At 48.8% G+C, this 72089-nt stretch overlaps 1 protein-coding gene across 1 annotated transcript; it reads right to left on the reverse strand.

The window, feature by feature from the left end:
* Positions 1-31141: 31141 nt before the first annotated feature.
* On the reverse strand, positions 31142-55724 carry LOC138094949 (liprin-alpha-1-like). Its single transcript, XM_068990957.1, has 17 exons — positions 55608-55724; positions 54412-54513; positions 53777-53941; positions 53197-53212; positions 52820-52874; positions 52011-52113; positions 51586-51789; positions 49537-49683; positions 48027-48143; positions 46712-46819; positions 43700-43831; positions 40353-40576; positions 38325-38556; positions 36257-36286; positions 33483-33625; positions 32458-32630; positions 31142-31203 (listed from the first exon to the last, which is right to left on the reverse strand). Exons 1-17 carry the CDS (start codon positions 55722-55724, stop codon positions 31142-31144), a joined length of 2130 nt encoding a protein of 709 aa, XP_068847058.1.
* Positions 55725-72089: the final 16365 nt, after the last annotated feature.

Here is a 72089-nt window from a genome sequence, read left to right on the forward strand (position 1 = left end):
CAGTCGTGTCCGACTCTGTGCGACCCCAGAGACGGCAGCCCACCAGGCTCCCCCGTCCCTGGGATTCTCCAGGCAAGAACACTGGAGTGGGTTGCCATCTCCTTCTCTAATGCATGAAAGTGAAAAGTGAAAGTGAAGTCGCTCAGTCGTGTCCAACTCTTAGCAACCCCATGGACTGCAGCCCACCAGGCTCCTCTGTCCATGGGATTTTCCAAGCAAGAGTACTGGAGTGGGGTGCCATTGCCTTCTCCGAGAAAAGGGGACTGATTAGCTTTAAAAGCACTTGAATACAAAAGGAAATAAAAAAATGAAACATGAACACAGGGAATTCATCTCCAAAATATACAAACAGCCCCTGCCACTCAGTATCAAAAAATTCATACACCGCTAGGAAAAAATGGGACAAAGTTTGAATGAAAACGGTGTTCAAATGACAGGATAAAAACAGAATAAACAACAAAAGATGCTGACTCTATTCCATTCCGGCCATAGTGATCTGGGCTGTTATCACAGCCCTGAAGCCTGGGCAGGCTTGTTTCCCAAGGATGGACTGTGATGGGGTTGACGGAACTGGGAAGGATTTGCCAGCCAATGAGCCCCGCTTCGTGGACCTGGCAAGCCTACTCCCCTCTGCCCGGGCCCACAACCTCCAGATCCAGGAGGGTTCTCCTGCAGTGAAACTACGCATGCTGCACCCAAAGGATGTGGAGCCTCTGGGCTGAAAGAGCTTTGAAAAGCCCCGTGGGTCCAGGTCTCCTGGTGGTGGGGTTCCAGCTTCCTTCCTTTGGGTCGTTCCCCCTATGGATGAAAGCACCGTCCCCAGAGCGGTGTTGCAGGAACTGGGATTTGGCCGGGGAACAGGAGTAAGGAAGGAAGAAGGAATGGGACACAGGCCTTAAGTGCTAATTGTCAATCCAGGAACAGGACTTTCCCCAAGGCACTGGTTCCTCCAGTAAACGGAGTTGGGGATAAAGACATGCTGCCACCTTGTGGCCATTTCCCATAACAACAACTTTGAAACTGTTGCTCATGGGCACTTAATATTCCCAAGGCCTGCAGGGCTGTGAGTGAAAAACACCAGCCCTCAAGAAATGTCCTTGCGGAGGTCATCAGAAAAATATTTAAAACGGGGAAGATGTTTTGAATATTTATTCAAGAAGCCAACTTGAATAAGTAAGTTTAACTCATACTGTTTTTTTAAAAAAAAACACATGAAAAGATGTCAACATCACTAAATATGAGAGAAAGGCAAATCAAAACTTCAATGAGGTATCACCTCACATTGATCAGAATGGGCACAGGCAGAAATTCTATAAGCAGTAAATGCTGGCGCGCGTGTAGAGCACAGGGACCCTCCTACACTGATGCTGGGAATGGAAATTGGGAGCAGGCCCTGTGGAGGACACGGGGCAGGCTCCTTAGCGTGAAAATGAGAACAAAATTAGACTACTCCCTGACACCATGCACAAAATCAACAGCAAATAGATTAAAGATCTAAATGAAAGGACAGACATTATGAAACTAAAGAAAAAATCAGAACACACTTTGACATAAAATGCAGCATTTGTGATCCATCTCTCAGAATCATGAAAAATAAAACAATAATAAACAAATGGGACCTAATAAATGTTAAAAATTGCACAGCAAAGGAAATCACAAGTGAAGGAAAAAGACAACCCTCAGAATGGAAAAAAATTCTTGCAAACAAAGATACCCACAAGGAGTTTATATCCAACACATACAAACAACATGTACAGTGCAGTATCAAAAACCAAACAAGCCAATAAAAAAATCAACCAAAGGTCTAAGCACACATTTCTCCAAAGAAGGCGTAGAGATGGCTACAAAGCACATAAAAAGATGCTCAGCCTCACGAGTTCTTAGAGAAAAGCAAATCAAATGTACGATGAGATATCACCTCACATTGATCAAAATGCCCATATCAAAAATCCTACAACAGTAAATTCTGCAGAGGCTGTGGAGAGAAGGGAGCCCTCCTGCACTGTTGGTGGGAATGTAAATCAGTACACCCACTAGGGAGAGCATGATGGTTCTTAGGAAACTAAGCATAGAAGTACCAAGTGATCCAGCAACACCACACCTAGGCGTAGATCCAGAGGAAACCAAAACTTAAAGACACCTGCATCCCAAAGATGATGGCAGCACTAGGTACAGTAGCAAAGAAACAGGAGCAACTGAAGTGCACGAAGACAGAGGAGTGGACACAGAAGGCGGGGCACATACACACAGTGCAGTATAACTCAGAAATAAAGGAGGAAACAACGGCGTTTCCAGTTACAGGGAAAACCAGAGGTGAGCATACTAAGTGAAGTGAGACAGGGAAAGACAAGAGTCATAGGACATCACTGCCGACAGAACCTAGAAACGGATACAAATGGACTTCATTACAAAAGGGAAACAGGTTCACAGACCAGGAAAAGAAATTGATGTTTACCAAAAAAGACATGTGGTCAGGGGCAGGGAGCAATTAGCTGGTTCAGGTCAGTATATACACATTAAAACAGGTGCTGCTGCTGTTTAGTCACTCAACTGTGACTCTACAACTCCACGGACTGTGGCCTGCCAGGCTCCTCTGTTCATGGGATTTTCCAGGCAAGAATACTGGAGTCGGTTGCCATTTCCTCCTCCAGGGGTCTTCCCCACCCAGGGATCAAATCCATGTTTCGGGCAAGCGTCCTGCGTTGTAGGCGGATCCCTTACCGCTGAGCCAACAGGGAAGCTGTAAAACAGGTGGCGCAGGGTCTTAAAAGCTCCATAGGGCTTTAAATGACACCTGCCCTCAAGAGATGTCCTGGGGTAAGTCATCGCAAAAGAATTCCAAACAGGGTCAGGTTTCTAGAAGCCAGTTTCAAGAGGTAAGCTGTACTCACAATGTGTAAAATAATAAAAGCACAGGGAAAAATACTCATCAATAATTATTAAATCAATGCCAATCAAAACTTCAATAAGGTACCACCTTACACTAGTCACAATGGCCATCATTGAGAAGATTTACAAAGAATAAATACTGTCGAGAACGTACGGAAAAAGGAATCCTCCTACCATCTTGGTGGAAATGTAAATGGTGAAGCTACTGTGAAAAACGGCCTGGAGGTTCCTTGAAACACTAAACCTGGAGGTATCATATGATCCTGTAATCTCATTCCTGGACTTGGGTTCAGAAAAAAGTCTTCATTCAAAATGACACATGTACCTCGATATTCAGGGCAGCACTATTTACAATAGCCAAGACAGAATCCACCAGTGTCCACTGACAGAAGCATGAAGACTATGTGGTACATTATACACTGGAATGCTACTCAGCCATAAAGCAAAATGAAATGATGATATTGGCAGTGGCATGGATGAACCAAGAAATTACAATTCTATGTGAGGAAAGTCAGAGAGAGAGACAAATATGTGATATGTGCAGGTGGGATATATAAATTCATACCAGTGAACTAATGTACCGAACAGACTCACAGCCTGAGAAAACCAAATTCCAATTATCAAAAGAAAGTTAGAAGAGAGTTTGGGATGAAAATATACACACTAATATATATCAAGTTGCTAATATATTAAGTTTTCTGAATAGAACAAGAAACTGTACTGAAAAAATTGTAATAACATATATGAGGGGGAAAAAGTAAAAGGATATATGTCTATGTATAACTGAATCAAGTTCATGTACATCCAATACAAACAAAAACATTGGAAAGCAACTCACTCCAACACAAAATAACATTACCTGAGCCTGGTGTAGGGGGAACCAGACAGTGGTGACCCTATGAATTGGATATGGGATATGCTATGATATTAATATGATGCCTCCAAAGGTTTTCACTCAGCAGAACACAGAGCAGCAAGCCACTCACAGGTGCCTGATCTCTTATGAATGCGACAAGGTGAAGAAAAAGGACCACCGGTTAATCAGTGCAACACCCACAATTCAGATGTTGAGAATCTCAGAGGGGACAAGACACACTGCAGGCAAAGAGCACATATGTGGTCTCTGTGTACACAGGATCCTGTCCCATGTGGATGGGGTGAGACCCATACAATCCTCAGACCCTGCACCTGGGCCCACGACCCTTGGTTAGGACCCCAGGTCTCTGCTGGTTGGGCCCCTAAGGTGCAAATGAGTGGGCTCCTGTAACCCCCTGGGATGGCAGAAAGAGGTAGGGTCGGTCTCCTCTTCCCGCACAGTCCCAGAGAAGTCCTCCTCTTTTCCCTTTGGTTCTGTGTGATATTAACAGTTTTTACAGCTGTCGTGATAATGTCGAACACATTACCTTGGTTCTGGCAGGCTTGGTCCTTTCTTGTTCCACTGAGGTGTTGAGAAAACACTTCAGGTGCAGGGCTGGGAGACGAGGGGGAGGTCTGGTCTCTGCTGAGTAGGGATGGTCGACTGGAAGGAGATCACAGCAGCAACCTCACCTGCTGCCCATTGGCTTTTTGCCTGATCCGTGTGCCCTGCAATCAATTCACCAGGTGAACCTGCCTCCCTCCCGCCATGCTCATGCTGGTAAATTGAAATAATTACCAGGTAGACACCCACCTGAGGAGTCTCCAGGAGCCCCAGGAAGGGTGAACCTCGTGAGGGTAAAGAGGCAGGCAGGCACAGGCCTGTATAAAGTGAACACCGGGAAGCATTAATTCCTAAACACAAGTGAAGCGCTCATGTATTCTTCCCTTTTTCTCAACTTTGTTTGTGGTCTCCCCATACTTGTGATCCTGACCCATGCAGACGGGGTGAGACTCACACAGTGCTCAGACCCCCCACCTGGGGTCACATGTCCCCTCGGTCAGGACACCATGGCTGTGGTCAGCTGGCCCCCAATGTGTGAACAAGCCAGGACACTGGGACCTTAGAAAGAAGTGCAGGGACCATCTCCTCTCCCCTCAATTGTCCATGAGAAGTCAGGCCCCTCCTGTTTTCACTTTGGATCTGTGTGATTTTTGCGGCTTTGAAAGCTCATGCTAGAGGTGAACACACTACCTTGGTTCTGGCAGGCTCTGTCTTTCTTGTCCCGCTGAGGTGCTGAGAAAACAGGAGAGCTGGGCTGAGAGACGAGGGGCAGCTCTGTTCTCTTCGGAGGAGAGAGTGGACGGGAAGGAGAGCACAGCCGCAGCCTCACCTGCTGCCCATTGACTTTATGCCCGATCCCTGTGCCCTGGATCCAATTCACCAGGTGAACCTGCCTCCCTACTCAACCTGAATGTGCTGGAAAATTGGAATGATTACCACGTAGCCCACCTGAGGGGTCTCCAGGAGCCCCAGGAAGATGAATCTGGCAGGGGAGAGACTAGGAGCCCAACCACAGCACTGACCCCCGGGAGGGCCAGGGAAGCCCACTCAGAGGAGAGCACGGTTCCCAGAGAAGCCCACCCAGCCCCAGGGCCCAGACATCTGAGCACTGACGCTCAGACGCAGGCACGGAGTTTTCCATGCCCAGCGCACACAGAACAGTCAGGTCATGTCCTCATTGCAGAAAGCGCATGGTCTCGTCTAAACATCATCAGTGTAGATAGGACTTGGAGACGTCTAAATCTACCATGTAGACAGAACCTGGTCAGGTTCAAACTTGGTCTTCCAGCAGGCACACGTCACTCGTATGCAGGGTCTGTTATCATTGGACAGGGGGCTCACCCTCCTGTGGGAGTTAGGATGTACATTTCTTAAAGAAATCATCGCTGGGCTCCACACTTCACCCACATCAGGAAACTGAAAGGATCTATGTCATTAAACATCTCAACAGGCAAAACAACAATGTTAGCAATTTCTCTGGTCACATGATGGTCAGGATCCAGGGGAGAGCCAGGAACTCCTGAGTGCAGCCCAGTGTCCTGTACAGACAGACAGGAAGTGGCCAGATTCCAGCATCCCAGGCTCCCAGCAGGAGGTGACCACACTGGAAGTCTTTTGGAAAATACTTTATCAGTATAAAAATATATTGTTGAATTTTCAAGCATACTACCTATTACTTGCAAACCTAAAATATTCTTCAAATCTTGGCACCCTCATCTTTGCGATTTCCTTTGTTTCCTTTGTTTCAGATTTTCTAGGTAGCAGCAAGCCATCATTTCAAACTACTTTCATCTAATTCTGTTATTTGTTATATTATGAATGAAGGGTCACACTTAAAGTCCCTGCCAACAGTGAGCGATTCAAGGAGCACATGAGCTGCAGGTACTTTTTCTTCTAACAGTTTCATTTTTCTCCATGAAGAAAACAGAAAACATAGGCCTCCTGATTTTTTGCTTCTCTGTTCAAAGTGAGCGAGAATGAAACTGATTTTCATATCAACAGGTAACATTTTTGAGGGTTGAAATGTCATACCAAGGAAACAGGGCCTGGAGAAGAGGGAATGCTCCTATGCTGTTAGAGGGAAAGCACATCCTAAAAATAAAGCTAAAATTCAAATAAATTTAATTATGACAGTATGTGATTACATAGAGTACGAACCAAGGGTCTACATATAGCAGGCAATATGTGAAGACAAATTTGACATTTCAGATGTGAGAGTAAAGGTTCAATTCAGTTCAGTCATTCAGTTGTGTCCGACTCTCTGCGACCCCATGAATCGCAGCACGCCAGGCCTCCCTGTCCATCACCAACTCCCAGAGTTCACTCAGACTCACGTCCATCGAGTCGGTGATGCCATCCAGCCATCTCATCCTCTGTTGTCCCCTTTTCCTCCTGCCCCCAATCCCTCCCAGCATCAGAGTCTTTTCCAATGAGTCAACTCTTCACATGAGGTGGCCAAAGTATTGGAGTTTCAGCTTTAGTATCATTCCTTCCAAAGGACACCCAGGGCTGATCTCTTTTAGAATGGACTAGTTGGATCTCCTTGCAGTCCAAGGGACTCTCAAGAGTCTTCTCCAACACCACAGTTCAAAACCATCAATTCTTCGGCGCTCAGCTTTCTTCATAGTCCAACTCTCACATCCATACATGACTACTGGAGAAACCATAGTCTTGACTAGATGGACCTTTGTTGGCAAACTAATGTCTCTGCTTTTCAAGATACTACCCAGGTTGGTCATAACTTTCCTTCCAAGGAGTAAGCGTCTTTTAATTTCATGGCTGCAGTCACCATCTGCAGTGATTTTGGAGCCCAACCTGTCAGATATGCAGCTGGTATGCACACATTCTTTTAGAATATTGCATGTATCTTTTCAAATTATAGCTTTGCCTGGATGTATGGCTAGGAGTGAGATTGCTGGATCATATGGTGACTGCAGCCATGAAATTAAGAGATGCTTGATCCTTGGAAGAAAAGCTATGACCAACTTAGCATATTAAAAAGCAGAGACATTGCTTTGCCGACAAAGGTCCATCTAGTCAGAGCTATGGTTTTTCCGGTAGTCATGTATGGATGTGAGAGTTGGACTATAAAGAAAGCTGAGCGCTGAAGAATGGATGCTTTTCAACTGTGGTACTAGAGAAGACTCTTGAGAGTCCCTTGGACTGCAAGGAGATCCAACCAGTCAGTCCTAAAGGAAATCAGTCCTTAATGTTCATTGGAAGGACTAAAGCTGAAACTCTAATAGTTTGGCCACCTGATGTGAAAAACTGACTTGTTAGAAAAGACCCTGATGCTGGAAAAGATTGAGAGCAGGAGGAGAAGGGGACAACAGAGAATGAGATGGTTGGATGGCATCACTGACTCAGTGGACATGAGTTTAAGTAAGCTCTAGGAGTTGGTGATGGACTGGGAAGCCTGGTGTGCTGCAGTCCATGGGGTTGCAAAGAGTCGGACATGACTAAGCGACTGAACTGAACTGATCCTGTAATTAGATTCATTGGCTACACTTGACTGATAAATTCTTTGTAAAGAAAAAATTAAGAGGAAAACTACTTTATGTGATTTTTAAAAATTCTCATAAAAATTAGTTTCCTAATGGAATCTTCTATTTTAAAAAATCTTCTACTTTTATTTTGCTATTTTGCTGGGTAATCTATATATATTTCAAAAATGGCAATATAGATATGTATATCATATGAAAGTGTTGGTATATCTTTTATGACAATATATGCAAATATCTCATATATGAAATAGAAGTATATATTTTTATATAATAAAATTTAAAACTTTCATAAAATTAAAAACTTTCATAAATTAAACATTTTCAAACAATTAAAGCCTTTCATTGTGTGGCTCACAAGAAACTGTGGAAAATTCTTAAAGAGATGGTAATACTAGACCGCCTTACCTGTCTCCTGAGAAACCTGGGTACAAGTCAAGAAGCAACAGTTAGAATGGGAGATAGAACAATGGACTGGTTCCAACTGGGACAGGAGTACGTCAAGGCTGTATATTGTTACCCTGCTCATTTAACTTACATGCAGTATTGTTGTTCAGTTGCCCAGTCATGTCTGACTCTTTGTGACCCCGTGGACTGTAGCACGCCAGGCCTCCCTGTCCCTCACCATCTCCCAGAGTTTGCCCAAGTTCATGTTCTTTGCATCAGTGATGCCATCCAGCAATCTCATCCTCTGACGCCCTCTTCTCTTTCTACCCTCAATCTTTCCCAGCATCAGGGACTTTTCCATTGAGTTATCTGTATCAAATAATCAAAATCCTGGAGCTTCAGCATCAGTCCTTCCAGTGAATATTCAGGGTTGATCTCCTTTAAAATTGACTGATTTGATCTCCTTGCTATCCAAGGGACTTCCAAGAGTCTTCTCAAAGACCACAGTTTGAAGGCATCAATTTTTTGGCATTTTGCCTTCTTTACAGTCCAGCTGTTACAACTGCATGTGACCACTGGGATGACCATAGCCTTGACTATATGGACCTTTGTCGGCAGAGTTAATGTGTCTGCTTTCCAACACACTGTCTAGGTTAGTCATCGCTTTCCTGCCAAAACAATCGTCTTCTGATTTCATGGCTGCAGTCACCGACTGCAGATTTTGGAGCCCAAGAAGGGGAAATCTGTCACTACTTCCACATTTTCCCTTCTATTTGCCATGCAGTTATGAGGCTGGAAGCCATGATCTTAGTTTTTTAAATATTTAGTCTTAAGCTGGCTCATTCACTCTCCTCCTTCACTCTCAGCAAGAAGCTTTTTAGTTCCTCTTCACATTCTGCCGTTAGAGTGGTATCATCCACATATCTGAGGCTGTTGATGTTTCTCCCGCCTATCTTGATTCCAGCTTGTAACTCATCCAGCCCGGCCTTTCTCATGATGTGCTCAGAGTATAGGTTAAACAAACAGGGTGACAGCAGATAGCCTTGTCGTATTCCTTTCTTGATCTTGAACCAATCAGTTGTTCCATACAGGGTTCTAACTGTTGCCTCTTGACCTGCACACAAGTTTCTCAGGAGACAGATAAGATGGTCTGGTATTCCCATCTCTTTAAGAACTTTCCACAGTTTGTCACAATCCAAGTCAAAGGCTTTAGTGTTGTCAATGAAACAGAGATAGATGTTTTCCTAAAATTCCCTTGCTTTCTCTATAATCCAGTGAATGTTGGCAATTTGATCTCTAGTTTCTCTTCCATTTCTAAACCCAGCTTGGGCATCTGGAAGTTCTTGATTCACATAATACTGAAGCTTAGCATGCAAGGTTTTAAGCATGACCTTACTAGCATGGGAGATGAGTTATCTGATGGTTAGCATGTTCTTTGGTACTACCCTCCTTGGGAACTGGGATGAGGATTGACCTTTTCCAGTCCTGTGGCCGCTGCTGGGTTTCCAGAGTTGCTGACATAATGAATGCAAAATCTTGATGGCGTCATCCTTTAGGGATTTGAATGATTCTGCTGGAATTTCATTGCATCCACTAGCTTTCTTAACAGCAGTGCTTCCTAAGGCCCACTTGGCTTCACACTCCCAAATGTCTGGCTCTGGGTGACTAAGCACACGATCGTAGTAATGTGGTTCATCAAGATCTTTTTTACGCAGTGCTTCCACGTATTCATCTCTTCTTGACCTCTTCACTGTCTGCTAGGTCTCTACCATTTTTATCCTTTATTATGCCATCTTTGGGTGGAATGCTCCCTTGATGTTTCCAGTTTTCCTGAAGAGATCTCTAGTCTCCCCCCTTCTGTTCTTTTCTTCTAGCTTTATGCACTGTTCATTGAAGAAGGCCTTCTTGTCTCTTCTAGCTGCTCTTTGGAACTCTGCATTTAGTTGGATGTACCTTTCCCTCTCTCCCTTGCTTTTCGATTCTCTTCATTCTTTCACTATTTGTAAAGCCTCATCAGATAACCACTTTGCTTTCTTGCTTTTCTTTTTCTTCGGGACGGTTTTGTTTGTCACCTCCTGTACAATATCACAGGCCTCTGTCCATAGTTTTTCAGGAACACTCTTAACTAGATCCAGTCCCTTGAATCTATTCATTACTTCTACTGTGAATAAATATGGCATTTGATTTCAGTCACACCTGGCTGGCCTAGTGTTTTTCCCAGGTTTTCTTTAGTTTAAGCCTGAATTTTTCTGTGATAATCTGATGATATGAGCCACAGTCAGCTCCAGGTCTTGTTTTTGCTGACTGATTATAGTTCCTCCATCTTCAGCTACAAAGAATGTAACAATTTGATTTCAGTAATGACCATTTGGTGAGGTCCATGTGTAAAGTCATCTCTTGTGTTGTTGAAAAAGGGTCAATAACATGAAGGATCCCCTTCACGGATCACTGCCTTGTCGTGGTGAAGGGGCTTGCGTAACTCAATGAAGCTATGAGCCATGCCATGCAGGGCCACCCAAGATGGACGGGCCATAGCAGAGAGTTCTGACAAAACGTGATCCACTAGAGGAGGGAGTGGCAAACCACCCCAGGACGCTTGCCGTGAGAACCTCATGAACTGTCTAAAGGCCATATGCACAGAGTGCATCTTGCTAAATGCCTGGCTGGATGAATCACAAGCTGGAATCAAGATTGCTGGGAGAAATATTAACAACCTCAGATATGCAGATGATACCACCCTAATGGCAGAAAACTAAGAAGAACTAATGATGGTGGAAGAGGAGAGTGAAAAAACTGGCTTCAAACTCAACTTAAAATCATGGCATCCAGTCCTATCACATCATGGCAAATAGATGGGGAAAAAATGGAAACAGTGGCAGATTTTCTTCTCCTGGGCTCCAAAATCACTGGGCTTCAAATTATTTCATGGTGACTGAAGCATGAAATAAAAGACATTTGTTCCTTTGAAGAAAAGCTATGACAAACCTGGACAGCATATTAAAGAGCAGAGACATCACTTTGCTGACAAAGGTCTGTGTAGTCAAAATTTTTGCAGTAGTCATGTATGGATGTGAGAGTTGGTCCATACAGAAGGGTGAGCACCGAAGAACTGATGCTTTCGAATTGCGGTGCTAGAGAAAACTCTTGAGAGTTCCTTGGACAGCAAGGAGATTAAACCAGTCAATCCTAAAGGAAATCAACCCTGAATATTCATTGGAAGGGCTGATGCTGAACTTGAAGCTCCAATGCTTTGCCCACCTCATGCAAAGAGCCAACTCATTTGAAAAGACCCTCGTGCTAGGAAAGATTGAGGGCAGGAGGAGAAGTGGGCAACAGAGGATGAGATGGTTGGATGGCATCGCTGATTCAATGGACATGAGTTTGAGCAAACTCCTGGAAAGAGTGAAGGACAAGGAAGACTTGTGTGCTGCAGTCCATGGGTCATAAAGAGCTGGAAACAACTTAGAATCTGAACAAGAGCAAAGAATTAAAAACATTCATAAAATGAAAAAATTTCATAAAATGAAGACGTTTCTGAAAATTTAAAGCTTCATGAAATTAAAAACTACTTCATTAAATTAAAAACTTCCTCATAATATTAAAATCATAAAATTATTTATAAAATAAAAATTTCTACTCCATGAGATACCTTATTCAGAAAACCAAAAAATGAATCACAGACTGGAAGAAATCATTTCCAAAACACATATCGAATAAAGGATCTGTACTCAAATTAGACCAAACAGCCCCATTTATATTTGGTAAAGACTGAAAAACACACCTCACCAAGAATATAAGGAGATATGAACACAGATACTCTTTGAAGTGAAAGAAAGAGAAGTCACTCAGTCATGTCTGACTCTTTGCGACCACATGGACTGTAACCTACCAGGCTCTTCCATCCATGGGATTTTCCAGGCAAGAGTACTGGAGTGGGCTGCCATTTCCTTCTCCAGGGGATCTTCCCAACCCAGGGATTGAATCCGGGTCTCCCGCATTGCAGGCAGACGCTTTACCATCTGAGCCACCAGGGAAGCCTTATGTATTTTTTTATCAGGATATAATTTTTTATATCTCTGTGTAGATGTTAACATCTCTAGGTAGACAGATATTTCTATCTCTCAGTAGATGTAAATAGATATTCCATAAAATGAAAACTTCCATAAAAATAACTTTCATAAACTGAATAACTGGCATAAATTGAATAACTTCTATAAAATTAATAACTTTCACATAGTTAATAATATTCATATTACTCACTTCCATACAATTTTATTCACTTTCATATGACTAAAAACTTCCTCAGAAAAATAAAAATTATAAAATTATTTATAAAATTGAAAGCTTTTACTCTATGAAATACCTTATTCAGAAAATCAAATAATGAATGACAAACTGAAACAGACCATTTCCAAAACACATATCAGATAAAGAATCTGTACTCAGATTATATGAAACAGCTCCATTAAAATTTGGCAAGGACCGAAACACAAACCTGGGGAAAAAAGATAAACATAGTAAATAAGGAAGGAAGGAAGAACTAGGGTGGGGTAGAGACAGCCCCTTGAGACAGCTAACCCTAGGATCTGACATCCCCACACCCGGATCAATGTCCTGAGAAAACCATCATTCAAAAATGCTCGTGCACCCCACTTTCATTGCACCACTACTCAAATAGATTAAATCTTAAAGAAATACGGTATGTATACACAATGGGCCATTACTCAGACATGAAAACCGCCACTAAAATTATGAAATTATGCCACTAGGAACCACAAGGTTAAACCCTGGAGGGTCAAACACTAAGCAGAGTCAGCAATAGAGGAAGAAAATAGCAGATGATATTCCTTCTAGGGGAAGTTAAACAAAGAGATACACTGGAAGTAATTTACAACACCAAAGGAGACTCAGAGATTAAAACACGAAAAAAGAATCCAGAAAAAAAAGAAAGGGGTAAGGATGATTAGGAGGTTGGTACTAATGTATGCACAGAAATCTGTATCTGTGACAGATAATCCACTAGGATTGTCTCCTTCCTTCCTTCTGCCTGTGCACTGAAATCTGTATCTCTAATATACTCACAGAAATCTGTATCTGTATTAGCTAATCCACAAGGATTATCTCCTGCCTGCCTTCCCTCCTTTTTGCCTTTCTTTCATTTACATATACATAGAAATCCTTATCTCTAACATATAAGTAAATACCTGTCACTGTAATAGATAATCCATAAAGAATATTTCCTTCCTTCATTCCCTGCACATATAAAAAAATTGTACCTCTAATAGTTACCCCACAGGGGCCCGATGTTCACCACAGAGAACTTGACTCCACTTTGCTCTGGAACCTCTATCGTAAAAGACTCAATAAAAAGTACAGACATGCTGTATGATTATGTCATAACTGAGTCAGTCTGTTGTACACTTATTGTAGTGAAAGGAAAAAAAGAGGAATGAGTTTTTCTCTTTCCTTTTCCTGAAAACAAAGACGATAAAGAGAAAGAACAGTGAACAGGCCTGAACATTCCTAGTTTCTTACTTCAGTTCGGTTCAGTCGCTCAGTGGTGTCTGACTCTTTGCGACCCCATGAATCGCAGCATGCCAGGCCTCCCTGTCCATCACCATCTCCCGGAGTTCACTCAGACTCACATCCATCAAGCCGGTGATGCCATCCAGCCATCTCATCCTCTGTTGTCCCCTTCTCCTCCTGCCCCCAATCCCTCCCAGCATCAGAGTCTTTTCCAATGAGTCAACTCTTTGCATGAGGTGGCCAAAGTACTGGAGTTTCAGCTTTCGCATCATTCCGTCCAAAGAAATCCCAGGGCTGATCTCCTTCAGAATGGACTGGTTGGATCTCCTTGCCGTCCAAGGGACTCTCAAGAGTCTTCTCCAACACCACATTTCAAAAGCATTCTGCCATATTAATGAACAAGAAATTTTACCACCATCAGTGATTTCTGGCCCCCAAATGTGAATGAAGGCTCCCCAAATTGTGATCCAGGGGATGCTGCTGCCACCCCCCCTCCACCCGGTGACTGCTAAGGGGCTGGGGGTGCAGGAAGCAAGGTGAGCCAGGAGACAGGACTGGCCCTGATGGCTGAGGTCACGGGAAAGGAGTGGAGGCAGTGAGTCCGAGGCTGCACCTCCCCACACACAGAATGCTGGATTCCTTAACCTGATACCTGACCTTTGATGAGCAGACTGCCTGCTCCCTGCGTTGCAAACCTGTATATAGCCTGACTTACCCTCTGCCTCCTTGGAGCAGTTTTCTCAGAGCTACTGAGATGCTGTCTCCTGGGTTTGGAGTCCTAAACATTCCCACCAAATAAAACACCTCTCTCCTTTCAGGTTGTGACTATATTTTTTAGTTGACAAAACAATGCACGAGGAAGAAATCGAGATCCTGTCGCCTTTGCCCCTCATCTCATGTAAGCCCTGGACTCCTCATGGAGCGGGGGTGCAATTCTTGAGGCATGAGACCACTGTGTTCCGCTCTCTGCCAGCTGAGAATTAAAGCCACCTTTCTATTTCCCCCAAACTCTGTCTCCATATTTTTCATTCAGCTTTGGTGGGCAGAGAGGCCAAGCTTTTGGCTAGCAGCACTCTGAGGACAAGCACAAAACAGCAAATCAACCAGACTTCAACATAGCGTTGCCGTGAGATTAAAGAAAAGGAAAGAAAACTAATGCCTAGTTTATTCCCTCCCACCTGCTGGACTCAGGATGCTATTTGATCCTGGGAACGTGATTAGGTTTGAGTCACAGGGCTGGACTTGGGTGGGGTCAACACAGCACGACAGGGTACCCTTCACTGAGATCTGTCTCAATCCTGTACTGTCTGATTTGCCCTGACTAGGACCAGAACTCCTAGTGCACCCAAACGATGATGGCCCAACCCTCTGGCCTCGAGGACAAGAGGTGAAGTCACCAAGTATCCAGGGTCCCTGGTGCTGGGGTCCAGCTCAAGACTCCTTCCTGAGAGCGCAGCCTCATAGGCCCTCAGCAGGGAGTGTTGCCCCAGGTACTGAATAGCCTAGCGTGGAGGGGTGAAGCTTCAGAGGAAAGAAGTAGTGAGACACAAGCCCTTGGGAGTTTGCTCAGACACATTCCACTCCAATTCACAGCCCAGGAAGCCAACTGTCCCTAAGGCTTGGTTGCAGGTAGAACCAGAGTTGGGCATGAAGAAGTGCTGCCCCCTTGTGGACATTCCCTGTAACTACAAATTGCCCACCAGAGCTTACCGGCACCTCCAACTCACAAGGCCTGTGGTGTTCTTAATGGCAGCTGCCCTCAGGAAAGGTCCTGCCACAGGTATTGCAGAAATAAATTCTAAACACCACCAATTTACAAGAAATCAATTGAAACAGGCAAATTTTCCTTCATATCCTTCAAGGGAAAAAAAGCAAAAAACGGCCACAAGACAAGATACTCAACATCCCGAATTATTACAAGGAGAATGTCAATCAAAATGAAAACAAGCAATCAAATCCCATCTGACAGAACGGTTATTCTGACTGTCTGCAAACAGTAAATGGTGGAGAGAGCAGGGAGATGACGGAGCCCCCCTACAAATTCTCTAGGAATAGACATTGGCAACAGCTCTAGAAAAGACAGCCTCCAAAGGCCAGAAAGAGAATTTCAAGAGAGCTAAGCTTAGGATTTTAATACTGACACCTGGGCCTATATTCCAGAAACCCATCATTCAAAATGACACATGCACCCAACATTCACTGCAATGCTAATTCCAATAGCCAAGACACAGACCCAAGAAATGTCCCTCGACAGATTAAATCTTCAAGAAATGTGGTACATATATACAATGGAGTTTACTCAGACATGAAAAACCACCACTGAAATGAAATTAGGCCAACGGTCCCCAAAGGACGGATCTTGGAGGAAAATACACTAAGTGAAGTCAAAAGCAGAGGAAGAAAATAGCAGATGGTATTCCTTGAGAGTGAAGTTGAAGAGAGATACAGAGGGAGTAATTTACAACATAAAAAGAGACTTTGAGATTCAAATACAAAGAATCTCCCCCACAAAAAAAAAAAAATAGGAAAGTGCCAGGAATGAATTAGGAGGTTGCTACTACCTTAAACACAGAAATCTATATCTGTAACAGATAATCCACATGGATTATCTCCTCCCTTCCACGTATGTACTGAAATGTGTATGTCTAACGTTGTTGCTGTATGTTCGCTAGGTTGTGTATAACGCTTTGCAAACCCCATGGACTGTAGCCCCCCAGGCTCCTCTGCCCATGGCATCTCCCAGGCAAGTATACTGGAGTGGGTTGCCATTTCCTTCTCCAGGATCTCTAACATAACCACAGAAACATGTATCTGTATTAGCTAATCCACAAGGATTATCTTCCACCTTCTGTCCTTCATTTCTTCCTTCCAATCATGTATCCAGAGAAATATTTATCTTTAACATATACAAAGATATCTATAGCTGTAATAGATAATCCACAAGAACTATCTCCTTCTTCGTTTCTTGCACATGTACAAAAAAAACTGTACCTCTAATAAATGTCCCACAGGGATCTGGTGTTCAGCACAGAGAACTTTACTCAACCTTGGCAAAAGAATAAATAAAAATACTATGGCAAAAGAATAAATAAAAATACTAAAGCCTGTAATGCGTATGTCATAGCTGGATCAGTCCATTGTACACTGCAGACAAGGACAAAATTGAAAACCAACTAGACTTCAACATAGCATCGGCATGAAATTAAAGGAAAGAAAAGCAATGCCTAGTTTATTCCCTGTGACCTGCTTGACTTAGGATGCTATCCAAATCCTGGCACCTGAGTAGGCTTGGGTTCCAGGGCTGGACTGGGGTGGGGTCGAGACAGCTGAGCAGGGTGCCCATCTTAGATAACCCCCTTAAACCTGTACTGTCTGGTTTGCCCTGGCTGGGGCCACAATCCCGAGTGAACCCAAATCCTAATGGACTGATGCTCTGACTTGGAGGAACATGGAAAATCACCCAGACCCCAAGTCTCCTGGTGCTGGGGTCCCCAGCTTAAGACTCCTTCCTGAGAGAGCAGCCTCCTGGGCACCTCAACAGAGAGCAGTGCCCCAGGTTGGCATGAGGCTAGAGGGGAGGGGTGAAGCTTCAGAGAAAAGAAATAGTGAGATACGAGCTGTTGGGTGTTTGCTCAGGCATATTCCACCCTAATTCACAACCCAGGAAGCCAGCTTTCCCTAAGGCTCTGGTTGCAGGTGGAACCAGAGTTGGACATGAAAAAGTGCTGCTCCCTTGTGGACATTTCCTGTAACTACAACTTAAACACTGGCGCGTACTAGCCCTCCAGTTCACAGTATCTGTGGGCTGTTAATGACAGCTGCCCTCAGGAAAGGTCCTGAGATGGTTACTGCAGAAATAAATTCCAAACACAACCAACTTTCAAGAAGTCCATTGCAACAGGTAAACTTTCCTCACACCCTTTACAGAAAAGAAAAATCCCCAAACGGCCACAGGACAAGATGCTCAACATTCCTAATTATTCCAGGAGGAATGCCAATCTAAAAGACACCAAGAAATCAATCCTTCCCTGTCAGAATGGTCATCCTCACAAGTCTACAAACAATAAACAGGGGAGAGAGTCAGGTGGACAGGAAACCCCTCTACGCGGTCAGAATGGACACTGGAAACAGCCCCGAGAAAGGACAGTCTCCTCAGGGCAGAAACTAAACTTCAAAAGGGCTCAGCCCATGGCCTGACATACCCACACCTGGGCCAGTATCCTGAGAAAACTGCCAGCAAAAAAGACACAGGCACCCCATCATTCACTACAGAGCCAGGACACAGAACCAGCCAGATGTCACCCAATGGATCAAAGGTTAAAGAAGATGTGTACATACACACAATGGACTATTACTCAGTCATGAAAAGTGGCCACTGAAATTATGCTACTAATTGTCACAAGGATCGACCTTGGAGGATCATAGACTAAGCAAAATCAGTCAGATGGAGAAAGACAATAGCATATGATGTCCCTTGTAGGCAAAATACAAAAAGAGATACAAAGGAACAAATTTACAACACAAAAAGTGACTCTGAGAATTCGACACAATCAGAAGTTTCCAAGAAAAAGTGATGTCAGGACGTCAGGGCTAACATATACACGGTAATCTGTATCTGTAATATACAATCCAGAAGGATTATCTCTTTCCTTCCTTCCTTCTTGCCAAATATACACCGAAATCTGTATCTGTAATAGATACTCAGGAAGGACCTCATGGTCAGCACAGGGTACTTTGCTCAACCTTCTGCAATAACCTCTATGGCAATAGAATCCATAAAAGGTCAGGTAAGCTGTATGTATATATCATAAGCGAATCAGCTGAAGACAAGCACAAAACTGCAAATTGACTCTATTCCAAGACAGCACAGGCACGAGACTAAAGAAAAGGAATAGAAAAGCAGTGCCTAGTTTATTCCCCACGACCTCCCTGAGTTGGGCTGCTCTCCCATTGCTGGAGCCTGAGCAGGCTTGAGTCTCGTGTCTGGACTGGGCTGGAGTCGAGACAGCCAGGTTGAGACAACCAAAATTTTAATAGAGACACGTAACCCGCGATTTCGGCCCCACTAGGTACAACAGCCAAGACAGGAAAGCAAGCTAATTGTAGAAGCACAGACAAATGGATTCAGACAAGTCCATGTACACAGCGGAATATTTCTCAACCATAAAGAGGCAGGAAATAATGCCAAGTCCAGCCTCAGGAAAGACAGTGGAGATGATCATTCCAAGTGAAGTGAGGGAGACGAGGAAAGGCAAGTATCTTGTGATAACACTTCTAGCTATAAACTAAAGATGGATACAGATTAACTTATTGCCTGGAGACACAGGCTTACAAACCTAGAAAAGAAACTTCCGGTCACCAAGATATAAAGATGTGGGCCATGGAGAAATGAGCTGCTTCAGACTAAGATATGCACACTACTATTGATAAAGTAAGTGACCAGGACTCACTGTGTAACACAAGGAAACTTACTCCACACTGTATTAACCTGTAAAGAAAAAACCCAACAAATCATATATACACCTATGTAAAAGTGAAACAATTTGGGGTAGAAAGAAAATGAAAAAACAATACACCCACGAGATTGTAAGTCACTGTATACTCCAGTTCAAATGATGAAATGAAAACAGAAAAATAAAAAAAAGAAATTCTGATTCTATTCTCCTTAGGACATACAGAGCTGGGCTGGTGTCGCATCCTTGGAGCCTGGCTGGTTTGGGACCCAAGGCTGGAGTGTCCTGGGGCTGAGGGAGCTGGGAGCATGTAGCAGGCAGTGTGTCTCCAAAATGGACCTGGAGTGCCTGTTGCCCCCTGGAGAGACCCCAACCTCCAGAGATAGGCAGGAGAAATTAAGAGATTGGAATTAACATATACATATTAATATATATCAAATAGATGATTAAAAGTACCTACTGAATAGCTTAGGCAATTATTGAAACTGTAATCATCTATATGCAAAAAAGAACCTTAAAGAGAATAGATAAACGTTTATGTATAACTGAGTCGAGTTCCTGCACACCTAAAACAAACACGACATCAGAAATCCACTCTAAGCCCATAGAAAATAACAAGGAATTTAGAGGAGAAAAAAATGTGGCAGGAGGTAGTGCTGCCGCCTTGTGGCCATTCTATGTAATAACACCACTAAGAGCTGTGTCCCGGGAATTTAACATTCACAAGGATCCAGGGGCTTTAAGTAAAAAACACCCGTACTCCAGGACTGTCCTTGGGTTGTCATCGAAAAAGAATCCAAAACAAGGCAGGTGTTAAAGAAGCCAATTTCAAGATGTAAGTTTAAGTCACACTCTAAAAGAATCACATGAAAAGATGTCGACATCACTAAACATTAGAGAAATGCAATTCTAAACTACAATGAGGTATCACACCACACCAGGAGGAATGGCCGTTGCCAGACACTCTGCAAACAGGCAGTGCTGGAGAAGATGTGCAGACAAGGGAGCCCTCCTCCACTGATGCTTGGGATGTACATGGGTAACAGCCACTCCGGAGGACACCGTGAGGATTCCCTCAACCGTGAAAATGAGAATGAAATTAGAAAACATCCCAACACCAAACACAAAATAAACGGCAGAGAGCATAAATATCTAAACGTAATGACGGATACTATGAAATTCTTGAGAAAAATATAAACAGGACACAATCTGACATAAAATGCAGCAAGTTCTTTATGGGTCCACCTCACAAATCAGAGAGTGGGACTGAATTAACCTTAAAAGCATTTGCATTCCTAAAGGAATCCCTCAAGGAAAGACAAGGACAATCCTCAGAATAGGAAAAAATATTTGGCAAAGGAGATACCCACAAGGGATTCATCTCCAAAACATACAAACAGCTTGTACAACTTCATATCAACAATACGTATAACCAAGAACAAAATCAGCCAAAGATTAAAACGGTTAATTCTCTCAGGAAGGTCTATAGATTGCACTTAGGCACATGAACATATGCTCAGAATCACTCATTATTAGGAAAACACAAATCCAAATCCAATGAGCTAGGCACTTACATTGGTCACAACGGTCACCTTAAAACATCTTAAAGAATAAATGCTAGGACTTCCCTGGTGGTGCAGTGTTAAGAATGTGCCTGCCAATGCAGGAGACACAGTTTGGAACCATGGTCTCAGAAGATTCCACATCAGTGGGGCCACTAAGCCCCCATGGGCCACAACTGCGGAGCCTGTGCTCTGCTGCTGCTGCTGCTGTTGCTGCTAAGTCGCTTCAGTTGTGTCCGATTCTGTGCGACCCCATAGACGGCAGCCCACGAGGCTCCCCATCCCTGGGATTCTCCAGGCAAGAACACCGGAGTGGGTTGCCATTGCCTTCTCCGGAGCCTGTGGGGACAGTCCTGCATCTACAGTCAGCTGGTGGGTCAGCTGAGCTTGGCCGCTCAAGGGTAGCCATGGTTCACGATGGACAAGCTGGCTGTTGGCAGGGGTGATGATGGGAGTCTTGTCCTCCAGCAGGCTGGCCTGGGCTTGTTCACAGGGAAGTGGCCAGAGAGTAAAGCTCTCAAGGCCCTGTGAAGCTTGTCACTTTGCCTCTTTCTGTCGGCCAAGCCAAGTCACAAGGCCAGCCCAGAAGCTGCAGAAATACGCTGTGCCTCTTAACGGGAAATGTTGCAATGTAGTGTGGCAAACGGGGCAGTTACAGGCCAGGGCAGGAGAATCATGGCCTCCTACAATCTACTCCACCATGAACTACAGCACCCCAGGCCTCCCTGTCCTCCACTGTCTCCTGGAGTTTGCTCAAACTCACGTCCATGGAGTCTGTGATGCCACCTGACCATCTCATCCTCTGTCGCCCACTTCATTGGATAGAACTGAACATCTTCCTGCTAAAAACTCTTTAAAAACATCTATTTCAAGCCAAGGGCCAAAGTCACACTGAATAGTGATGTGTCACAAGTGGTCTCATCAAAGTCAGGGACAAGTCAAGGATGCTGTGATCACCTCTGTGAATTATCAATGCTCTGCAAGTTCTAGAATGTGCTATCAGGCAAGAAAAGTCAATAATAATTGTGGTTACTGAAAGAGGGAAATAAAATAGCCACTGATTAAAGATGATATGATGGCCTACCTGGAAACCCAAAAGTATCAGCTGAAACATGGTGATAATAGAAGAGCTCTGTCAGGGAGTCAGATGCTAACAACTCTCCAGAGTTACTGTTGGCAAAAGAATCATGTAACTGCTGGAAATTGCAGTGGAGAAAGGATGCAATCCAAAAGAGCAAGGTGGTGGGGGAATAGAAATACCCTGTGATTAAACTTAAGAGGAATAAAATACCAATCTGCACGAAAATGTAAAGATCTACTGAGGAGCCAAGGATGGAAGGAAGGGGTCGGGGGAGGGAGGAAGGAAGTTTGTATAGATGGGTGGATGGATGGATGGATTAATGAGTGGATGGGTGGATGGGTGGATGGGTGGATGGATGGATGGGTGCTTGGATAGATGCGTGGACAGATGGGCGGTTGGATAGATGGATGGATTGATAGATGGAGGATGGATGGATGGGTGGATAAATGGATTAGTGAGTAGATAGATGGATGGACAGATGACTGGCTGACTGGGTGGACAGGTGGATGGATGGATGGGTGGAGGGATGAATTAGTGAGTGGACGGATGGATGAACAGATGGCTGGCTGGCTGGATGGGTGGGTGGATGAAGAGAGGATGGAATGAATAAAGCAGATGTTTACACTCCATCCTAGAAACATATTCTACGAAACTGAATAGGAGCTGGGCAATGATTGTTTTCTCCAGAACAGTGGCAATTGTTTGGAAAGGGCCTAAGTGCTCATCAGTGAGGGGTGAGGTACAATCTGTGGACACCCCACAAGGAAGAGACCTCCCCCTCCTTCCTGCCACCTTCCCCATCCCCAGGAGTTCATCAGGGGTTCTGCCGATGTCCCGTCCCCAAGCCCATCCTCACGGTCGGAGGGGGGATGCTGCTTGAGTTCACCACCCATTAAACTCAATTCATAAGACGCTCCCTTTACTGAGATACTTTAATAAAACCTCCGGGGAACCCTCAGCACCTTCATTTCTAAAAAGGTGGCTCCAGTGAACCCTCTGGGGCACAGAGAGCAGAGCAGATACGCTGAGAACAATTGCATCAGTGCGGGGTGAGTTATCCACCCTCACGCTCACCCTTAGAAACAAGGAAGACAAACGGACGAGAAAGCCTTCACGCTTTTTGTGTAAAATAACCATGAGCCTGAGTCAGGCTCCACCTGCTCCTCAGGGCAGGTACATCTGGGAGGTCACGTCTCCTCACCAGGGTTCCTCTCCAGAGTGGACACACCGAGCGTGGGGACTGAGCTGTGTCCTGAGTCTGCACTCGAGAAATGAGGAGCTGGCCGGCCCTCATCTCCTGGCAACAATCCACATTTCCACCAGATTCGTTTTAATTTTTCCAACTAGGAGGACCCTCTTACAGGACTTTCAAGGCCTTCCCACGTGGAGGATACTTGGATGAGCACGATACGACTTGGTGTGACCTAGCGGATGTTTGGACTCTTAAAACCCTGAGAGCCCAGGGTCTACAGCTCCCGAAAAGGGAACTGCCCAAGAGGACAGGCCGGACAAGGTAAATAAGGGAAAAACAATGCAGCCTGGGGGCTAAGCCTTTTCTCTTTCACTTTCTTGACGTTTATATTTACATTTCTTTTAATACATTTTCAAAAACTTCCTTTTTTTTTTACAATTTTCACATTTTCAAAAGTCCCTTTTTTATGTTTTCAAAAACTCCCATTTCTCTATTCACAATGCCACCGCAGCCCTTCTGTTACAAAAATAATCAGTCTGAAGTATTCAATCATCTATCTTTTAACAACACTACTGCTGCAAATGAAAAGCTGTCATGGTTTTGAATGCTAGAACTTTAAGCTGGAACAGTGGCTGTGTGTATAGAGATCCCTGGAAGCGACACAAACCGGGCGCGAACTCTCCCTAGGGAAGGAGGGAGGCATACCGTTCTGGACGGGGCGGAGTGGCCGGTCAGGGACATGCTCTCCTGGATCGCCAGCCGCAGCTTCAGCTGGTGCAGCGGGTTGCTGATGCCGATCTCACCCTGGATCTCTGTGTCCAACAGGGCGACAGGGTGGACGTGATGGCACCGCTCCTCACGTTGGCTGGCAAGCAGCCACCTACCAGGCCGGGATCCCGACCCAGCGCTGGGGACAGGAGACAGGAGGCAGGAGGTTATGCGTGGCTGTGGAGGGACTGACACACCCAGGCCAGGACGGGGGTGCGGGTGCGGGTGGGGCGCCTACACACCTCCAGCCAGACCACAACAGTTGGCCCGTCCCACTGTGCCAAGGCACGCCTTGTCTCCCGGGTTCCTCCAGCAACTCATGCCTGCAAGTAACGAAACATTCAAAATTCAAGAATCACTACTACACACGGGTATAAAACAAGTAAACCTAAGTATTTATTTTCTTTATAAATTTGAAAAGTGAAAGAGTAGGTATCTCACCATTTTCCTTTAATCTTCTAAACCATCTACTTAATGAGAGTTCAGACATATGACAAAGAACCCCTGAGTCATGAAATGCTGACTGAGTCCCCGCAATTCCTTACAGAATCACCTCCTTCCCGATGAAAGAATTATTGCCAGCCTTAAAGGATTCAGAAGTCTGCACATCCAAGGGAGGAGGGTAGTCAAGGAAAAACATCCACTCTTCCCTTTCTAAACAGTGAGGACAGATACGTAGAAGAGGAAACCACACCGAGATCTGAGCAGAGGCATCTGTCCCTGAGAGAGCTTCAGGAATGCACACCATTTCACAACAGACGCACAAAGAGCAACACAGACTTTCAACACAGAACGCTATAACACAGCAAGCAAGGAGAGGGCTGGATGGGGGCTGTTTTTCTCCTGCACTGCTGTTCAGCTAACTAGCTCTGTGCTAAATTAAGATACTGGTTATTCTTTTTTGACTAGGCCACTGTGTGGCTTGCAGGACCCTAGTTCTCCAACCAGGAATCAAACCCCAGGCCTCCTGCAGTGGAAGTGCAGAGTTCTAGCTACTCGACTGCTAGGGAATTCCCTGAAGATACACAGTGGCTTTTCAATACACTCAAATAGCATCAGACTTTACTTCAGACTGTGAAGTCTATGTATGGTTAAAGCTCGAAATGCTTCACATCAAATGTCAAGTAACTGTTCCTTTACTTCAACCTTAGGTTTCCTAGAAGAGTAAATACTCTATTTTCTGGGAATAATTATACCAGAAAACACAACATGTATCTTAATAGCTCAAAAAGTGAAAGTGGAAGTGTTTTCGCTCAGTCGTGTCCAACTTTTGGCGACCCCATGGACTGCAGCCTAGCAGGCTCCTCCCTCCGTGGAATTTTCCAGGCAAGAGTACTAGAGTGGGTTACCGTTTCCTTCTCCAGGGGATCTTGGATCTCCCAGGGATCAAACCCAGATTTCCCACATTGCAGGCATATGCTTTACCATCTGAGCTACCAGGGAAGCCCCTTAATAGCTCAAAGAGAGTTTTGAAAAAAGGCAAACTTTCAAAATTCCCGTATCCCAGGGGAACGAGCATGTACCACATGCCTGGAGTTTGCGTCCCAACCACAACCACCATCCAGAAGCAAATGGAAGACTCGCCTGGCTTCTGCTGGGGTTTATTTCCTTCCTCGGCTACAAGATATCGCATCACTCTGCTGTCAACGGCTCACTCTCAGCTGAAACCTCTCTTTACAGAGACAGCTTCAGAGACGAGCCTGGGGGGCTGCCTGTTCTGCTGCAATGACCCTGCTCAGCCCGCCCTGCGGGGCTGCTTAGCTAGGACCGCCTCTGCCCCCTCGAGGATGAAATTGGAGTCCCCAAGTGCAATTCATTAAAACACTTGCTTAGCAGTAAACTGACGTGGCATGCTTCCTCGCCTTAAAATTAGAGTCACAGGAGAAAGACATTCGGAAATACAGTGAACTCTATGGGGAACAGATACGCCCAAGAGAAAGCCACACCCTCTGTGGCTGACAACGGGCACTTTAAAGCAGGATATGAGCGCCACGGTCAAGCTGTCTTTCCTAACAAGATGGCTGTGTGAGTTTCTTCCCATCAAATGCTACACACGTGGCACCACCCAGACAACAGGTGTGGCCTTGTTTCCTGAGACTGACCGTCCGCACAGCCCAGCACCTCCTACGAGGGGTCGCTGGGCTTCCCTTCACCAACACCGTGCCCTACTCCTGCAGCGCTGCTCAGCTCAGAGCCTGGAGCTGGGGACGAGCCCCACGGGGAGGCTTCAGGACGCACACAGCTCAGCAGACCTGCTGACTCGGCTTCCCCTGCGAGCTGGCGCACGACAGTGTCCACCAAGGGGAAGAGGAAAGACAGCATTTAGAGCAGGAGGTACACGATGCCCGAGGGGAGTCCCCGCACGCCCAGGACACTGCGGTGACCAACAGGGACACGGCGGCCTTGGCCTCCACTCCTCATGGAGCACGTCCAGCACCTGGTGAGCCCGCACTGCTCTCCCTGGGAGTTTCCACAGAACGTGAAAATCTGAGATTCACCAACCCTCAAAAATTCTCTGAAAGTGGATGCATTGGCTGCGTAAATTTAGCAATTAAAAGAATACCTTTGAGACAAATTGGGACTTAATAGAAAGAAAATAGTTTTGAGAAACAAACTGATTCTCACATCTATAATGCCATAAATGTTAAACTATATTCAAGCGATATTTTTTCTGGAATACTAAAATATTTTTTCACGTTTTATAGATAAGGCATTTTCCCTGTAGTCAATGTTGTCTCTGGTTGACTGACAGAGCTGAGATTACCCACTGTGGTCAGAAAATCCTCGTACTTTGAATTGTTCTCTGGGAAGCCACCAGAGCATCCTAGAATTTGCCATGGTGTAGCAACAGAGCAAAGAAAAACCCACTTGTGCACGCCCACACACGAACACACACACACAGAGTAAGACGTCTACCTTAACGCCAGATCTAGAGAAACCTGCCTACCAGAAAACACACACACACACACACACACACATCCCTAAATACAGGCACCGAATCCACTGGGATTCCTTTAAAATTATCCTTCCATCACTTTCAAGACAAGAGGCACAGGGCTCCTGAAACTGGCGACAAGGCGCGCAGGCTCCTCACTTGTGGGTGTCCCTCATGTCCTCGTGGCTGGCCGTGCGCAGCGCCCCATCTGCAGCCGGTCCAGCCGAAGGGACCGCAGAGAGGTGGGGCTCGAGGTTTCACTTTTGATGGTGGTCTTGTCATCTCGTACCTCTTCCCGTAAAGCTGGCAGCTGAGGGAATGAGGTAAGTGTAAAACTGGGTGACAATAGACTGTGTTGAATATGTGATCTGGAGCTCTGTGAATAGCTGAGTAGCTGTGGAGTAGCTGTCCCCATGTCGGCGTTTCTGTCATTGAATGTGCCGTTGATGCTCCAGTGTGACCGTCCCGCCCCCACTCCAGGTGGCAGGGACCCCCACGTGGGAGCCCCCAGGCTTGCTCTCTCCAGCTCATCCACCCTCTAGAAGTTTCCCCACCCTCAGTAGGCGTGGGCGCTGCAGGTGTGTGTGTGTCCTCGTGCCCCGTGTGATATTGCATGACTAACCAGTTTGTGTTTGCACGCTTCCTCCTGTGCTCTTGGGACCAAGCAGCGTGGAGGGAACACAGAGGCTGAGCTTACTCCTGACTTACTCCTGCTGAGCTTTGCGGTGAGTACACGCCGGCCTGGTCCCGCGGGGGCACGGAGGCCACTCCCTAGGAGTGGAGGGTCAGCAGGTCTCCAGAGGTCGCGCCGGGAGAGGAGCCCTCAGCAGCAGAGAACGTGACCTTGGCGCTCGCCGGCCACCTGAGTGGTCAGAACATGGCCTGAGTCTCCCTGGCGTCCGTGCACACGGGTGTCCCTCCCACGGCAGCAGTGCTGCTGGCCATGCCCTGTGTGCACGTTCTCGGAGGGAACAGGGCCCAGAGCATCAGGGTTCACAGGGCTGCCCTGCCCTGGGCCTCTTCATCCAGAGGCCAGTGTTTAACACAGAAGCGCCCTGGCATCTGGGGGTCAGCCACCGCTGAGGAGCCACCCTTCCTTGCAGGTGCTGCTCTGGGCGGTCCTCTGGTGGGTCCAGCCCGGGAGCCCAGCCCTGCTCGAGCCACTCTGAGAGCAGGAGGCTGTCTGCTCTGTCCTGTTCACGTCTCAGCTAGAAAGCTGGATTGGGCTTTAAGTTTTTTACCAGCAGCTTTTAGCTATATGTCAGAATAAAGTCAGCCACAGAGTTCTCTCCTTGATCTGCTTGGTCCTTCACATTTCTCTGAATTCTCAAAGCAGCTGAAGCCCAGAATGGGGTGGGGCGGGGTGTCTGGAGAGGAGGGGCTCGGGCACCAGCTGCCGTCCCAGGACTGACTCGTCTATGTGTTTGTTTCCAGTTTACCCGCACTACTTCTGTAGCTGATTATACAGCGTCCAGAATACGACAAAGGCTACATTTTGAACTTGATGCAATCTTTAATCTGTCAATACTTGTTATATGGACCAGAAGTTATTTTATTACAGAGTTTTTAATTAGTGAAAAATTCATGAATACCATAGAGAAAATATTTTAAAATTTAATGTTTCTTATATTTGTGTAAACTTATGACTTCATTGATATACTTCCTTTTTCTTGTCTATCCAGGCTATGAATATCCTTTCAGATCAGTTCATGTTCTGATACCTGATTTTAGTCTTTCAAATGATTATACCCTAATACTTGTCTGTATAAATCCTATGAACAAATATAGGGCTTTTGCAAATGATGCATTTATTGTCATCATTCTTGTTTAATTTTTAAATGTTAAGCCATGAGAGAAGGGGTTTTACTGCGATTGTAAAATCATCATGACACAGTGTGCATTATCCTTCCAGAATATAACCAAGCTCTCCAACAATCACTCTGAAATGAGCGAACTTAATTTCAACCAATTGTTGTATTTTAACGACTGACCTAAACTGTACTTTGTTTCTGGGAAGAAATGCTTTTTGTCTGCAGCGTGAAGCCATTTAAAAGTACTGGGTGTTAAATGTGAGCTTCTAATGGAATTTGGGCTGAAAGGATAACTAGAAGACGACTATGAAAATCTCTCCTGTAACCCAGTCTCTGTGGACCCAGATCCCTCCTCTCCGGTGAGACTCTTCGAGGACCAGTCGCGATGCCCTGCACCCGCTGCGGAGCCATCGAGCTGGACAGTGAGGGCACCACATCCCCGACAGACAGACAGCATAGTGCAGCTCTGACAAAGGCCTTATTTTTCTGATGTAAATCATCTTTTTACATCTGTTTGTAAACATGGTTAAAGAATGGACCTAGGCATACATTCTTAGATTTTGATGACATAGCCATTTTGGATAGTGTAAGTAGCAAATGTAACTTTTACTTTTTCAGCAGCACATTAAAGCAGCCAGCAAGAGATGCATTCAGTTCATGGTGCCTTTATGCAGCTGATATCTCAGCAGACACAGACGGCATGTCTCTTTACATGTGTGTTCTGCCTTTCCTTGTACAATTCATTGTTAACATTCTAATTTTCTATCTTTTGTGAACTTCCTGAATATGTGACAAAGTATGTACAGTCTACTTTTGAACTATTTGTTATCACAGTATTATTTATTGCTTTCTTTCAATAAAGTACTGAAGCAAAATTTCCCACTGCCAATAAAGAGTGCCGAGGGTAAGCTGTATTCTCAATGAGAACAGACCAGAGCTGGTAATGGGAGCCCGTGTCATCACACAGACATTCTGTGAAGAGAAACAGGTGGATACAATGGAAAGGCTAGAAGGCGGAAGTATAGGTGTCCCCAGAGGACAACCAACCTGGTATTCATGTCCTTGGATCCGGAGACAAGGGACTCCATCACTTCAGCACATGCGGGGACAGGGCCCCTCTGCTGCTGAGGCGTGGGCAGCGGGCCGAGGGTGGGAACAAAGTGCAGGTGTCGAGGCTCACCGTGGATCCCAGGGTGGGGTGGCCGAGGGCAACCCTGACGTGGACCCGAATGATGCACTAGGGAGTGTACGTGTGCACACTTGTGTGTGGGAGCTTTTCATGTTATTTTGGTCACCAGTCTTTGTTATTCATATATCCATAGAAACAAGAATGTAGCAGGGGGAGGTGCGAGGGAGATTCAAGAGGGAGGGGACACACGTACACCTATGGCTAATTCATGTTGCTGTACGGCAGAAATCAAACCGATATTGCACAGCAATTATGCTTCAGAAAAAAAGAACATAGCAAGGTGGTCAGGAAAGTATGAAAAAAAGATTTCTCATAGAGATTTATAATCACAACTCTGTGTACATCTGGGAGGAGGCTGCCCACCACCATCAGACCTTCCCACCAGCATCAGACGTTTAACCCCCAGCATCAGGCCTTAGTCCAGCATCAGGCCCTCCCCCAGCAACAGGCCCTCCCCCAGCAACAGGCCCTCCCCCAGCAACAGGCCCTCCCCCAGCATCAGGCCCTCCCCCAGCATCAGGCCCTCCCCCAGCATCAGACCCTGGTCCAGCATCAGATGTTCCTGCCCCAGCATCAGGCCCTCCCCCAGCATCAGGCCCTCCCCCAGCATCAGGCGTGGCAGCCCCACTTGTCTGACGCTCCTGAGCACACTTAGGCAGCCCCAGAGCAGCAGGACAATAGCTCTTGCAGGATGTGCATCTTTAGGAATCACCTGCGGAGCAGCAGCAGCTGGGGTCTGTTTCAGGCCAAGGAGAGGCAAAGAAGAGGCACTTGTGCCAGAGGCAGCGGTGGGTGTGGGCACGTTCCCCAGCTCTGCTGCCTCCCCGAGGGGGCTTTGCTCTCCTGCTCTTCTCACATGCTCACTCCAGGGCCCCAGGGCTGTGTCCTTCCAGATTCACGGTCTCCTTGATATCTCAAGCCCAAGTCCTGAGTTGCGTCCCAGTCCGGCGTGGCAGAGGGCTGGGAACATCCAAGCTCAAGAGCTGAAAGGATCCCAGGGGGACAGCCGGGCCCCAGCAGGTGGCAGAGCAGGCGATGAGTGTGGCCGCCAACAGAGAGCCCCACAGCAGCACTGGAAGGAGAGCAGGGATGCCTTAGCTCACTGGGGACATTGCCTGGCCTCAGAACTCAGATGTCACCCCAGCAGCTCTGGGGACACAGGAAGCCGGTGAGTGACACCACGCCACTCGGGCCGTGTGGGTGGGCACTGTTGACCATGGCCTCGGTTTTCATTCCCGTTCCGACTGTCCCTCCAAGGGCTGGCGGGCTCCTCCTCCGAATGGCACAGATATTTTCTTTGTGGGTGAACACATCCCGGCTTGTTTCTGTCGGCACTGTTGCTGCTCTTCGTGTGTTTTCCTCTTCTCATCCTGTGCTTGCTGCTCTTCCAGTTTAACTTAGGAGCAGCCCCCTGATTTTCTGCATTTCCTAGTTGTCAGCGTTCCCTGGGGCTTTCCAGGTGCCGCTAGCGGTAAACATCCTGCCTTCCACTGCAAGAGATAACGAGAGATGTGGGGTCGATCCCTGGGTTGAGAAGATGCCCTGGAGAAGGGCATGGCAACCCACTCCAGTATTCTTGCCTGGAGAATCCCACGGACAGAGGAGCTACTGGGCTACAGTCCCTGGGGTCACAAAGAGTCAGACATGACTGAAGCAGTTTAGCACAAACTCAGGTTTTAGTTCAGTCACTCAGTTGTGTCCAACTCTTTGCCACTCCGTGGACTGCAGCACTCCAGGCTTTGCTGTAATTCACTCTCCTGGAGTTTGCTCAAACTCATGTCCATCGAATCAGTGATGCCATAGAACCATCTCATTCCCGCTGCATCCACCAGAGAGGTGGCTGGGGCTCGGCAAAGTGCATGGTCCCACTGCGTGGATGTGAACCTGCCCTCACCACTGCCTCACCGCGTGACCATCACTGTCTCCTCCCCTGTAAATCGGGAGGTGGCAGCACCTGCTTGGTAAGGGGCACACACAGCGTCTGGTATACAATCAATGCACCATCCAGCTCAGTGTTGTATTCACTAACAAGAGGGATAGCACTGAACAATCTGCTCCTTTTTCTCTCTTCTCCCTTCACTGTGCTCCAGACCACATCTGTTTTACTCACCCTGTAAATCCCACACCCAGCAAAAGGAAGACACTCAACAAATATCTGGCTGAAGAGGCAGGAACATACCCTGTCCTTAAGGAGATGAAGCCGAGCGAGACGGGGGCCTGATGATAACACTGTGTGATGAGGAGAGCCCAGGAGGACCTGCGTGGCTGTGGGCTGGGCGGGGGGCATGGGCAGAACCCCTCATGAGCTCCTGGGGATGGGGAAAGTGGCAGGAAGGAGGGGATGCTGTTCCTTGTGGGGTGCCCACAGATTGTACCTCACTCCTCTCTGATGAGCACTTAGGCCATTTCCAAACACTTGTCACTGTTCTGGAGGAAACAGTCATCGCCCGGCTCCTACTCAACCCGTTTCGTAGAATACGTTTCTCATCGGAGTAAGCATCTGCTTTACTCATTCCATGCTCCGTTCACCCACCCATCCAGCCAACCATCTGTTCATCCACCCATCCACCCATCCACTCATCAACTGATCTGATCATCTCGGACCCTAGAGAAGACAGACGCCTCCTCCGCTCCTCCCAGGAGGACACCCAGCGTGAGTGACAGGAGCCTCGTGGGGACAGTGGGGGAGACACAGAAGGGACATACATGCAGACCCTCCTCCCTCTGAACGGTGAAGCACCCACCTGGTCCTAACGCCTCCTTGCTGGTGTGTCCAGGCCGGCCCTTTTCCTTCTTGCCAAACCAATGACCGATGGAAGACTTGATGCCCTTCTTCTTTGGGGCTTTCTGCAGCGAGTCCTGGCTGCTGTTGCTGTTGCTGGGGTTGCCCCCGAGACCGTCCTGAGAGCCTGTCGTGCTTCGGGGAGAGAAAATGACCTTTAACTGGCACCCTTGTGCAAACACACACCCCTCCATAAGACCTACTGATAGAACCGGACACCTAGCAACACCCACGCCTCAACCTCGCAGCAGATAGTGGAGTCTCCTTCACCAACCACACTCCACACGAGCGATGCAGGCTTCCGGCCACAACCAATGGCCCCAGGAAGCTGAGATTCTCTGACTGGAGCCCTCCCCCAAGGAGGGAGGTCTTCACTCCAGACGAGCTGGTGCAGAGGGCGCCCCGACCCTCCCTCAGGGTCGCTGCTCGGCAGGTGACAACGCTCCCAGAGAAGGCGAGCTCCCCAGTTCTGGGCAGTTCCCCCCGCCTCCTGCAGGGCGACCGTCCTCGGCCGTGGCAGGAGAGCGACGGTCACTGTGCAGGGCTGCTGGGCAGGTGACCACATGTGCCCTCCATCAAGTGCTGCCTGGCTCACGACGGGAGCTCAGCAGGTTGGGCTCTGAATGAGGACAGTGTCAGTCACAGGAGGGGACAGACAGTCTCCTGAGAGGAGACCCCTGAGGAAAAGGGAGGGACCCTCAAGAGCAAAGCCGAGAGGCATGGAGCCGTAACCATCAGGAACGCGCCCCAGGCCTGGCAGACCTCTAGCTAGAGCAGGAAGAGACCTCCCACAGGAGTCAACACGTAGAGACAGATGTTTTCTAAAATCACTGAGGTCACTGAGCTCTTCTACCCCGGCACCTGAAGTTCACCACTAAACACAGGCACCGAATCCAGTGGGATTCCTTTACAACCATCCTTGCAACTCTTTCAAGACAAGAGCCACAGGGCTCCTGAAACTGACGACGAGGCGAGCAGGCCCCTTACTTGCGGGCGTCCCTGATGTCCTCATCGCTGGCTGTGCGCAGTGAGCCCGTGAGCCGGTCCAGCCGAAAGGACCGCAGCGAGGCGGAGGTCGAGGTTTCACATTTGATGGTGTCATCTTCTACCTCTTCCTGTATGGCTGGCAGCTGAGGGAGTGAGGTAAGTGTAAAATTGGCTAACAATAGACTGTGTCGAAAAAGGCAATCACACAGGCTTTACATTATAACCAGAAACTTACTTGAAAATATATCAGCTATGCTATCCGCCAAGTACAAAAAATGCCTTGTTCTAGCTTAATGCCATCTTAAAGGACTGTTTGTTCAAGAGAAGCGGGGCCGTGGAGCAGCGAGAGCACCCCACTGACTGCAGAGACCCCGGACGGGAGCCTCCCTGCAGCCGGGCTCTGCACTCCCTGAAATCCAGCGAACAGATGGCCCTGCCAGGCAGGACAGCAGAGCCACGCCAGCACCGAGAACCCTGCATGGCATGAACTGCCCTGATGAAAGGACTGTGCTCATCGCCAGATGCTGCTCAGAAGCACCACTAGCAAGAGTAAGAAACCTCTCAGCAAAGCCGTCCAGACCTTTCGATTTGAAGGAGGAAAGGAAACAGCTTGTACCACCACCCGAGATCATCTGTAGTGATGATGCAGGTTACTGAGCCCAGGACAACAAGTGAAACACAGAAAAGGTACCTAAGCCCTCCATGCGAACACCATGTGTCTGGCTTGTATTTCTCAGTCACATACAGACCGGGGGCTACACACTGAAGTGCTTACACCCAGTTTGAGTGTCATTTGCTCCCTGGGGTTTACATAAAGCTCTCCTAGGTCTTCACTAAGAAATAATCTTGTATCAACCTAGAGGGGTGGGATAGGGAGGGAGATGGGAGGGAGGTTCGAAAGGGAAGGGATGTATGTGTACCTATGGATGGTTCATGTTGAGGTTTGACAGAAAAGAACAAAATTCTGTAAAGCAATTATCCTTCCATTAAAAAGTAAACTAATTAAAAAAAAGAAAAAGATGATCTCGCCTGGACTCCCAGCTCTTCCGCTAGTCCTGGGTCTGAAGCTAGGAAAGACACTGGTGGCAACAGCGTGGGGAACAGATGAACCCCTCGGGGTCCAGACAGGTCTCACGTATACATTTGGGTGTGTGGTTAAGCAGGGGAGGTTTGAGGAAACATGCATGGCAAGTATTTTTATAAACAATGAGTGCGTTGTTTTAACCAACTAACCAGTCCTTTTTTAATGGGATTCTGTAAAGAATACTGGTCCCGTGCAGCCCCACAGGAGCTTGGTGACAACAAAGTGACTTAGTGCAAAATACAGCTGGACTCATTTAACAGCAGCTGGATAAACTGGGCACCCTCCCCTGACCTCTACCAAGAAACCTCAGACAACAGAAGGCTACAAAGGCTAGAAATTATCCACATGGAACTGAACAGGGATCAATCTCAAATTCAAGTTAAAATAAGCACTTCTAAAAATCAGAAAACAACAAAGAACAGAGCAGGGAAGTGACACACCTGGGTTGACTATGGACTCAGTGGAGACAAACACCTGCCTTAGAGTCAGGGACCACGGCCAGCCCCTTCCCCCGGGCCTCCTCCTAAGGAAGGCTCTGGGTCCGCAGCCTGGCCGCCCTCCCCCAGGGTGGGAGCCGCCCCACTGCTGCCCACGTGACTAGGATGGGCAGTGCCGTGTCCTCACTTACCAGGAGGGCAAAGCAGGCCACAGAGCGGGCGAGCGGCACACCCAGGGCACCAACCCCAGGGTGATGACGCTGCTCTGCTGTGCCCAGCAGAAGGGCTCCCGGGCACTGAGCTGCCTGAACTGGAGCACGGCTGCCCGAGTCCTGCAGGAAGGCCCCAGGAGTGCTCCATCAGCGGGCTGGGAGTGGGAGAGGGACAAGGAAGGCCAGCCCTCGGGGCACTGGACTCCAACAACAGGGGCTCAACCAAGTGACCAAACGGGAGAGGCAGCGAGCTCCCTCCTGATGCTCCCTCCATCAGGGATGCCGTGATGGACACGAGAGCCTCTGGAGCAAAGCGGGCTGGACGGCACCACAGGAAGTGTCCAGGCTCTGATCAGACCAGTCCGAACCACACTGCTGGGTGTGGGAGCCTGGGCACGGTGCTCGGCCTCTCTAAGCCTCAGTGTCCCTGTCTGCTGAATGGGGATAACAGCAGCCTGGACCTCACCTGGCGTCTGCGGGATTAGATGACAGACTCGGAAAGCACTCGACAAGGTGCCTGGCGCACAGAGTCTCCTGCACACTGCTACCCACCGTCATTAAATCGCCTTCCCCCAAATCTAACTTCTATGGCTCTGATTCAGTCATTTGTTTAAAAAAATACTCTAAGCGGAAATTCCACGGTGGTCCAGATGTTAGGACTTGCCACTTTCACTGCCAGGACACTGGTATGATCCCTGGTTGCGGAACTAAGATCCTATAAGCTGTGCAGCATGGCCAAAAATATAAGTAAAGACAAATTTTAAAATAATAAATAATACTATGTCTATTATAAATAAGCATGAGATGATTAGAAGGCAAACACGTGGGAGATGGGCAAACTGTTACAATTGTCCCATCAAATGACCTATTTCCAACAGAACCATCAGCATACTTTAAGTGGTGGGTGAGTTTCATTACTTCCATTAAAATGTCAATTATTCACCAGTACACAACCACACAGGGTTCATTCGTGTAAAATGATAAGGACTCTCTAATACTTCACAGAGAAACAGAGGCATGCTAAATTACTAAATAGTTTACCTTTTGACAATGCTTCCTTAAATCACTAGGCTGATAGATGCATGCAAAGAAATGAAGAGAAACCAGATTTCTTGCGACTCTGAAGCTAAAAATTCAAGAATCAGTACAGACAAACACAGTATAGCAAAAATGATGGCAAACTTACAAGTGAGATGAAGACTTAGAGAACATGTAACTGGAAACAGAACATTTCTTTTGACCACAGAAATTAAATAAGCTATTCAAGTTTTACTAGAGAAACACTATAAATTATTACTCAGGAAGATACAATTCTATTACAACATCATGATTTATTAAAGCACAGCATTCTGTACAATAAAGGCCCTTAACAGTTGTCTATTCTCAGCCAAACTTCTCTATAAGTTAGTTTCTCTTCATAAAAAACATGTTATACTTTAAAATAGTAATTTAACTGATGAGGAAGTTACCATTAATACCTATTTGAACACTGAACAAATCGAACCACCTATTGGACATTAACATAAAATGCTTACCTAGAATTTGATTTAAAAGTTCTCAAAATAAATGTATTAAAGCACGTTCCCTGTGAAAATATGTAAGAAAGCAAGCTAGCATAATAGCAGGTGCAGTCTTTCCATTTTATTAACCATAGAAGATGCTTTTTAAAGAGTCTAGTAGAGACATTCACTGTGCAAAAGCTGATGAGATTTATAGTCTTAAAAACAAGCACCGACACAGAAAGGATATTGTGTCAAAAGTCCATTAATTCTACACTTAAGATCATTTCTTTAGGTAAGGATAATCTCATTTATGAATGACACATGATATGCGGTTTAGGATCCATCTACATTATGCTTGTAACTGCATAGTGACATGCTAATTCAAACTTACTGCTATGGGGAAAAACACCATTTGATGAGACATGAAGACAAAGCACAAACCCGACTAAGGGGACGCCTGCTGTGGACCACAGCACTGCTATGACCAGAGCAGGTGGGAGGACGGGGAAGGGGAGATGGATGGGTCAACTGCAGCCTCGGGGGCGAGGCGGGGCAGTGGTGGGAAGCTGGGGTCTGGACTGACAACCACTGAGCAGACAACAGGATGAGCCAGGAAATCACAACCAATGATGAAAGCAGACACACCATCAGAGAACTCCAACAGCAGGACAGAATATACAGAACTGTTCTTTTACAAACACTCGGAAAGAAATCAATCGTGAAACTACAGAGAAATCGTCAAAGAATTTTAAATATCAACTAATTAGCCAACGATGCAAATTATAAAAACAGTGTCTCCAAAGACCACAAAATGGACTAGTTACCACTTCACATGCCGCTAAATGATTCACAGTTAATTTAATGATATGCCGACTAACAATGCAGCTAACATGAAACGGGTGGTAACCAAAAAAAAAGTGAAAATACAAGTGCAGTTGTAAACACGAGTTCATGGGGTAAACAGCAATGCACTCGCAAAACCTAAGCTAAACATGGAAGAAAGCTGGAACATGTGCTTTAGAGCCGCACACTCTGTCACCAAAAGCCCTAGGTCGTCATCCCGTTTTCAGACTCGGAAGAGTGAGGAAGCCAGACTTCTTCACTAGGGCCCTGGGGCACCGGGCTTTGAACCTGGTTTCACACGCAGAGCTGGCCTGAGCGCGCGGCCAGGCGCATCAGTGAGCAGACCAGTTGAGATTCCTAAGCCAGGGGTCCAAATATCAAGACTAATTTGTCGCTGTGTGATTGTGGAATGATTTCGCTCAGTCGCGTCCGACTCTTTGTGGCCCCATGGACAGTGGCCTACCAGGCTTCGCGGTCCATGGGATTTTCCAGGCAAGAATACTGGAGTGGGCTGCCATTTCTTTCTCCAGAGGATCTTCCCAACCCAGGGATCGAACCCGGGTCTCCTGCATTGCACACAGACGCTTTACCGTCTGAGGCACCAGGGAAGCCCGATTCAAGACTAGGCAGTTTTAAAAATCTTAGACCTCTGAGCGTAGCAAACGTACCTGATTTTCTTCTGGGTAAAAAGAGAAAAAACAAACAAACAAAAGAAAACCAGTGTGCTCGGGGAGGGACGCGGCAGGGAGGAGGCAGACACATACCAGCGTCATGAAGCCCAGCTTGTCTTCTTCTGGCTCAGGGCTGGGCTGCCTCCTTTTGGGCATGGAGCGCCCTCCGCTGGGCGGGAAGGAGTTGGCATACCAGGAGGCGAGATCCAGGTTGAGGGAGTTGGAGCATTTAAAGCGCCGAAGGTTGCTGAAGCTCCCACTGCCCACCCTGCTCTCAATCCCCTCCGCCCGCTGATTCGTGTTCTCTTTGTCTTTTGGGATGAACCTAAAACAGAATAAAATCATCACCTGCCTTTGTCAGCAGAGGAACATGTCTGGACAGCAAATTTGGGCTTGCATTCTGTGTCACCATTAGCAAATTCCAGGAAGAGGTGCTCAATTAACATCTCAGCAAAAAGGTTCAGCTTTCCCTCTTTGGAATATTCTCAAACTTACAATAACTTATCATTGAGTCTTACAAAGTGTCCCCTCATCATTCACGTTTGATTTTATTTACTCTAACATTCTGATGGGGCCTGTGTGGTGACTCTCCCTGTGAGGAGATACCTGAAGCTGACCACCTTTACCTTCCCTGCTCTCAGGGCAGAGATGCACGTCAGTGCCTCAGATCTTTTCCACTGGGAATCCGGAACTCCGTATAACCAAAACAGCGATTCACGAGCAAGCTGGAGTTTCTAAACACGTCTCCAGACCAGATGAAGTGCTGAGTTGAACTTTTCATTTTGTTTTAAGCTTGTGTATGTGCAAACGCATCACTTGATGAAATTCTCCACCAGCTTTGTGTGAGTTTCTGGATTCAGGTCAATGTGCTGCATTAACCTAGAATTCACAGTTACTGCTCTTCTCCCCTAATGTGTCATGGATGATTTTATATACAGATTACATGCATGATTATGCAAGTAAAATGATTTTCCCATTAAAATACAAGATCCTTACAGGTAGTAAACTCTCCAGTTTCACTTCTACTTATACATCTTGAAAGTTTTTCACTGTTGACAAGTTGATGGACAGAATTTACCATTTACATCAAGTCAACTTGTTGCATAAGGAAAAATCATTTTTACCTGACAACTTGCTCTAAAAATAAAAATATTAATACAGAAGTGTTCCCAATTTCCTACGGGGATGAGGAAAGACAATCTTTCTGAGCTTGTCTGTGCTCAAACACGGCCCACAAAGCAGTCTGTCTCAGCGTCAAAAGTACAGGTGGCACCATCTGTGTTTTCTGGTTGTGCCATTCACCCCTGCCTTTTCCCCGAGCCCCCCGCACTCGACCAGCGGGAATGGGCACCTCGGCCAGGGGTGACAGGATGAGAACAATCTGAGCAGCAGCTCTGCCAGGTCCTGTGCAGGGTCACCGGCCCGCGGCCACTCTGAACGTGGACTCGGGACAGGAGGCACAGCTGTGCGGGTGTGGCACCAGGCAGGCCTCGGGGCCCCAGCCACCCGGCTGCCCCCAGACCCAGGGCCCCCTGCTCACCACGAGGCGGGCCTTTGGGTTCTATCCTGTTTTGTAAACTGTTCTAACTGCCAAGACTGGGTCTAAAGAAAACATTTTAAATATACTGATGAGATGAGAAAAACTCAAACACAGGTCCATGGATCACTGTCTTACAACAAGCCAATCTTCACAATGTATTAAGCTAAAAAGGAAAATGCAGATCTGAGTGGGAATTTGCCAAGCCCAGAACCCCAGCTTTTCTGTTCCAGGTGGCTTTTCACCAGAACGTAGAAGGCTCCGAGGGACACACGAGGGCGAACCCTCAGTGCTGGAGGGTGCACGGGCCACAGGGGACACTGCCTCGGGACCTCACCCACCTTGGGGCCCAGAGCTGAGGGGGGGACACCCCACAATGCCCCCCCACAGAGTGCTGACACCACACTGTGGACAGAATGCCCTGGCTGACTGAGCTCTATAATCAAGGGCAATCTCAGAACTGAAAATTCCTGAAGCAGACCTGAAGTCAGTTTTCTCACTATGGAACACTCAGACTTCTCTAAGCAGAAGACAGCTCCTCAGAGAAGCCGAGTCTCCGGGGAGCTGGGCTCAGGCGCACCCACCAGATCTCTTCATTGATCTCGTCCAGCTGCTCCTGAATCCTCATGGCCAGAGTCTCGGCATCGGCCTGGCCGCTGGGCGACAGCAGAGCAGGCGAGCTGAAGACGGTGACCCTGTCGCCCTCGCTGTCTGACACGCCCTCGTCCCTCTCCAACACCTGGCCCACGTTGGCCAGCATGCTGGCTTGCTTCCCGCGCTCTTGGTCCTGATCTTTCAGGGGCTGCACCTGGGGCACGAGAGGACCACATCTCGTCAGCAACATTCTGGGCACCTCAAGTCTATCAGGGACTGAACACAATTTTACATGGAAGCCCTGACTTTGGACAAATGGGCCATGCTTATGAGACACTGCCATCTCTTAAGCGAGCAGTACTGAAGAAACGGGCAGGAGGAGAATCCAGTTCCTAGATGGCCTGGTGACATTCAGGTCTCAGCGTGGACGGAAGGCAATCCTATGAGGTTATTCACAAGGGTGGGCTGATGGAGTCAGAGACAAAAACCGAAAATTGCAAATATATATCCTTGCTTCCATCAGCCAGGCTGAAGGAAAATTAGAAAAAAAAACCCTTCAGCTCCGCAGCCGCTGGGTCCACCCCACCGGTCATCACTGGTACTAGGTTGCCGAGGAGTGCCGTCCTCGCGGGTTCCCAGCCCTCCGTTTTCCAGGCTGGTCTGAACACGCACAGACAGGAGTGAGCAGGGGCAGCCAGGGGACGGGAGGGCCAGCCTCCCGTGGCTCTCCTCTCAGGGCACAGGCCCTCGGGCTGTTCTGGGGATGGCCCCGCACACCTCAAGGGCGCCTCTGTCATCTGAGACGCATGCAAGAGTGCCTGCTGGGCCCCGTGCCACCCTCCCGCTCTCCTCACACCTCACTCCCTTCTCTCCGCAAATCTCCCCCTGCCCCACTCTCACCCAGGTCCTGCCTTGTTTTCCCAGACATGACCTCAAAGCAACGGAGGGGCAGCCTCGAGCTGCTGGCTTGCCGGCTCCCTGTCCCCCGTGGCCAGTACCTTCGCTTTCTGTCTTCATCACGACCCCTCCCCAGGGCTGGGCCACCCCTTTTCCTGGCTCCAGGACCACCTGCCATCATTCCTGCTCCGCTCCGGCGAACTAGCTGCCTATGGGTTCACCCCCATCAGCCTGATGAGCACATCCTCTCCATTCTCTCGCCTTAAAATCGCACATTTTTGAACACTTAATTCTGAGAAATTGTACTCTAAGTGTTCCATCGCAAAGAGAAACACTCAGAACAATACTAACCCTTATAAACCATAATGAATAAGAAGTCACATCTCAGGTGTAGAAAAGCTTCTGGAGGAAACATGGCCAGCCATTGACGACAACGAAGTCTATGGAGAGAAGCTGGACTTGGGGTCGGGGGTCGGGTGGTGGGGGACAGGACTCACTCTATTGCCCTCGCTCCTCCCATTGCTTTAGACTGTCTCCATGGACCTCACATTCATTCCTGGGCATCGCTCACATTCATTCCTCTACACCCCACTTCACTTCCTCACGGGGCAAAACAAGTCAAACGGCCAAGTTTCCGAGTCACTCGACTCAACCTGGCAGCTCTGTGCTGTCGGCCACGGCAGTCACTCGCCTTGTGCAGCACACTGAGGATGTGACGCAGGCCGGTGCAAAGCTCGATGTGGAAATCACACAGATTTCAAGACTCGCAGTGAAAAAAGCATGAAAAGCAGCCCGCTCATTTTTAGGAAATTTTAGATTGTGTATGTGGCTCATATTATCTTTCTGACGGACAGCACTGTCCACGTGAAAGGCTCATGCTTTGTCTCAGCTTTCGGGTGAACCCAGAAAGGACTACTTAGAATTCTGAACCACACACAACGGCCACACACTCTCAATCCACCTATAATGCAAATCACATTCAGTGTTCAAAACCAGAAAACGCTATACACGTTACAGCAGTGGACTAGCCATAAGGAAAATGTAACTCCACTTCCGCGAAGCGTCTGTAGTAACTGTAACAGTGAACCCAGGTCAGTTCAGCTCTTAACACATTTCTAAAGGATTTAGAGATTTAAGGACCTTGTCGTTTTGCATTTCTTCTAAATGCTTTTTTGCATTTTCAACTTCCCATAGGAGAGAATTCTGAAAAAGATACATACAGTGCTTTCGAGTCAATTCTTAACAGACGTTGCGTGGACTGCGGGATGGCTACTCTCCTGTCTGAAAGCATAAAGCACCTCGGGATGAGGGGCGGACCTCGCGCCCAGAGCGAAGTGTCGGCACGAAGCCGGATGACAACTGTTAACACTAACTTGTACACAGAAAAACTCCTCCTTCCCCGACTGATCTTCTAGATCCAAGGAGGCCAGGTCCCTGGGGTAAGTGAAACTGCTTTATACTTGCTTTCAGCTTTTGCAGTTCAGTGGTCACTCAGGAAACTGGAGCAGGTTTCACATGTAAAATTCAAACCTGAGACAAAACTATCCCCACCTCAGGGCCAGCCCACAGGTCAGGGTGAAGTGAGCTCTCTAGTGAGGTGTGGGTATCATCTTGGGTTTTGTGGGGGAAAAATGTGCCGCAGAACTTGTAGTGACCATGGGTCTCTCTCAGACAAGCCTTGCCCAAGCGCCGACCTTGGTGAAGGTTCTAGGCCTCGTCTTTAGGGCACTGGTGCAGCTGGGACAGGTTTTCACCGAACCTCAACCAGACTGTTGCCCACTGAGCTGCTCTGATAGAGGTTCTCAGACATTTTCCAAAGCAAATAAAAAGAGAGATGGCTGGAGTTGGAATATGAGAATGCTTGCTTTTACTTGCTTCAATCTTTTCTATCACATTATATAAAAGATCCTGAACTAAACTTATTGATTTGGCTGCATCGGGCCTTAGCTGCATCATGCGCGATTCCTTTGACGTGATTGCCGCGTGGCACGTGGAATCTTAGCTCACCAACCAGGGATCGAACCTGCGTCCCTGACCTTGCAAGGCAGGCTCCCAGCCACTGGACTGCCAGCAAATCCCAGAAATAAACTTCTAAGAAAGAAACGAAGGGGTGAGGGTGGACCTAGAAGAATGTTCTAGCACAGCGGCTGGTAACATCGGGGCCACTGGTGATTCCGCCTCACTGAGGCTTTCTGGAAGGGTTGCGGGCACACATCTACGTCTGTTCCTTTACACACTGCCTGTGGATGCTGTCACGCTTATTGACTAGCGTGAAATGCTGCTACTCCAACCAGCAAAGACATTCACTCTGGGGCCCTCTATGGGAGTTTCCCAACTCCTGTCCTGGAGATTCCCCCTCTCACCCCCGCCACACACAGACCGGGCCGAGCCAGGCCAGGCCACATGCGCCTCTTGTAAAGGGGCCATGAAGCTGGCTCACCTTATCCTCCAGAGCAGCCATTCTCTCCTTCAGATGAAGCTGAAGCCTCTCCTCTGAAACAGACAGAAGCTTATCCACGGAATCCGATGAGTGTTCGTTGTGTTCTTCATTCATTTTTTCTCTTGGCCTTGCCTAAAACAGGAAAAACAAAAACTCACAAACTTCAAAAGCAAGCACAGTCGTTCTTTTAAAAGCACCAGGGAGCCGCGACGTGAGCGGCCTGTGCCCTGGTTCCCGAGGCGGTCCCCTCCCACGGCCACCTCTGGTGGGCTCTTGAGCATCCCCAGAGCAGACGGGCGGGTGCAGAGGGAGGCAGGGACTTCACTGGTCAAAGGTCACTCCCAACACTTCTCTTTGGCAGAGCACCTGGGGGACCTTAGTGTCACCAGCCATTTCCTGTGGAAGCGGCTCGAGGAGCAAGCAGAGTTACACTCAGAAACAAGTACACTTGAAAGGGGATCGGCTTACACACACGTCGGTGGAGGAATTTCCCAGTATATAAATAGAAGCTTGATTCTGGGTTAAGGGTGTAAAATGAATTCAATTTATAAAGCAAAAAGTGAGAAAATTCATTTTGGAAAAAAAGCCAGTGGAGATAGACTTTCACATATTTTCCTTTACATGAAACATCACTTGAATTCTTTGTAATGATTGCTCTTGTTCAGTCCCTCAGTCGTGTCTGACTCTTTGTGACCCCATGGACTATAGCACGCCAGGCTTCCCTGTCCTTCACTGTCTCCCAGAAGTTGCTCAAACTCACGTCCTTCGAGTCAGTGATGACATCCAACCATCTCGTCCTCTGTTGCACCTTCTCCTCCTGTCTTCAGTCTTTCCCAGCATCAGGGTCTTTTCCAGTGAGTCAGTTCTTCACATCAGGTGGCCAAAGTATTGAAGCTTCAGCCTCAGCATCAGTCCCTCCAATGAATAGTCAGGACTGATTTCCCTTAGGACTCATTGGTTTGATCTCCTTGCAGTCCAGTGGACTCTCAAGAGTCTTCTCCAACACCTCAGTTCAAAAGCATCCATTCTTTGGTGCTCAGCCTTCTTTACGGTCCAACTCTCACATCCAGACATGACTACTGGAAAAACCATAGCTTTAACTAAGTGTTCCTTTGATGGCAAAGTAATATCTCTGCTTTTTAATATGCTGTCTAGGTTGGTCATAGCTTTTCTTCCAATGATAATTCATATTCAGTTCAGTTCAGTTGCTCAGTCATGTTTGACTCTAGGACCCCCATGGACTGCAGCATGCCAGGCTTCCCTGCCCATCACCAACTCCCAGAACTGCCATCCAACCATCTCATCCTCTGTCATCCATTCTCTTCTTGCCTTCAATCTTTCCCAACATCAGGGTCTTTTCCAAGATGAAAATTCATATTAAAAAACTGGAAATAATTACCTCAAGCAATTTTTAATTGTAATAACAAAGTTGGAAAGTCTGTGATTTATAAAATGAGCATCAATTTCATGGTTTAAAAAGCTGTTTTAGGACCTACTGTATAAAAAAGAATGGAGAGAAGACAAAAGAATGCTAGATTTGAGATTGGCCCCGTGTTAGAAATTGCTGAGGCCAATTGATTGGTCATGGGCATTTATTATACTACTCCGTCCACTTTTGTGCATGTTTGAAATATCCCATCATAAAAAATCAAAAAACAGGTTGCTGCTGCTGCTGCTGCTAAGTCGCTTCAGTCGTGTCCGACTCTGTGCGACCCCACAGATGGCAGCCCACCAGGCTCCGCCGTCCCTGGGATTCTCCAGGCAAGAACACTGGAGTGGGTTGCCACTTCCTTCTCCAATGCATGAAAGTGAAAAGTGAAAGTGAAGTCACTCAGCAGTGTCCCACTCTTCACGACCCCATGGACTGCAGCCCACCAGGCTCCTCCGTCCATGGGATTTTCCGGGCAAGAGTACTGGAGTGGGTTGACAGGTTATTTTCTGCTAAATATTTTCTGTTAAAACAGTGTCTTCTCCAGCAACACAATTCAAAAGCATCAGTTCTTCAGTGTTCAGCCTTCTTTACGGTCCAACTCTCACATCCATACGTGACTACTGGAAAAACGATAGCTTTGACTATACGGACCTTTGTCGGCAAAGCAATGTCTCTACTTTACAATATGCTGTCTAGCTTTGTCGTAGCTTTCCAAGGAGCAAGCATTTTTTAATCTCATGGCTGCAGCCACCGTCTGCAGTGATTTTTGAGCCCAAGGAAATAAAACCTGTCACAGCTTTCCCAATAAGGCATCGGCATTCAAATATTTTTAAAGCAAACCAAAAGTTTACTTTGAATTGGCTCAGTCATAAACAGCACCCCAATCTCAACAGCCTCTGAGCAGCAGTTCTGAAAGTAAGGAAGTGCACCCCTGATCGGGAGACATTGAGCTCTCTGCTTAAGCAGAGAGGGAGCCCCACCGAGGTCTCATGATGGGAGTTCAGAACCACAGCCCCCTGGGAGCCCACATGTGAGGCTCTGCAGTCCAGGCCCAAGAACACAGCTAAGGTGGGGATAGTACTGACCCCTGAGGCTGGACCTGGGATCCCCGCTCCATTTCCTGGATGGTCGGTACCGCTGTGTGGCCAACCCTTCCGGGAAACCTCTCTCAGGGCTCTCTGATGCGAGCCTCCACCATCGCCCTTTCCTGGAGCGCCTTCTGTCGCAGAGCAACTACGGTTCTCCTCCTGTCTAGGAGCAGCCATCCTACACACACACCCCACGTCTGGACCGGCAGTTTGGCATGTGGGACTCCAGCGCCACGTCCGAGGCAAGCACCTCCACACCTGGGCACCATGCCTTCCGTTTCACGGGCCTCGGGCTGGCTCCCTCAGGTTGGAGGGCCACTCGTAAGGTCCAACTGTATGCTGAGCAGCTCCCCGGCCTGGCTGGTCAGAGCAACACGCGTCCTCCTTGAACGTGGGAACCCCCTGGCCCCTGCCCACCACCTACGGGCGACCACATCTGGCCCTGCTCCCGAGGTTGGGTGCCTGGATCAGCAGACAGGGCCACACACGCACTCTGGACGCCAGAGACAGGAGCGGCGGAGAAAGGCAGCGCCGGCCCCGCCCAGCCGCGTCTCCGGCCCACACGCCCCTCTCCTCCATGCTGCTGTGTCTCTCTCCCGCCTGTCGGCCAAGAACAGCGTCAGCTCTGCTCGCAACGACCCTGTCCTGACGGCACGCGGGCTGTGACCGCAGGGGCGGCAAGCGGGCCATGCTCTGTGCGGACCACTGGCCCCGGGTTCGCGGGGGGCACACCCGCACGCCTGCTCACGCAGCCAGCGCGGCTTCGTGTGTGACACGTGGGTGACGGAGGGTGCTGGTGACCGGCTCGTGAGAGGAGAGGTGCTCCCCCTGGCCCCAGACCCCCTCCTCAGACTGCCTGGGGCGAGCCAGCGCGGGCAGCAGGCAGTGGCAAGCACGGGACACACGAGGGCACACGTTCCTCCTTCCTAAGCTGGGAGGTAAGTTCGAACAGTTTCGCCTCCTTAGTGGCAGAGCTTCCGGAAGACAAAAGTTCAGACTACAAGGCCGACCGGGGACAGACAGCAAAGATGCCAGGGGAGAGAAGAAACCAGCCCTTGAGGGGAAGATCACAGGCAGAAGGGCGCCCCCTGGCGGCTGTTAGTGACCCTGCTCGGGGAGGGTTTGCGAGCACAGGACACCACCCGCCTCCGGAAACCGGCCGGCCCCTCAGGTGCTCCCTGAGCTCCAGGCAATGCTCCAACAGCCAGGCCAGCACAGGCCCGGCCTGCCTCTCCATGCCCAGCCAGTGCCCACCAGCAGTGCGGGGCAACACCTTTCCCACCAGAAGGATGGGGTGGCTAGCTGGCTGTGGGCACCATATCCCTAGCAGCGCCACGTCTCCTGGACGCGGCCTCTCACCCGTGGTCTCCCGGGGACTGCAAGCTGGGAGTGGGGCCCTGGGTCTGCACCGTGCCCCGCTGTGACTTATTCAACAATGTATGAATAAAGACTTAAAACTGTGCTCATGACAGAGCTATTTTGGCCATCTCTTAACGAGAATGGGATTTTTCTCGTTCTGTATCCTGCTAGGCTTTGAGTTGCTGACTGAACTCTGAGCAGCAGTGACTCGGAGCTGAAGCATCCTGCGGACACACAGAGCACAGGACAAAACTGCAGGGAAGTTAATGTAGGGATGACATGGGAGCGGGGACTGTCTGACACTCAGGGAGTGCTCCCATCGCAGACGGGCAGCAGGACCCCCGCGTCTGCGCTCCTTTGTGGACTGAGCAGCACCGGGAGTGACACGGTGGGACAGCAAGGGAACAGGCCCTCCCCGCGCCCGCGCCCCGGGGACCAAGAGAAGCACCTTGGAGAGTGCAGCCACCCCCTGAGCCAGCTCAGCCTCCACTTCTGTCAGCATCTGCTGCAGCTTCTGCTCTGCCGGCTCCAGGCACAGCTGCAGCTGTCGGTCTTTATCCTCCTTCTACAAAGGGAAAGCAGAACATCAAAACGGGCCAAGTGGTGCAGCCTCTGCCATTGTTAGTAAGCTGAGACAAAACCTAAAGGCATGTGTCTACAGGATTAGTTCTGTTTCGGAAGCCGCGTCACGGTAATTTTTCTCTCAGTGTTCCTGGGCTTGGTCTCAGTAGGCAGAACACCTTCTGCCAGAGTATTTGCTTTTCCTAAACGTCTCCAAAGAAGTCTTTAAAAAAAAAAAAGTTCTTATATATTAAAGAAGATCAGGTTTCTATAGAAGCTTATTCATTCTTATTGACAAGTTAAGGGTCAGTACTGACCCTTCTTAAAACATCACCAGAATCATTATTTGAAGGGAACCCTACCGACCGCAGACGGCCATGGGCTTGTAAGCCAAATATGGCTTTCATTTCCTCTGAAATACAAACCTGACCAGAGTGTGCCTGGGGAAATGTCAGTCAACTAACATTTGTAAATGCATGATTATTCTTTTAATAGATCTTCTTACTCTGAAAACTTTCAGTGTAGAACATTTAGACAGATTCTTTTTTGAAAAAGAAAAAAAATGAAATGATCTATACGCTCGGGTTCCTGAGAGGTTAGCATTTATTTCTAAGCAGCTTTCTTATTTTTTCTGTGTGTGTATTACTCTATGTACGTACATAAACAATAAGATGTGCTTTAAAACCCTCAGAAAACAACAGCATATGGTACGTAGTATTTTCTGATCTGCCTTTTACAGCCATTATTTTGTATATCAGAATGCTCTTAATTAGCATTCCACATCATACATTTCAATGGCTTTCTAGTATTTTATTTTTGTAGTGGGGCCAATGATATACTTTGTCACACACCAGACTGACTCACTTTGTTTTGGAGAAGCCAGATTTGGTTTTCCTGATTAAGTCCTGATTATGTGAGACCACACAGGAACAGGAGCAAGTAAAGCTCACCAAACCACAGGAAGTACAAATCCTAATCAGACTGGAGCTCTAACCCTGCCTTTTGTCACAGTGACCCAAGTTCCTAACAGGCAGCCAGCTGCTGTGAAGTTCCCTGCTGCTCTCTGCTCTTTCAGGAAAAATGCTAACAAGCCAATAGATTCAAGTCAAGTGAAACAAGAGTCAGGAGTGGAATTCCACAAAATGGTTAACCCAAATCCCAAATAATTCAAACCTCTAAGTTGCAGTCACCCTCAATTTTTAAAAAATGTATTTCCTTTCAGTACAGCTGATTGATCATGATGTACATCCACACTTTTGAACGCAGTATTTTAGGGTCATAAGAACTTTACACTGGGACTTGATTTCCAACATGGGAGTCGCATGAAAAGGTCTTTACCTTCCTTCCTCAGTATTCACTACTACAGAAGTCAGACACAGTTCAGGAAAAGCCATTACCTGTCGATGCATAGAATCCTTATTTGCGATTTCATTTTCAAGTTTATCATCGAGGTTGTGCACAGAGATGGCTTTGTGCTGTGCAGCGAGGCAGCGTTTCTCAAGTGTAGTGATTCTCTTCTCCATGTCCTCCTTCTGGGCCATAGCCTACAACCAGGCATTGCAGAGGAGAAAAGGTAAGTCATTATCATAGAATACTGCGATACAGTTAAGAGTAAAAAAGCTGGACTAAATCCTAAGTTTCAAATCAAACATAAAATTAGTGTCCTCAAAAATAAAGTCCTAGACATGGCAGTTTTCTGAGATGTGAGCAAAAACGCGCCTACCTCAAATGTCACATTTGCCACGATGGAACCCATCTGTCTTAACGTCTGTCTGGCCACTCGATTTACCAAGCTTCTTTTCTACATCATAAACCCGACCAGCAAACAAAAAGTACACTAAACTACTCTGTCATTGCAAGAATTCCAGGAGGGAAGGTATCTGGCATGAAATGAGGATCTCTATCTCCTACACCATACAGGCGGGCTTGACCCAGAACAGGGAGGGACCTTCAACAGATCCTCCCGGGAGCTCTGAGGCTCATTTCCTCAGGTAAAAGTTGGAAAAATCTCATGCAATTTCCTCAAAATTACATAAGAATATTAATGAGTAGAAACAGAAGTCACAGTGTTACACAACTGGGAGCAGCCTTCTCCAGCCGAGTCCTCCTCAAGCAGTTACACCACATGGAGGAAACGCCCAAACCAGGAGCAGAGCTTGCTGCCGATGCGACTCCTGTCCGCCGGCTCAAAATCCATTTCAGGTCCCTCCGTGCTCACTAAGTAACCGATGTTGTCCTAACATTAAAAGTGAAAGGTCTTAAAAACGCTTTTTCCAGAATTCTCTGTGTATTAATCTCTGCCACCTAATCTCCTCCTGTTGCCAAAGAGTAGTGTGAACACGTTATACAAACGTGTGCAAATATTTCTGTTTTGAGTTCTCACACCGAGCTACTAAACAAGTACACCTGCTGTACCACATGTTGGAGGGGTGCCCTCTGAGACAGTCTCACGGGGGAGGGGTGGGGCAGAGTGGGCGCTGTCTCTCTGTGCAGAGAGGAGAGGCGAGGCTCACAGGAGGAGGCCTGAGCCCCCAGCTCTCTTCTGTTTTCACAGTGACCGTTAGGGAGCTTCTCATAAATCACGACACCCGCAGACATGACCGCCAGAAACATCCTGATTCTGCCTTGGTTACACAGCACGGGCCTGAGGATCTGAGGGTGAGCAAAAGCCACTCGACTTGTCTGACCGCTGGTATCACTGTCACACATCCTTTCAAGGAGCGGAACCTCAGAAAACTAGAGAAGATGGCCAGGCAAGCTGCCTCAGCAGAGCCCACACAGCATGTTCCCATCTCTCTGGGAGAGCGGGCTCCACAGATGTTCAGACTCACCTGAGTGAATCAGAAGGAAATTTCAGCATCATCGGGAATATATTCAGCAGGCAGGTAGGGCATCCCCCTGGGGATGGGAGACTGGGGTTGACATATACACACTACTGATACTATGCATCAAGTCAGCAACGAGTGAGGACCTACTGAACAGCACCGGGCACTCTATCAGTGCTCTGTGGTGAGGTTAATGGGTAGGAAACCTAAAACACAGGGAGATTTGTGTGTGTGTGTGTGTGTGTGTATATATATATATATATGATTGGTTCACATTGCTGTACAGCAGAAATTGACACAGCAGGGTAAATCAACTCCAATAAATGAATGAGTGGATGAATGAATTTTTTAAAAAGGAACACACTGGGCCCCCTAGAACTTGTGGAAATGAGGAGTCCACACCCAGGGTGCAGCACAGCCATGTTGGTCCACTGCCAACGGGCCGCCTGGACCAGGCCTCTTCTACCCCAGAGACCTCGACGCAGAGGTGGGAAGGCAGTCAGTGGCGGTCTCGCCAGTGCTCTGCTCTTGCTCACGCAGCCGTGCCAAGGCTGAGATCACGGGGAGAACAAGGGACCCACATTCCGCCTCAGGACAACAGACACGTCCACTGTCACTCACTTCACGGACGTCCTGCTGTAATTTCACATTCACTTCCTTAGACTTGAGGAGGTCCTTCCTGGCCGTGTCCAGGTCGTTCTCCAGCTCTGTTACGTGGGCAGAGAGGGCTGCCAGGCGGTCCTTTATCTCTCTCTGCTCCCGTGACTTCTTCTCGATGATTTCCTGGAGCTCGGGCCCCTGAGCCAGGTCTTCGTCGCGGGTTCTCTAAGGGGGAAAGGAAACCTTAGACAGCCTTGTTTTGGGAGGGAGGGAACACAGCACTTCCGGAAAATCGGTGAAGTCAAAACTGCCTTCTGCGCTCTGGAGCTCACACGACCCTCACGGCCACTCAGACCTACATGATGCATTGGTGAAAGGTCTCAGCAGCCCCGCACAGACTGGATAGTAAGACGAGAACCAGACAGAGAGTGAGACCGAGGACATGCCTTTCCATTGGCGCTTGGCATGTTTTCTTGCTTGTGATTTACATCAAGCACCCCGTCCATTAGTATCTTTTTCGGGTTATTCTTCTCTTTAAGAATCATCAGTGAAAACCAAAAAATTGAATCAGAATAAAGAAATAAGTAAAGACAGCAAAACTCCATTTGGAAAAACTCAACTCAAAACTGAAAATACAGCATAAAAAGAAAATACATGGTGATGTTATCCATCCCGAATAGAAACAGGTGATTCGAGTCAGAATTTGTCTCCGACTAGACAAAGGGGTGCTTAAGAGATCCTGCAGCTCTGAGCCACAAGTCTAGTTTACTAGTCATTAAAATAACCCAGGTGGGCTGGTCCTCAATCAGAAAGATAAAGAACATCTGATGTCCACCACTACAGCCTTCACACTTTTTTAAAATGAAAGGATACAAATGACAAACCCTTGGACTGCAAGGAGATCCAACCAGTCCATTCTGAAGGAGATCAGCCCTGGGATTTCTTTGGAAGGAATGATGCGAAAGCTGAAACTCCAGTACTTTGGCCACCTCATGCGAAGACTTGACTCATTGGAAAAGACTGATGCTGGGAGGGATTGGGGGCAGGAGGAGAAGGGGACGACCGAGGATGAGATGGCTGGATGGCATCACCGACTCGATGGACGTGAGTTTGAGTGAACTCCGGGAGATGGTGATGCACAGGGAGGCCTGGCGTGCTGCGATTCATGGGGTCGCAAAGAGTCGGACACGACTGAGTGACTGAACTGAACTGAACTGAACTAACTGAAATTACACGATGAATGATCCAACTTACCTTGTTATGTGTGGCAGCTAATTCTTCTAACAAACTACACCTTTCAAGTGCTCCTCCTGTGTTGATGTGTGTATATACGTGAGTGCACTTCTTAGCGTATGCTGCTGCTGCTGCTGCTGCTAAGTCGCTCCAGTCGTGTCTGACTCTGTGCGACCCCATAGATGGCAGCCCACCAGGCTTCCCTGTCCCTGGGATTCTCCAGGCAAGAACACTGGAGTGGGTTGCCATTTCCTTCTCCAGTGCATGAAAGGGAAAAGTGAAAGTGAAGTTGCTCAGCAGTGTCCGACTCTTCGCGACCCCACGGACGGAAGCCTACCAGGCTCCTCCACCCATGAGATTTTCCAGGCAGGAGTACTGGAGTGGGTTGCCATTGTATACTCACCCTAATACGCGGCTACTATAACAGAATACATTTAATGTATCTCATTGATCTTAACATCAAAAAATCTGCTTATTAACAGCTTTAAATTCTAAGTTTGAGAGGAAAAAAAATGTTTCCTAAAATAACTCTATTACTTAGTTTTTAATTGCAAATTGATATACAGAACATAATAAATCTTGAGACATTTATACCAACTAATACTTTTCAACTGGCGGCTTCCCAGGTGGACCAATGGTAAAGAATCCACCTGCCAATGCAAGAGGGCAGGTTCAATCCTTGGGTCGGGAAGATCCCCTGGAGTAGAAGATGGCCACCCACTCCAGTATTCTTGCCTGGGAAGTCCCAGGAAAAGAGGAGCATGGTGGGCTACAGTCCACAGGGTCGCAAAGACTCGGACATGACTGAGCATGTATGCAGGCAACACTTTTTAACCACATAAAACTCTGACTTCTTACAGAAAAAAAGTATTTACAAGAATTCAAGAAGCTCAAAAGTCAACTAGTTACATAAATACGTGCATCATCCACCTAACAAGGCTGCAAGTGTACAAATCCAGGATGGCCGGGTGGCTGGTACCTTCTTGTCCAGGGCCTTGTGGTGCTCAAAGAGTAATTTCAGCGACTTGATCACCTCCAGCTCGCTGGTCATGCCGGCTGGGGACTGCGCCTGCCACTTGCCCGCCGTCGTCTGGAGGGACGGTGAATACCGGGAAACCAGGAACTCCAGGTGCTCCAGCAGCAGCTGCAGGGCAGGGCCAAAGGAGCACCATCAACCTCATGCTTGAATTCAGGGCCGACAACCCCTCTCAGCCTCATGCTACAGCCAGAAACATGCTAAGGCAAGTCGGAATCCCGCCACTTCAGTCTAAAGTTAGAGTGGACTTCCCCAGTGGCCCAGTAGTTAAGACTCCACACTTCTGCAGGGGTCATGGGTTTTAATCCCTGGTCAGGGAACTAAGACCCTACACAAACTGTAGCATGGACAAAATTGTAGGTTAAGAGAATTCCGCCCTCAAATGTACTAAAATTATAGTAGCTCTCATCATAAATTTGAAGCAAAGTATGAGAACTCCAAACTGATCCACCCTAGTCTGCTCAGTGGGAAGATGTGAAAAATGACTTGAAAACCAGACAGAGTTTAAAGACAGCAACACGGAGCCCAGCGGTGACCCCGCGGGGCAAATGTCAACATGTGAGAATTCCCCTACTGACCATGATGTTATTCCGCTCTGCTATCAGCAGAGCTATTTCTTCTTCTCTTGCAAGAAGCTGTTCCCGGCATATATTGAGCTCTTCCATAGATGTCGCCAACTCCTAGAAAACAGTGAAATGAGTAAGTAACTAAATGCAAACACAAATTAAAAAGAGAGCGAGACTCTGAAGACTGACCCTGTCAAGTCTCTCCAGGCTCCACACAAAGGGTCTCCCTGCCCCTCCAGAGAAGAGGGGGTCCACTGACCCCAAGACCACACAGACCACCACAACTCAGACCGGCCTTCAGCCTCCACCTCGACCTGGCAGGCACGCGGCAGGGGAGAACCCGGAATCCAAGCCTGCCTTCTCAAGACCCAGGGACGTCTGAGAAACTTCCCTAAACATAAACCTAACAACAAAGTGGATAAAGAGATTCTTAAACGACACACAGACAAGTGACCTAGAACCGCTGGGGAGAGTGAGGAAGAAAGGTAAGATCTACAAGGCCATCAGGCTTTGGAGTGTTCCTCTGGGAAAAAGGCTGATGGCACCCCAAGGCCATCTGTTAGCCTGACTCCACTGAAGTCACCCAGTCATTCAATAAACTGGAGAAAATGTTAAATTCATGTTTTATGTATTTTATCACAATTTTCATGCACGCGGTGCCGTCCACGTGGTGAACTTGCTCAAACTGAACCACATGGAGTCTTTCATTCTTCTAGTTTTCTTTACACACACAAAAAAATCCTGGGCTACATATTCCCTACTACATACTGAGTATTCAGCACCTAGAACACTGCCCAACGCTTGTTCCGAGGCATGTAGTAGACATGTGAAGCTACGAGGGTATATGTTATACACATAAGCAGTAGGTACCCGTCATTAAGATACTGGACACACTGTTCTGTGCTTTGTAAGATGGGAGAGGTTAAGGGGCTTAGCCTTTCTGCTTCAAGGACTGACTCTATAGCTCAATCCATGTGCCCCAGTGACTCCTCCAGACAGTGTTTCCCTTCTTGTGGGGCCCCCGCCCGTCCTCCACACAGCACCTGCACAACCACTTACAAGGTCAACCTGCTGGGGTCGATCTTGCCCAGAAGGCCAAAACGCCCTGGCCGGCAGGGCCTACAACCACGCTAACAAAATGAAACACAGCTCCAACGCTTTGCTGGGTGAAGGCCAATCCGACGGGCCCAGCCCCCGGCTGCTCTCACCTCAGGCCGCTCTGCTTCCAGGACTTGGGCCGAGGCCAAGTTCTTCCTTGTCTTGGCCTTTGCCTTGGGGATGCAGCACTGGAAAAGTGCCCATAGACGGGCCCTTCTGCGACCCATCCTCGCGGATGGGGGCAGCCCCCCACTCAGGGGCAACTGCTGTTTCACGGTTAGATACCTCAGCACCTGAGCTATCACCACCAATCTCACACTACGACCATCACTATTCACACTACGACCACCGCTCTCACACACACAGCTCTCACACACCACTCTCACACACTACTCTCACACACGACGCTCTCAGACACACTGCTCTCACACTAGGACCACCGCTCTCACACCACGACCATCAGCGCTGCTGTCTCTAGAAGAAATGGCACGAAGGCTCTGCCTCCAGCACGTCTCCCAGGAGCCTGGCACCTGGAACCCACTGGGTCATAAGGGGCTCCGTGGTAACAGGGGGGCTGGGCTCAGGCCCACCATCAAGGGTGCAGAGAGGGGGGAGGGGCTGCCCAAAAGATGACAGATGAGTGTGGGGTGCAGGAGAAGGAAGGCTGTGCCCACAGCTCAGGCCCACCATCAGACTTGACCCTGCAAGGATACTGGTTCACAGTCGAACCAAATAGTAGAAACTGCTTCAGAAACCACCACCACTAGGAATGAGCACGTCTTCTAAGTGGGCTTCTGCCTCCTCTACCCCCCAAACAAGCCTCCAGGGAGGCTACTGAAAGGGCACCACTGAACTCAAGGGTGTCCCCGGAACCCACCTGGGTGACAAGGACTCACCGCACTAGCTGCCCCTCACTCACCCTGAGCTCCGTCCTCCCTGACTGACTCCCTCACTTGACTTCAGCAAGGGCTTGACCAACCTCGCTCCAGGCACTTAAAATGAATTCACAGTGGGTACGGGGCTTCGGTCAATCTGCTGCGAACTCGCCCTCTTCACTTTGACCCTGGGCTGCCAGACAACTCTGCCCCGTGGGGGCTGCACGGTGGAGGTTCAGGGGTGTCCCTGCCTTGAGCCGTGACAGCCAGCGCCTCCCAGACCCCGCCAGGTGCTGCCCCTCCCTCCACGCCCGAGTCTCCCACCCCCTCTCCTGGCCCCACTCCCAGCCTCGCGGCTCTCCACTCGCCAGGGCACAGGCCATACTGCTCCTGGCTCAGCCGGGGCCTCTGCTGTCACTTGAGGACCTCTGTCCCCCGGGGGCTTGAGGCCCCCATATCCACCCATCTCAGCAGTTACAGACTCTGGAAGATACAGAGTACGGTTTGGGGTCCTGCCCGCAGTTCACCCTGAACACATTCTCTTTTTATCGCTTTATCTGCTAGAGTTCTCTGAGATATCTTTTGAAAACCTCAACTGTTGCTTTCAAAAAGACTGTAAAATCACTGTGCTCAACTTTAAGGATAAAATCTTCATTTTCAACCTTAAAGTGAAACTGGAGAGAAGAGTCAAGGCAGTCATTTTTTCACACTGAAAAAGAAAACCCGCACCTGACCACATCACAGAATACAGTTCATGCAACCCCTTCCTCCTCAGCCTTCTCCTCCACTACCAGCCGCCTGTCATCACAAGGCCTGCCCTGGGCCGGCAGGGACAAGGGAAGAGGGCAGACTGGCTCCTCTGTCCCCAGGCCGCATGGGCCGCTTGCCCCTCCTTCTTCCCAAGTTCAAGTGGCACTGAAACAGCCCAGGCAAGCTGGGGATTCTGATCAGAAACACAACCGTGGGTAATAAGCAAGGGCCCCTGGTTCTTGTTTACCCCAGCACCAAAGATGATCAATATAATTACTGTGAATTTTACATGTGGCTTCAGATGAGAGACGACACCCGGGGCTTCCCCACTACCAGTTATAGATGCAAGCAGCTTGTGGGTCAGCCTACCAAGAGCTAGAGAAGCTAAATACTTTTCAAAAGAGGTCCTTAGGCAGCCACAATCCAAGATTTCAAACAAAAGCCCAGTGAGGGAGCTGGAGACTGAGAGGGTCGCTCCGTCCCTCGGGGCATCAGAACAAAGCTGACTCTGGGAAGAAAAGGCAGGGAAAAAGTCAAGCAGAGGGGACTGGCTAACAGCTCTGGACACTTCCTTGGGCTGGGAAGACAAAAATTCAACTGCAGGCCTGACAAGTCAGTCCGGATGGTAGAGACTAAGCTCCCCAAGAAAAGGGAGGCACAGAAAACATACCCAGCACTCTGCCCAAACCGGCTGAGCGCTGAGTATCAATCACCTTGTGGTGCTCGGGAGACAGACGGTGGGCTTCAGGACCGGCCGAGAAGGGAAGGGGCCATGGGAGGCACCCCAGGCTTCCAGATGGAGATGCTGGAGGGCTCCTCCCTGGGATCAGGGGGAGAAGGTGGGTGAAGGCTGCTGAGACTCAGCTTACAAAGACACCCCAGCCTCAAGTCACTCAGACCCTGAGTGAACAGACAGCTCTGTCCTCACTAGAGGTCTGCATCAGAGGAACCTCTGGAGAAGACAGCATCACCAGAAACTCTAGGGTTTCCGTAGATAACGTCCACCATGCAACCAAAAAAGCAAATAAGGGTGTAACAACAAATAAGACCAAGAGAAAAAGAACGGAAACAGGTCCAGAGGTATCTGATGTATATCAGCATATCAGAGGTATGCTAGAGGAATCAGATGCAAACTTCACCAGTTCAAAAATATACTTGACCAAAGGAAAACTTTCTGAGACTCAAAACCGATTCTAGAACTTTCAAATAACAGTGACTGAATTTAAGAACTCAGGCTCTGGGCTTCACATCAAGTTGGGTGTAGCTGAAGAGAGGATCAGTGAACTGAGGAATGGATCGGTTAAAAAAATATATATGAGGGAAAAAAGTACAGAATATAGCGAAGGAACCCGCTGTTAAACTACATTGTTAAAAACTATAAATGGGGCCCCTCATGGTGGAGAAAAGACAGTCAGGGGAATAAGAAATGCCTCCAGGGCCTGAAACTAAAGAGCCTCTTAATGAAAGTGAAAGAGGAGAGTGAAAAGGCTGGCATAAAACTCAACATTCAAACAATGAAGATCATGGCAGCCGGCCCCATCACTTCATGGCAAATAAATGGGGAAACAACGGAAACAGTGACAGTCTTTAATTTCTTGGGCTCCAAAATTACTGCAGACGGTGAAATGAAAAGACACTTGCTCCTTGGAAGGAAAGCTATGACAAACCTAGACAGCACATTAAAAAGCAGAGACATTCCTTTGCTGACAAAGGTTCATTCAGTCAAAGCTATGGTTTTTCCAGTAGTCATGTATGGATGTGAGAGTTGGCGCATAAAGAAGGCTGAACGCCAAAGAATCGATGCTTCTGAACGGTGGTGTTGGAAAAGACTCTTAAGAGCCCCGTGGACTGCAAGGAGATCCAACCAGTTAATCCTAAAGCAAATCAGTCCTGAATATTCATTGGAAAGACTGATGCTGAAGCTCCACTACTTTGGCCACCTGACGCGAAGAACTGCCTCTTTGGAAAAGAACCTGATGCTGGGGAAGACTGAAGGCAGGAGGAGAAGGGGAAGACAGAGGATGAGATGCTTGGATGGCATCACTGACTCGATGGACATGAGTTTGAGCAAGCTCCGGGAATCGGTGATGGACAGAGAAGCCTGGTGGGCTGCAGTCCATGGGGTCACAGTGAGTCAGACACTGAGCAACTGAACTGATTGACAGGGACAGTGGCAAGAGTTGGTTCAAGAATCAGAGCACTGACTCAAAAATGAAAACCACACATTGGTTTCAGCAGCTCTGCAGGTGCCTAAGGCAAGAAGAAAATGTTCAAGCTCTCAGAGGAAAAAAGGTGTGGCTTTTAATGGCACAGCAACACTAGGAGCTGACATTTCAAGAAAAAGGAAGTCAGAAGATAATGGACTGGCATCTGTAAAATGCTGAAAAACAAATAACCACCAACCTGGAATTCGATACCCAACAAAAACACTCTTCGAAAGTGCAAGCAAAATAAAGACTTGTAGGGCAAATGGAAATGAGACAATTCATCAAACACAGACATGAACTAAAAAAATATTAAGGCAGTGCTTTGGGAGAAAGAAAAGCCGTCTCTGACTGAAATATAAACAACAAGTAAAGACCAACAATGAGGTAACTGTCAGGGTAAATATTAATGCTACAGTGATGATAACGCCGACAATATATCTAAAATTTTAAAGGATAACAGTGACAAGGAGGAAACAGTCGTGTCAGGGAGGCAGTAAAAGTACTAAGTTAGACTTCAATGTAAAACACAGGCTGTGTCTGCGAATGTGCACCCACCAACCTGGCAGAGGAGCACAGAACTAGAGAAACACCTCATCCTTCTAAAAGAAGGCAAGAGAAAAGAACACGGAACAGGTGGGACAAACAGAAAACACACAGCAACACGGTATCTACAGACAGAAACATCAAAGTTGTAAACAGAGCAAATGTCCTCATTAAAAGATAAAAGCGTCACCCTGATTAAGATTAGAGCCACACACTCTTCCCAGAGGCACATGTTAAGATGGAAGACCACAGACAGGTGAGAGTAAAAGATGCCCAGGCGAACAAGGGCAGAAACCTGACGCGGCAACATCACTGTCAGAGAGAGTCTAAGGTCAGAAGCATCACTAGCGATAAAGAGGAGCATCTCATGCTCACGCAAGTCCAGTCTGCCAAGACGATGAGGATTCTAAATCTGAATGTCCCTAATAACATAACCTCAAAACATCAATACATACAAACTGACAGAAATAGAAAAGCAGTCACAGCCAAGTTCATAATTGCAGTGGGAGACGTTAAAGACACATCTCTCGGGGAACTGGGCTCCCTGGGACGTCGTCACCTGCAGCCACGAAGCACCTGAAATGCGGCTGGCTCTACGATGAGATGTGCTTCAAGCCTGAAACACACGCTGGATTTTAAAGACTTAGCATGAGAAAACGAACGTAAAATATTTCATTAGGTTTTATCAGGTTGATTACACACTGAAATGACAATATTTGGGGAATGTTAAAATAAAATATATTACAGGTAACTTCAGCTACTTCTGCTTTACTCAATGTGGCTACCGAAATCTGAATTATGATTGACAAATCTGATCTAAGTGATACGCACGTAACACTGCATTCCCACTGATAGATATTATTTTTAAGAGCTCAAGGAACATATAACAAAATGAATATATATTGAGCCCTTAGGAAAGCTCAAATTATTTCAGAGGACTGAGATAATGCAGGGTATACTTACGGATTGCAATCGGCTGATGGCTTATGTGCCCTCAAACTTCACCCTGCACGTGGTGATGATACCAGGAGGCAGGGACTCTGGGAGGGCTCAGGTCAGGAGGGAATGGGCTCCCGTGCTGCCAGGACAGGGAGAAGAAGCAGGCAGTCTAGGAACCAGGAAACAGGCCTCACCAGACGCGGCACCTGCTGGTGATCTTGGGACTTCCCAGGCTCCGGTACTATAAGAAGCAACTTTCTGTTGTTTATCAGCTGGTCTACGGTATTCATAACAGTCGCCCCTAAAGACCGAGACGGGGCTCTTCATGGAATTAACAGAGATCAAAAAAGGGTCACCAGAAAAACCTCCCCAAACATTGGGAAGATAAATCACAGACTTCTCGTAGACTTTCATGAATAATAATTTTAAAAAGCACAATGTAAATTAGAAAATACTTTTACATAAAACATAATGAAAATTTGGCTTATTCAAACTTGTGGGACCCAGCCAACTGTGTTTAGATGGTAACCTAAAGCCTTAAACACATATACTGGAAAAGAAGGAAGGCCGAAATCAGCTGAGCCTCCTCCCAAAAATCCAGACAGAAAGCACAGCGAGTGGAGCACAAGGTGGATGGGAGAAAAGGAGCAGGAAATGAGGGAACACAGGGCAAACAGGGAATTGTTTAAACAAGCCAGACGTCGGCTCTTGGAAAGGACCGATAAACCTGATAAACCCCTAGGGAGACTGGTTAGAGAAAGAGACAGAGCACAAATCACCAGTATCAAGGACCTTTAAAAGGGGGCACAACACATCTTACAGAAAAGAAAGATAGTGTGAACCACAGTTCACTTACTCATAGGAGAGTCTACGGGCCTAGCAAAGGGGAAATGCCTTACCTAAACATACCCAGGAAGACATACAAAATCAGAAAATGTTATTTGCATGAAAAAAACTAAATCTGAAATTAAAAGCCTCCCCACAATGAAACCAACTGGTTTTGTCAATCAATGCTTCCAAAAATCTAGGGAAGAAAACAGCAATCTCACAGGAACTCTCAGGGTAAACAAGGAACACTCTCCACCTTGTTTTCGAAGACTAGCATACTGCTACTGCTGCTAAGTCACTTCAGTCGTGTCCGACTCTGTGTGACCCCACAGACGGTAGCCCACCAGGCTCCCCTGTCCCTGGGATTCTCCAGGCAAGAACACTGGAGTGGGATGCCATTTCCATCTCCAATGCATGAAAGTGAAAAGTGAAAGGGAAGTCGATCAGTCCTGTCACACTCTTAGCCATCCCATGCAGTGCAGCCCACCAGGCTCCTCCGTCCATGGGAGTTTCCCGGCAAGAGTACTGGAGTGGGTTGCCATTGCCTTCTCCATGGATTATAGGAACATTAAAGATACACACACACACACACACACACACACACACACACAGAGTTCACTGTGTGAGGTGATGCGTATGTTGAGCAATCATTCCATGATGTCTATGGGCATCAAGTCATCACAGTGTAGACCTGAAATACACAAAAACTGTCTCTGTCACTGACTGCTTAGTGAAGCTAGGGTTCTAAAATCAGGGCCTGGCACCTTATAGCTGGCAGGTGTGGGAACTCGGGTTCATGTGCAGGCTGTACACTCTCTTAATCACATGTGAGACCTGAAGCAACCAAGCCACTCTCCATTTTTCTTTTTCTGTTTTCCTCTGTTCCCCTTGCCATTTGTGTTTAACAGATTCCCAGCATTGAGTGAGCAGCGTCAATGCAGCAAGAATGTTTCCCCATTTAAGGCAGGAGCATGTAACACCAGCAGACTTCCCCATCACCCCTGGGTGCTGCATCACACAGAAAAGCAAAGAAACTCGACATTCCCGAGACAGAGCTGCCCGACGGCAGTGGGGACTATGGTCCCCCAGGTGTCCCAAGGGGACCCCCAGGGGCTAGGAGCCCACGCTGGGGCCCCCAGCTTGAGGCCACACTTGCCTTTCCACCATTCTGAAGGTCATGGCAGAAGAAAGCCAGGCCATGGAAGGGGGATGGTGTGGGACTCAGGGCAGGACTGACTCGGGTCTGTGCTGGGCTCCACACCCAGTCACCACCCTTGGAGTGTACAAAGTTCTTGGGGTCATTCTGGGTATCTGGCAAAAAGCAATGGAGCCAAAGTCACTTGGCATGCTTTTTAAGGAAAAAACCTCACTGAAGATTCACTCAGCGCCAGCCTTGGCCCCTACTGAGATGCAGACTCCTGGTCATCCAAGGCTGTGCGCGCAGCCCACCAGGGCAAGGGCAGCCTCCCAGACACAGGGTGACACATGGCATTCTTCCCCCACTTTGAATGAAGGGCTGCACCCCCTGGATTAACCCGGCTCACCCCTACACTTCTGATGCTGAGGCCCCCGTGACTCCCACGACCAGAGGATCCAGCCTCTCCCGGGGCCTCCGTGTCACGGCACAGGCCTTCTCCACATGGCCCCAGCAGGCAGGGTGAGTCCTGTGCGGAGCCTCCCAGCTCGTTGGCCTTGCTGCTCACATCAGGGCTGTGCAGGAGCACTGTGGGTCCACTGAATGAGTGGATGAGGGCCCCTAACAATGACAGTGATGACGACGAGGAGGAAGAGGTGAAGGGGGCGGAGGTCCAAGTGTCAGCCCCTGATTCAGGCATCTGTGCGTATTAACTCATTTAACCTCATGACAAAGTTGTGTGTCTGTGTGTGGGGGGCAGGGGCCGGTCCTGCCACTGTTCTCACCTTGGAGCTGGCAAGTTCACTCTCAGTATCCAGGGGTGGCTGAAGCCACTGGCCACAGACTGGACAGCTTTAACACAAACTAATTCGCCCCCAGTTCTGGAGTCAGAAACCTGTGATCAAGGTGCGGGCAGGGCTCAGCTCCCTCCAGAGGCTCCAGGGGAGGGTCCCTCTGGCCTGGTCCAGCTCTTGGGGGACCCCAGGCCTCCCTGGGCTTGTGGCCACATCACCCCGACCTCTGCGTCCATGTGCCAAACCTCCCCTGGGTGGCTCTGCGCTTCAGATCACTCCCTCTTCTCTTCCAAGCACACCTGCCATTGGATTTAGGGTCCACATGCATCCCGGGTGATTTGGTGCAGAGGTCAGTAAATTATTTCCATCTGCCGAGACCATTCATAGGAATAAGGTCACATTTGCAGGCTGTGGAAGGATGGATGGCTTTCGGGGCCACCACTCAAACCACCATACTGGTCATGAGGCCACCGGGCAGAGCCTCACTGGGCTTGGTGCAGGGAGCTTCGAAGAAGCAGGGCTCCAGGACTTCAGTCCTAAGGCTGCCTCAAGAAGACAGTTAGCATCAGGACATTTGGGCACAGAGAACAGATGAGCAGGGCTCCAAGGTGTGCTGGTGGGCGTGGGGCTCTCCTGCAGGGAACCTGGAGCCTGACATGACAGCCCAGGGCCAGGGGACATAGCGCATGGGTTTGGGAATGGACACATCCCAGCACAGACGAGGGGAGGCAGGCATGGGCGCTCAGGCCGGGGAAGCCCAGATCTTCCTGCTGCCCTCAAGGGGCAGGTCAGATGGGCACTGGAGGGAGCCGCGGTTTAAACGACAGGGGTCGCGGTCCCGGTCTGCTGCTGTGTTGTCTCTGGCGAGTGACTCAGCCTCTCTGAGACCATCTATTGCTCCTCTGCAAATCTTTGCCATATGTGACTTGCTTCACAGTTGAGGGGAGATCTTGGTGCTCTCAGCATCCCCGCCCAACCCCGTGGCTGGGGCTATGCCATATCTCCACGACCTTGAAGCCGCTAAGCCCACCCCTGCACAGACTCTCTTTGCAAAGAAGCTGGAAGCCGCTTCCCCTACCATAGGAAGCCGTGAGGCACCGAGACCCAAGAGGCAGCAACGCCTCTAGCCTGGGGGCTCCCGGGCGCGGGGTTGACCACATGGGGCAGTGGGAGTGACCATGGATGGCCCCATACGGCCAACCCCGTCTTTCCTGTTACAGCTCCCGTTTATTTCTATGCGTTCTGTTCAGCCACATGAAAAGACCCAAAATATATTCCTCCGAGTCCATGGAGATTTCTCTCGATGCTGGTCAAGAAGCAGTGCCCGGGCCACATCCCTGGGAAAACACGCTCAGCTGTTTATGTAAGCGACAGGGTCCCTCCAAGTAAAACATCTGGCAGGATTGGGAAAGGGTCGTGGGACTCGGTGGACGTATGGGATGTCCTCGTTCTTACACATATAGGATGTTTTAAACCCTGGTGCCTGGCCTGACAGCAGTCTGCTCCCGGCAGGAAGAAACCATAAGATGCTGGTCCCCTCCGCCAGGAGGACGCCCCAGAGCGGTGGCTTCTGGCCGGACTGGCCCCTCGGGTGGGGAGTCTGGAGGCCACAGAACTGCAGGGGCCTTGAGCCTTGGCGTGGGCATGGGAAGGGCCAAGGGGCTCGGGGAGAGGACAGGGTCAGGGCCCTTGCAGTGGACTGCCGCCAAATGCTGGACAAAGACAAGAAATAACAAATGTCATACTTTAAAGTTCCTAAAGAGCCAAGAAGGCCCAGAAGAGTGACCAGGTCTGTGCCATCCGAGGTGTGGGAGGGGAAGGGGAGGCTCGCCCAGAACAGACTGGACTGGTTTAAACCTCCACTCCCGGCTCAACTCACAGGAACAGCGACCTCACCATAGGTGTTCCTGGCACTTTCCTTTTAGAAGGAAGAAGGGAATCACAGAACAAGCAAAAACATCCCCGTGGGGATTCCTTGTGGTCGAGGATGCCAAGGGCCCCTATTCGTCCCCACGGCTGCCTGAGCCGCCGTGTTATATGTCACAGTCACCCATCTTCGCTGAAGGGCAGCCTCCTAGGTTGTTGGAAGGTTGGCCTCAATGAGGCCAAGCCTGGGGTCCTTAGCTCCCCCCAGAGGCCTCCCGGGCAGCACACCTCCCCAACCCACCCTGACCCCACAGCTGCCACCCACCCCAGAGGGCCCCGTCACTGCCATCAAGGAATTAGGGGTGCCACATCTCAGGCCTGAGGGTGGTGGGCACGCTTCTACGCCATCTTGTGTGTGAACCCCAACTGGCTCATGGTCCAGCAGGAGCTGTGGGGAGCGTGTGTACATGGCAGGGACACACAGGACGGCTTCCGAGCACCGCCGGGCCAGTAAGCCGCAGAGCCCCGGTGGGAAGCCTGGGTCGGACTTCTGACCACCACAGGGGACTGGTCAACCTCCCCGCTGTGCCCTCGGCTTCCTCAGCTCTAAGGATAATACCACCACTCGGAGGGCCTCTGATGCCAGGGCCGCTCTGTGGGAGAGGCCGTGTTCTCCTCGAATGTGTTCAAGGCACGTGATGGCTGGTCTGTCCCTAATGACCGGGTGCATTCTTGGCAGCCCTGGGTCCTGCCTGCTCTTCCTGTTGGCACCGGGGTCCCACGTGGGTGTGAGCTGAAAGGCTGGTTCCAGGCTGAGTCTCTCTGCTTAGGTGACAGACGTGCCCCCCGGGAGGGAGAGCGTCTGGCATGGGGTGGGCCTCATCCCCTCCTTCTGATCAGCGCCAGGACCACCCTCCTTCCAGTTCCCGGACTTGGAAGACAGGGGCCCTTTCTGGGTCACCTGAACGTGTCACCTCACAGGAGCCTTGGTTGAGGATATTTGCTGAGTGATCCATGGGGCCGGGGGCACAGTCCTGCTGAGTTCCTACTGTGTGCAGGCCGAGAGTGCTCCTGAGGTCCTTCCCCAACCTCTGGCAGCATCCTTGGGTTCATTTTAATACTCATGGACGAGGGGGCAGGCTGGGACTGCCCTGGGGGCTGACCCTGACTTGCTCACGCCTGCCCTCCACCTGGGCGGCTCCCGAAGCGGACAGCAAAGTGCTCAGTCCCTGGGAAAGGGCCTGCAGGGAGGCATTTCTGCTCTGTGGTTCCTGCTGACCACGTCTGCACCGCCCAGGAGGAGCGGTCACAGGGGGTGCTGGCATAAGCATGCTTTCTCCACATCCTGGACATGGTACCCTTGACTGTCTCCAGTGAGCCAGGACCCAGAATGCAGTCTCTCAGGGAGCTGGGGCTGCAGGACCGGCTGGGGCAGATTTACCCCTCAGCTTCGGCATAGGGTCTGGTTCCTAAGGCCTGGCTTCTTGAAGGAATAAAAGACATGTATTCATTCACAGTTCTGCTTTGATGATTGGTGGGTAGGTTACTCAGATCCACCCTCTCATGGAAAACAAAAACAATCAAAAAGTGTCACGCCTTAACGTTAGTGAAGACCTGAGAAGACCCAGAGGAGCAACTGCCCAAGAGGAGGAGTCCAACAGAAGACTCCTTCCCCCCCCCCCACGTGGAGCTGGACTCCCAGGAGACGACACTTTCAGGTGACCCAGAAAGGGCCTCCCTCCTCCAGCCTCGGGAATGACAAGGAAGGTGGTTCTGGTGCCGAGCAGGAGAAGGAGCAGGTGAGGACCCCAGTGGGTCCAGACATGTCAGCCCGTGACCTTGGTTCAAGGTAACCCTATCCATAACACCCTCAGATGAGTGGAGAATGCAAGTGCCAAGTCTTTCCGGATAAGGACACCTTCTTCCCAGGCTTGGGAACTGCCCCACGGGTTATGGAAGAGTGGTGGCCGTTATGGAAGAGCGCCAGGCACACCAGGATGAAAGACAGCTGGAGGAGAACCAGCAGAAGTGACCCCCTCAGCTTTGGGATTCTGAAAGGATTTGATGGATAATACATCTCATAAATCAGCTAAGCTCATCTCATTTAGAGAAATGAACCTCAAGATAGAAAGGTCCTGCCAAGGACAGGAAACCATTAAAGAAAATGACACAGCCAACTTGGAAAAGAACCAAACAGAACCAGCAGAAATAAAAAAGTGTCATAACGAGAAGTGAAAATACAATAGACGCGTTTGAAGACACTTGGCCTCTTCAGGAAAAGGAGACACGTGGCCACTCAGCAGGGGCATGCTGATAATGTATGCAGGCCCCTGCCCAACCCCCTGCTCTCCAGGAAGGAACCCTGATCTGTAGCTGCATCATTTGCCAATTTCCATGGTGTAAATTCTCCCGCTGTGGCCTGTTTCATGTACCAAAGGGTTAACACCCGGCTGGCAGAATTCCCGATGAGCCAGAGAGAGCTGACTCTGGCACACAACCGGCCTAGAGACATGGGAGGACATCAAAACCGCAACCAGAGGGGCACAGATTTCAGCCCGACTACCTAGGACCAGGGAAGAGTCGTCCTTGGGGAACTTTAAAGACAAGACTCTTAAAACATGTCCAGAATTCACTTGATAACTTTGCCATTTCCTTCTCCACTTTAGAACAAGTACGCTTCCACAAAACCAGGAGAGGCCCAGAGGGAGCCAGGTGGGGTGTAGAAAAGCCTCAGCACTTAAGACTCAAGAGACATAAAAACTTTACAGCCAGAGAAATGAATGTGTAATGGTGGAATTATGAATAGAGATATGAATCGCTTTGGGACTAGACAATGGCCCCTGACGCCTCACTGTCGGAGAGGCTCATGGCATAGGCACTAAGCCTGGGGGTAGGAGTGAGATGGAGGCTGAAGACCACATTTTGTTGTTGTTCAGTCACTAAGTCACGTCCGACTCTTTGAGATCCCATGGACTGCAACACACCAGGCTTCCCTGTCCTTCACCACCTCCCAGAGCTTACTCAAACTCATGTCTATTGACTCCGTGATGCCATCAAACCATCTCATCCTCTGATGCCCCCTTTTCCTCCTGCCCTCAATCTTTCCCAGCATCAGGGTCTTTTCCAATGAGTCAGCTCTTCACACGGGTTGGCCAAAGTATTGGAGCTTCAGCTTCAGCATCAGTCCTTCCAATGAATATTCAGGGTTGATTTCCTTTAGGATTGACTGCTTTGATGTCCTTGCAGTCCAAGGGACTCTTAAGAGTCTTCTCCAACTCCACAGTTCAAAAGCATCAATTCTTTGGCACTCAGCCCTCCCGACAGTCCAGTTCTCACGGTTCAGGGCAAAGAGTCTGACGTGAGAACCCAGCACCCACGTTCAACTGCCCCTGTCGGGCCCAGTGGCCTTGATCTCCTTGCCCCACCTCTCAGAGCCTCAGTTCCTTCCTTGGGTAAAGGGATCTGACCCTTTTACCACAAGCCAGGTCAGGATGCCCACAGAAGGTGGGGTGGGGATGGGGCTTTGCATCCAGGCTGACAAGTCCCTGAGAACATCTGTTGCTGCATTATCCTTACATATGGAGTTGTTGAAATTAGACCTGAGGTGCCCCTAAGTCGAGAACCCCCACTCCAATGTCCAGGCTATGGGGACGGACCCCCATCCCCCAACTCCATGCTCATCACCACACTTAGCCAAGTCTGGGAACTGTCTCAGACACCAGCTCATGCCCACAAAGCCTCAGCTGGAAACTGCAAGAAACATGGCCCTCTCCCCTGTCCCATGTCCATGGCAACCCTGCCCACCCCCCAGCAGGTGAAAGCCCCTCCATTCTAAGGTGGAAAAACCAAGGTCCCGAGTGGGGAAGCCACTTGCCTGAGGCTGCTCAGCCTTCAGGAAGTGGCCGGGCTGGGTCCGGACCTGCACACATGGCCACACGGGCTGTGTGGGGTCTGAGCCCCTCTGGGAGCTCAGGTACCCTTACCGCCTGACCAGCCATCCTGGAGTCTGGTGTGGAGGTGGCTCCCGCCCTCCAGTAGGCAGTTGCTCGCTTGCTTTTCAAAAAAGCAATATCCAAAAGACGGGAAACAGATACCGCCACGGCCCACACCAACTCCGGGAAGGAATGAGGAGAAACTACAGCCTGCCAGCCGTGGGGTGCGGTGGCGAGCCCTGAACGGCAGCTTGAAAGCAAACTGACCTTGTAGGGTTCACATGTCCGCGGCCTTAACAACTGGCCAAATCCGGAGTCAAGTTCAACATCAGGGAGGTGTGGGCCTCGGTCACCCCCAGTACATAGTCGGGATTTTCCTGTGTGGCTTTTCAGCAATTACCAGTGGACATACATAATGCCCTGGCTTTGAGTCTGCCCTTGAAAAATGCTGATGGGTTTCAGTTACAAGGAAACATGTTGGCCCACAAGCTGCTCTTGTCCATTTCCTGGGAACCCTGGCCGCTAACCCCACAGCCATCGGAGGGACAGAGCAGTGGGGAATGGGCGGAAGAGGCGCTCCTGCAGAAGGCAGGCCTGGGCCACCTGCCTCCAGGACCTTTTCCTCCCATTTCCATCCTGTCTGCTGTCCCAGGCGTCTCTGACATGACATCCCTCCTGGACCCTCATGTGTGAAACTGACTTCGGGGGTCGTCTCTGGATTAAGGGGTCAGATCCTGATTTGACAATGAGGGCCCCTCTCGTTGGTGGCTGGGGAAGCAACTTTTAAGCTGAGCTCCTCTGGGCCCACGGTGCCTGGCGGAGGGTCGGGGGGCAAGTGGGTCACCTGTGGTCACAGCCAGTTGGCCAGGCTCAGCCTCCATCCATCCTATACGCAAAGTTATGAGCATGTTTCTTCCAGACCCACCACTTCCCCCTCCACTGGGTTCCTGACCCAGGCACCCAGTGCTGTGTATGGGTCTCTGTCTGGGGTACATCTGGGGCACTGGACAGGGGATTGGGGACTTGCATAGACACTGGAGTCGGGGGCCTTCCTTGGGGAAGTTTCTGACAGTTCCTGGGAAACAGGCCTGCACGCTCCTCGCACCTCTAAGCATGGACCAGGGTCAGCAGTTTATACACCCTGGGACCAGCTGAGAAGCGCACTGTGGGGCACTCCTAGACCTGCTAAAAGTCAGAACCTGCATCTTGACGACCTCAGGGGCTTCCGTGCACACCCCGGGACCCTGCACCGAGGCAGCCAGGCCAAGGCTTGGTCCCCACCAGACCACCTGCCCTGCTCAGCTCTCCAACCACACCCATCCATGGCTGTACTCGAGGGGTCCTGCGTGAGCTCCCCCCATTCCTGGGATGACTGCTTGTGTGTCAAGACTCAGCTTTGTAGCGGGGTGAATGGTGCCCTCCAAAAGAGACACCCACATCCCAACTCCCCATATTTGCCAGGGGGCCTTTATTCGTAAATCGGGTCATTGCAGAGGAAATCAAGTTAGATAAGGTTACAGTGGATTAGGTGGGCCTTATGCAGAATGATGGGTGTCTTTATAAGAAGAGGAGAGACACACAGAGAGGAAGAGGCCATGTGAGGAGGAAGCAGAGGCTGAGGGGATGTGGCCACAAACCCAGGAACACCTGGAGCCCCAGAAACTGGAAGAGCTGGGAGTGACGCTCCTCCAGAGCCCAGGTCGGGGGGCCTGGTCCTGCTGACCCTTGACTTTAGACTTCTGGCCCCCAGAACTGGGAGATTGTCAATTAGTATTGTTTTAAGCCTCCCCACCACCCCAGTTTGTGGTCGTCGGTATCAGAAGCCCCACCTGGGACACTCAATGTTCTGTGTCCCTAAGATCCACCAATCGACCGCTACCTCAGCCAGGCCAGTCTTCCCCCGGTCATCACGGGATGTCTTCTCAACAATAAACCTCCTGACTCGGGAGAAAGGCTCACGCTGCACACAGGGGCCCCATCTGTGTGGGGCTCAAAGCCCATGTTGCCTCAGAGCGGCTCAGCCTCACACACCTGCTGGCCCAGGGGGAGCAAAGGGGGTCACACACCTCTGAGCCCCTGTGCCCTCCACACCCTGCCCAGTCATAACTGCAGACGACCGGGCCCGCAGACATTTCAGGAGGGCAGACTTGCTTATCTGCCCCCACTGCTCTTGCTTCCCTGTCCTTTTGCATCCCCCCACCCCTGCTTCTGGGCTTCCCTTGGGCCTCCCTTGGAGCTCAGCGGGTAAAGAATCTGCCTGCAATGCAGGAGACCTGGGTTCGGTCTCCTGGGAAAGGCTACCCAGTCCAGTGTTCTGGCCTGGAGAATTTCATCGACTGTATAGCCCATGGGGTCGCCAAGAGTTAGACATGACTGAGCGACTTTCATTTCCTTCATCCTTGCTCCTGGTCCAGCCTGTCCAGCTGGCCCTCATGTTTGGGCCGGGGGGACACTGGTGACATCTGGGGACATTTTCAGTTGCATTTATGAATGCTGCAAGATATTAAATGCCAACAACACCAAGGCTGAGAAATCCCACTTTAAGACTCTTCATCTTTTGGAGGTCATTGTTTGAGTATCCAATGGAGTCCATGGATTTCTTTCTCCCTGGGGAAGCATGCAGAAGCCCCAATTTTGTTTCACAGTGGGCAAGGTAGTGTGACTGGGCTCTCTCCGAGGCTATTTGGTTCCCCAAACCTTCTCACTTCTTGTAATCAGAGCAC

Source organism: Capricornis sumatraensis, chromosome 19 (assembly GCF_032405125.1).
Source record: "Capricornis sumatraensis isolate serow.1 chromosome 19, serow.2, whole genome shotgun sequence".
NCBI lineage: Eukaryota > Metazoa > Chordata > Mammalia > Artiodactyla > Bovidae > Capricornis > Capricornis sumatraensis.

Bases quoted from the DNA above. Each gene is read 5' to 3' on its own strand.
- LOC138094949 (XM_068990957.1), bottom strand. From the start codon at position 55,724: ATGGGTCGCAGAAGGGCCCGTCTATGGGCACTTTTCCAGTGCTGCATC. The intron at 52,114-52,819 runs GGTAAGTTGGAT...TTTTTGGTTTTC, and splicing joins TTAGCTGCCACACATAACAA to ACTGATGATTCTTAAAGAGA. The intron at 36,287-38,324 runs GTATGTGTCTGC...TGCATCTATCAG, and splicing joins AGCTGGGCTTCATGACGCTG to CCTAGTGATTTAAGGAAGCA.